This window comes from Eschrichtius robustus, chromosome X, assembly GCF_028021215.1.
Source record: "Eschrichtius robustus isolate mEscRob2 chromosome X, mEscRob2.pri, whole genome shotgun sequence".
Taxonomy (NCBI): Eukaryota; Metazoa; Chordata; class Mammalia; order Artiodactyla; family Eschrichtiidae; genus Eschrichtius; species Eschrichtius robustus.
The window spans coordinates 78891034-78963122 of NC_090845.1; positions in this window are offsets into that span (position 1 = coordinate 78891034).

Here is a 72089-nt window from a genome sequence, read left to right on the forward strand (position 1 = left end):
TGTGCTTAAAGCTGGTGAAAAAATAAACAAGCTGTCCCAACTGTGAAATTCTACAAGGGATGAAGAAAGTGTTGCTGAAGCATTTTATAATTGTAAGGCTCTTGTTTATGACTTCCTTTGTACTTTGTGTACACTTCACAATGTAGAGCTTGGTTATATTTTACCCAACCTAGTTTACACTTTTATAAATTATCCTGATGTTTTATTTAATGGAATATTACCTTTGCTGGCATATTCATTTCCAACACTCAGCACTATTAAAACCATTTGGAATTTAGGGTCAGCATGCTGGAATTTTTACTCTAAAGTTAAGTAATTAATTAACTTAATTAATATTAAATAATACATTTTCCAATGTAAATTAATCATCTGAATATGGAAGTTGAAATGTTTATATCTGAAAAACTTTCACATCATTTATGTTTTAATGGAATAAATCATTCTCTTGGATTCTCTTTGACATAACTATAATTGTTGGTGCAAAATTTAATCCTTCTGCAAAAGCCCACACAATTCTTTTATTTTTTGATTTTAAAAAGTTTGACTTTATCTATTTTTAAATTGATTACCAAAAAGTAATAAATTCACATTAAAATGAAGCATGGCAGTTTAAAAAACAAATCAACACTCAGTTAACAATAATTTCCAAGTGGTTAGGAAAGCTAAACAAATAATCTGTTTATATCTGTAGTGTATCAAAGAAGATATTCAATTCAGTTGGTGTGGGGGAAGGTCAAACTCATTGCTTAGCATTATGCATGGATTATCAAATGCCTACCATAGAGATGAGATATAAATCACTCTCAAAACAGCACTGTCTATGTAGTAGCTTTCATATAAAAAGCCCACACAATTTTTTTGTCTTTATGCTTGGATCCTGTGTTATCATAAAATTTGATATTCACATCATATGACTTTATGCAAAGTGAATAGACATACTTTAGTTCCTGTTATCCCTTATTATTTGCTTTCACTTCTGCATCTGCAATAGTTGTAAGTTATCCCCCTTAGTTTCCTAAGGCTTTCTTCTCCTCTGGAGGAATCATTTTGTTCTTCACTGAGATTTTTTTTTTTACCTCAAACAGTCCTTTGGACATTGTCTTGCATCTTTGCTTATGACCACCTCTGGATAATTTTTCATTTTTCTAATGAAAGTAGGCTACAATACAGTTATATTTATAATATATTATAATATATTTATCAGCTATGTATAATACATGACTTGTCCTGTCAGTCAATAAATACTTGGTTGCTTGATAACTATGACCTCTATAGTACCACCCTAAGGACAATACCTCCCTCATGGGAAGTTTAGTAAAACTCTGACTTCGAGCTTCTACTAAAGGAAGAATGTGGAATTTAGAAACATGCTGAAGTGTGTGTGCATACACACACACACATCACTTCACTTACCACATTTCTAATAATAGAGTAAATTTTAGTACTATAATCAGATAGATTTCCTGCTTGGACAGTAAAAGTTAGGAAAAACTAAAACATCAAATTACTTTAATGAAATAGAGTTATTGTACATTGAAAAACTATTTACTTTAAAATACATATGATAATTAGGCCAATAAATGAAGAAAGTATATGTGATTTAAAACTGTATGATTATTACTATTAGTATTATTATTATTAACCTATGATATATCCTTTCTTTTCTTCTTTGGCATATATGTTTAGGGATTTTATTAATGTAAAATAAGGAGAGAAAATTATAATATCAATTAGTGTGCTAATTAAATGTCACTTAGTGATTTTAGCAATTATTTGATATTTAATTAACCAGTTGAGTACATTGGGACTTACTTATTATTAAATGGCATTGCTCTGAACTTGTAGCATATGTTGCCTATTAAGATAATCAGTTTATAATGACAAACATGTATTTTTGCAGCATATTGTGTATAAAGAGCAATGTACTCAAGAGATTTGTTTACTCATACTAGCAGAGTAAATGCTTGTTTCAAAGAGTGTTTGTCAAGTACATAGCAACTAATTTTAGAACTTATCCAATGAAATTAGTGGCAGTATATCTACATCTTACGCAGAAGACATTTTTAGGAAATACGCATTTGAAAAACAGTTCATAAGGTGGAAATGTTATATTTTGACTTAGTTGTAAAATCAATCTCTAAGCATTTATATACTGTGGAGTAGGTTCTCACACATTTCTTGTTTGTTTGCCTGAGACCAGAGTGTAAGAATATGTCTATGGTGGTATATTTAAGTGTTACTAAATAAAATGTCAAAATGCCATGTCACTTAATTTTCTGATGATACATTTAGGACACTCTGATGAGATTTCCTCAATTTAAAACTACTACCTTTTCTTTAGAAAGCTGACTTACACTTCTACACAAAAGCAATTCCGTGGTACAGGGAAAAATATCTCCTCAACTTGGCTTGGACTCACAATTTCTTTGTAGGATATCTTGCTATAAAATTATTGAAGGTATTGAGGCAGAGAACATATTAATATGCAGTTAAAATTTAGTCTTGACACTGATTCCTTAAGTAGTCAGTGTTATCACATATCTTTCATATAATGTCAGTCAGGCATGTGCTCGTGCTTTGCCCTAAAGGGTATTAAACAATCTAGTTTAAAAGGAGTAACACTTACAAATCAATTTGTATTTCAATGAACTAATATAAAAATAAAGCACTAATAAAAACATGTTTTCAAAGCATATGGATTTCATTTTACTGCTCATCTCTCTCATTTGAGTGAAGGTATATAGCTATATAATATTTCATATTGCTATTTTTTGTTTTATTGAGATGATATGGGTATAAGGTATGCAATTAAAAGTGAAAAAATAAATGTTGTGAACCTGTCTGGTTTGGGCAATTGGTGGTAACACCATAAATTTTTTAATCTCTTCAATAACCCTCACATACAAACTAAGCAACCAGGATAAAATTCAAAACCAAACCAAAACAAAAATCAAAGAAATAATAACTTTGCACATGATCTTTCAAAATACTAATAAAATACCAGAGATTCTGGAAACACCCCCCCCCATTCCCCTTCCCACAGAGATGAGCAGGGGGGCTGAAGACAATGGAGAGAAGAGAATAGATAATTCTGGAGATATTAAGAACTTTGAAATACCAGTATTTACTACAAGTTCTCAGCTCCAGATAAAGGAACTATAGCTATGGTGTAATACTCAGTGAGTGGATCTGAGAACAAATGTTGAAACGTCTTACAGGGTTTAAAATAGTATATATTTAAATACTTGACCACAGTGTCAGAAAAGAAAAATGGTGATTAAATATATTTGAAAAACTCTAAAGACCTTTAACTGTTTGGAAATTGATAAGCACATGAATATATCATTGGGTTTTAATAATTCAAGAATAATTACTGTAATCACTAAGATAACCACTTAAAGAATAGCATAAGACTAAATAATTGGAAAGCTGATACAAAGGAAAAGTGGAAAATAAAACAAATAAAAAGAATGAGACAAAGGGGGGGGGGGGAAAGGAATATAATACATGTGAAACCAATAGAAAATGAATAGTAAGATGGTAGGTGTAACTCTAAATATATCAGTAATTAAGATACATGTAAATGATCTAAAAACTCCAATTAAAAGACAAAGGAGGGCACACCACACACACACACACACACACACACACACACAAACTATATGCTGCATACAAAAAACTCACTTTAAATATGAGAGCACAGAAATGTTGACAGTAAAATAATAAAATATCATATACCATGCAACCATTAAGGAAAATAAATATGGTATTGCTATACTAATTTCAGTACAAGTACATGTTATAGCAAACAACCTTACCAGAAAAAGAGGAAAGATGAAGAGAAGGTCAGGACATAAGAATCTGTTTGTATACACAGAGTAATATAGCTTCAAACTGTATAAAGCAGTATTGGGTAAATGTAAAATCACTGTGGGAGGTTTCACTCTATTTCAACAGCTTTATTGAGGTATAGTTTACATATCATAAAATTAATTTCAAATATGCATTTGAATATTTTAATAACTTTATTGAGTTATAAAATCATCACCATAAACCTGTTTTAGATTGGTTTCACCCATCCAGTTAAGATTTTGCATAACCACTTACAATTAAATTAATCCCTATTTCTGCTCCAAATATTGGCAACTACTATTCTCTGTTTCTGTAAATTTGTCTTTTCTTAACATTTCATATAAATGGAATCCTACAATAAATGATCTCTTGAATTTGGCTTCTTTCACTTAGCATAATGTTTTTGAAGTTCTTCCATGATGTAGCATGTGTCAGTATTTTGTTCCTTTTTATTGCTGAACAGTATTTAATTGTATGAATATACCACATTTGGCTATCTACTCAGGGGAAATCATGAGTCATGCTGCTTTCAATATTCAAGTACATGTCTTTGTGTGGACATGTGTTTTATTTCTCTTAAGTAGATACCTAGGAAATAATTAATGAGTAGTATGGTAGTTTTATGCTTAACTTGTTAAAAATAAGTATTTTAAACAAATATTTTCCAAACTGACTGCCATTTACAGTCCTGCCAGCAATATATGAGGGTTCTCTTTCTCCAACATGTATTATTGTCAGTCTTATTTATTATAGCAATGCTAATGGGTATGAAGTGCCATCTCATTTTGGTTTTAGTTTCATTTCCCCCATGACTAGTGATATAGACACATTTTAATGTTTTTATTAAGCATTTGTACATCTACTTTGGCGACGTGTCTGTTCAAATATTTTGCCCATTTTTGATTAGGCCTTTTTCCCCAATGAATTATCTTGGAGACTTAGTAAAAAATCAATTGAATTTATTTCTGGATTCTCATTTCTTTTGCATTATGCCAGTACCACAGTATTATGGCTGCTGTAGTTTTGTAGGAAGTTTGATATCAGAAAGTGTAACTCCTCCCAATCAGTTTTCTTTTTCAAGATTGTTTTGGCTATTCTGGGTCCATTGCATTTCCATGTAAATTTTAGTATTACCATGCCAGTTAAAAAAACAACTGAGATTTTGATAGGAATTGTATTGATTCTTTAGATCTATTCAGGTATTATTGCCACCTTAACAATATCATGTCTTCCAATTCATAAACAAAGAAGGTCTGTCTACTTATTTAGTTCTTCTTTAGTTAAGTTTAACAATGTTTTTTTTACTTTTAAATGTACAAGTCTTGCATTTTCAATTCATTTTTAAGTATTTTTTTGATGTTGCATTGGTTTCTGGTGTACAGCAAAATGATTCAGTTATACATATATATATATATATATATATATATATATTCATATTATTTTCCATTATGTTTTATTACAAGATCTTGAATATAGTGCTATACAGTAGGACCTTGTTGTTTATTTATTTTGTATATAGTAGTTTGTATCTGCTAATACCAAACTCCTAATTCATCCGCCCTCCCATCTTGTATTCATATTTTGGGATTATCACAGGTATATTATCGAATAAAATTAAATAAGCTTATGTTAACAACAGGTGTCAATATTTTTAGCACAAGAAAATGGAGATTAAGAATAAAATCAAAGTTTAGAAAAGCCATTGTACTGTTAAATTTAAAATGGAAATATTAGAATAAATACTTGATTTATTTTTTATGTTGTAAAAATATGCATTTTTAGCAGGTATTCCTTGGGAAAAGCCTAGGAATAAAGGCCAAACTATTAGCAACAAGCCCTTCTCATGTCCACGTCATAATTTCAGAGTATCATTTACTATTAAAAGAATCCAGAACCCTTAAAAATGGCAAAACTTGAAATAAGCAAGCAAATGTATAATACTGGAATACTTTGATATATCATAAAGCAAGGAAACTGAAAAACAACTGAAATTGTTTTTCAACTATAAAAACAAAAAAAAAGCTCAGAAGATATTTTGAATGAGCTCTTTTTGACAAAGATGGAAGAATTTCATCATAAAAATTACTACAATTGATTGAAGCATATCAAATATAACCAAATTCATGAATTCATTAATGATATGAAAAATCGTATATGTTAATTACATTTGGAAGTTTTTTTTCATTATCCTTAAAAATCCTACAGAAAGGGAAATGATCCCACATTTATTCAACATTTTCTGTATAAAGTGCAACTCAGAAGATAACCCAAGCATTGTTGAGAAAAAAAATTTTTTTCTTCTTTATAGAGGAATTTTAAGTAATAAAGCAGATTGAATTCTAGTATTAGAAACATCACAAGTTTGCAACCAATAGAAAATAATGGATCTAAGCAACAGTAATCAATGGATGCTAAAATCATTAATTGAAATATTGATAGGTAACTTTATGTAATTAAGGAAATTAGCTGACAATTCCTGAAGCTATTTATCAATCTTAATATCATAAATGGATCAACCAAATATTATGTGCTCTCTGATGTGATATACTCAGTACTTTCTATGAATAAAACTGAAGTTATTCAAGCCTCTAAATCTAACTACTAATTTAGAATAAACATGAGGGATAGATGATCAAGTTAAACTACACAATAAGGAAGCAAGAAGCCACATCCAGAATGCGAGTGATTCTACAGCACACATAAAAATAAATTCACAGAGTGATGTCAGCAAGATGGTAGAGTAGGAGATACCAGCCTTTCTTATCCCTGCCCCCCGCCAAAAAAAAAAACAAACAATTAGACAGTTATCCATCATTGAAAGCAACCCTGGGAGGGCTCAAGAATCCAATTAAGAAACTGCAACATAGTGGGGCAAAAAAAGAGAATAACGACACACAATGAATCACTGGGAAGATCAGCATAGCAAAGCCATCTGGAGTCCACTAGAAACAAAGAAGAAGAGTGGGGCTATCAGTATCAGCCACAGCCGTGCAACGGGTACCACTGTGGTCCCCAGTTGCCAGCTCTTTAGAGGACACCAGAAGATTTTGCCACTGAGGTAACTAACAGCCATTGCTATCATGGAATCTCAGAGTGGGAGACATTGCTGCAGCCCCCTTCCCTTTCCCCTGCAAGAAGTCACTGTTGTCCTGGGACTGGGGCTGTCAACTGCCAACCCCCCACACATCCCAAACACTGGAGTGTGGCAGCTAAACACATGCCCACACTTTCATGACCTGCTTCCCTTGCTACTACATGAGCACCCTTGCTTAGAACACTGAAGCCTCACTGCTTCAGTTGGCACATGTGCACCCCATTCCAGAGTCATGGTCACTTATGCCTACTCTTTGGACCTGGGCTATGTGGCAGTTCCATGAGTGACCACAACTAGGACACAGAGCAACTGCCACAGCGAGAGTGCTGGGACCCTGGACCACAGAGGCACTTGAGCTCTACCCACAACTGTGCTCCAAAACCTGGCTCCACAGTGGCACATCAGACACCAGTGCCACCACCACCATGAGTGCATCCATGAGCCAGACTTGGTGCCAAGAGAGCCCTTCCACCACAAATTCTCCAGTGGGAAAAAGATTGATCAGGAGGGCCCAGGAGCCTTTGCCACCAAAGACCCACAAGCACTCATCAGTGTTGCAAACACCTGCAGCCATTGCCTGCTGAGGATTCATGTAGTCTTCATCAATGTCGAGCTCACCTGAAGAGCTGAATGAAGACTATGCTGCCGCACCACCCCTGGAGCCAGAAGTGCCAAACCCCACTCAAACAGCCTGGCACACACCCATAAGTGAAGGTCCTTCCCTACCAAAATCAGTATGTAATGTCTGAAAGAGGTGACTGCTCCATAAAATACACAGGCATCAATGCAAAACTACAAGAAACACGAAAAAAATCAAGGAAACACCAACACCAAAGGAGCATACATTTCTATTAAGCAACCACAAACAAATGGAGATCTACAAATTGCTGAACAAATAATTCAAAATAATTATCTTAAGAAAGTTCAGTGAGATACAAGAGAACACAGCAATAAAATCAGGAAAACAGTACAGGAACAAAATGAGATATTCAACAAAAGAGATGTAAATTATGAAAAATAACCAAACAGAAATTCTGGAGCTGAAGAATACAGTGAATCAAATAAAAAATATAATAGAAAGTACCAACAGCAGACTTGATCAAGTTTGGGAGAAATGGGCAGATATTGGTCTTTTAGTTATAAAATGAATAAGTTCTGAAGATCAAATGTACAACATGAGTAGAATTAATAATATTGTAATGTATACTTGAATTTTGCTAAGATAATAGATCTCAAGTTTCCTCAACACAGAAAAAAAAAGAGTAGTTATGTGAGGTGAAGGATGTTTTAATTAGCTTGATTGTGGTAACCATTTCATAATATATCATATATCAAAACATCATGATTTACAACCTAAATATATGCAATTTTTATTTGTCTATCATACTTCAATAAGACTGGAGAAAAAATGAAGTAACTTTTCATGTTGCCCTTTAATTCTATGCCAAAAAAAATGAATAGCATAAATTATTCAACAAATAAATTACATAAAAAGATGGATACACAATAAAAAGAAGTAAACTGTGGCATCAAAATATAAATGTACAATCATTATATTATGTTTACTGACATAAAAATAAATAAAATGACATAAAAGGGAAATGACCAAAGGAGAACGCTTATACATTCAAAAAACTTAAAAGAACAATGAAATGCAATATGTGTACCTTGTTTGGATCCCAACTTGAACAAATGAATTGTAAAAATACATATTTGAAGCAATCAGAGAAATGTTGTTATGCAGTGATCACCAAGTAATATTGAAAATTATGTTATTTATTTTGTTGGATTAATAATGGTATGTAGGGCTTCCCTGGTGGCGCAATGGTTAAGAATCTGCCTGCCAATGCAGGGGACACGGGTTCGAGCCCTGGTCTGGGAAGATCCCACATAACGCGGAGCGACTAAGCCCGTGAGCCACAACTACTGAGCCTGCGCGTCTGGAGCCTGTGCTCCGCAACGGGAGAGGCCGCGACGGTGAGAGGCCCGCGCACCGCGATGAAGAGTGGCCCCCGCTCGCCGCAACTAGAGAAAGCCCTCGCACAGAAACGAAGACCCAACACAGCCAAAAATAAATATAAATAAATAAATTTTAAAAAAATAAAAAATAAATTAAAAAAAGAATAATTAAAAAAAAAAAATAATGGTATGTTGGCTATGTATCTAAAAGTCCTAATCTGTGAGAAATATATACTAATATATTTACTGGTGAATGACATGTCTAGGGTTTGTTTTTAAAAATATCCCAGATAAAAAGGGGACAGATAAAACAGGATTAGAAAATGTTGATAATATTTGAAACTATGCACTGGGTACACAGAGATTCTTTATACTATTCTATCTCTTTTAGTGTATATTTATATTTTTTCATATGTGCATGCAAGGCACACTTCTGAATCATAAGTGAGCTCAAAAGAAGGTAAAGAAAATACACAATGGTTAAAGAAGACAACACTGAAAACCAGATATATAGGCTCTGTCTTTTTAAATTTAATTAATTAATTTATTTTTGGCTGCATTGGGTCTTTGTTGCTGTTCATGGGCTTTCTCTAGTTGCAGAGAGCGGGGACTACTCTTCATTGTGGTGTGTAGTCTTCTCATTGTGGTGGCTTCTCTTGTTGCAGAGCATGGGCTTCAGTAGTTGGGCTTGCGGGCTCTAGAGTGCAGTCTCAGTAGTTGTGATGCACGGGCTTAGTTTCTCCACGGCATGTGGGATCTTCCCGGACAAGGGCTCGAACCCGTGTCCCCTGCATTGCCAGGCAGATTTTTAACCACTGTGCCACCAGGGAAGCCCAGATATATAGGCTTATGTGCTGGTATTTTGGCTAGCCCAGTTGGGCAGAAGTTGGGATACCAGGATGATGCAACACAATTCTTAATTATATGGGAAATGGATATCAATGTCCATAATCATAAGAGAAGATGAGGCCTTGCACTTATGGGAAACTTGAAAAGTTTTTTCTAGAGTTTATTTGGAAGATAAAGATGCCAAGAGTAGCTAAGACTATTTTGAGTAAGAAAAATGTGGGAGAGTTAATAAGTCATTCTGTCTTATATAACAACTTATTTAAAACTGTAGTAATGTTAACAGTGTGTTATCAGTACAGAGATATACAATCAATGGAAACAAAGAGAAGATCCATATAGATTCACATATATAGTAAAGTATGATAAAGGACAAATGGAGAATTACAAAACTTTGAGTAAATACTGGATTGTTAAATGAAGGTCATGAGAGGTTCCTTGGAGAAGTGGCTGATTCTTTGCTTGGGGCAGGAAATACACAAGATAAGCCTGGAGAATATTGTAATGCCACAATGTAAGTTCTCATAAGCAAAACAAAACAAAACACACACAATGATGTGAGTATATCAAAGGGCCACAGGAACCAACTGAAAGAATTTCCAATGGCCAAACCTGGAAACAATTTGAACAACAAAATAAGTAAAGTGGTATAGTATTGTAACACAAAGCATAAAATAAACGTGTCCATGCTGTTATAAATAAATGACTAAATAAATGCATAATATTGGAAAAGAGAAGTCTTCCATGCTGAAGAATTCTAAATAATTTATGTAGACGTTCTACACTACAGGAGATGGAGCATAACTACCAACTCTTATATTGTGGGCTGCACATAGTGACTTCTTTTAAAGAGTACAAAATGGAAAAGAGATAATAAGTAACTTTACAGTGAAAAAAACCTGGCAGACCTTACTTCAGCCAGGCCACCAAGGTCAACAACAGTGATAAGTCATGTTAGTAGTATGAACCCTTGATATAGTGTGATGAAAATGACATTTCACCTCTGTGGTCTTTCTCCCAAGAACAGATAACTCCACTCTAATAATGAGAAAAAAAACGTCAGACAAATCCCAAATGAGGGACATTCTACAAAACACCTGCTCAGGAAGCTTCAACCCTGTCGAAATTATTAAAACAAGGAAAGTCTGATGGGGACACCAAGATGGCAGAGTATGAAGACCCTGAGCTCACCTTCTTTCATGGGCACATCAATATTAAAACTATGAACAGAGCAAATATTAATGAGAAAGACCAGAATCTAGAAGAAAAGATCTTCTACAACTAAAGATATAAAGAAGGAACCACAATGAGATGGGTAGGAGGGGCAGAGTCATGGTACAGTCAAGACTCATACCTCCTTGTGGGTGACCCACAAGTGGGAGAATAATTACAATTGCAGAGGTTCTTGCCAAGGAGAAGTTGTCTGAGCCCCACAGTGGGCTCCCCAGCCTAGGGTCTTGTACTGGAAAAAGAAGCCCCTAGAATATTTGGTTGTGAAGGCCAGTGGGGCTTAATTTTGGGAGACCCAGAAGGCTGTGGGAATTATAGATTTTACTCTTAAAAGGTAAACAAAATCTCATACACTCTGGGACCCAGGACAGAATCACTAATTTGAAAGGAGCCTGGATCAGACCCACCTGCTGATCTTGGAGAATTTCCTGGAGAGGAAGGAGGCAACTGGAGCTCACTCTGGGGGCACAGACACTAGTGACAGCAATTTTGGGGAGATAATTCTACCACGTGGACAATGATACTGGCAAGCACCATTTTGGAATCCTCCCTTTAGCTTTTTAGCACCAGGACCTGGTCCTGCCCACCACCCTCTTGAAACCAGTACTGGGACACCTCAGGCCAAGCAAGTAGCTGGGTAGAGACACAGCCCCACCCACCAGCAGGCATGCTGTCTTAAGACCCCCTGAGGCCACAGCTGCCCCAAGAGACAGACAGCCCTGTTCTCCAGAGAGCCCAGGATCCAGTCCCACACACCAGTGCACAGGCACTAGCCCCAGGACCCACAGGGCACTGTAGTCAGAGACCCTAGAACTAGGATCTACCCATCAGTGAAATGGCACTAGCCCTGGGATCTCCTGGGCATTGGCCCCAACCACCAGCAGGCCAACACCTGCTCCAGGACTCCTAGGCCCTGCAGCCAGAGACCCTGGGACCTGGGTCCACCCACCAAAGGGTTGGCATTATCCCCACAATCAGCTCACATACCAGTGGGCATGCGCCAGCTCCAGGACACGCTGAGCATTGGCCACACCCACAAGTGGTTGGATACCATCCCCAAGACAACCGCAGCTCCAGAGCCTTCTGTGGCAGGACCTAGACCACCCACCAGCAGGCTGGCACCACCCAGGACTCCCTGAGCCCCAGCCCCACCTACCAGCAGGCCAACACCTTGGACCTCTCAGCCAGCAGTCCTGGGATCCAGTCCTACCCACCAGTAGACTGATACAAGTTTTGGGACACATTGGAACCCACAGCCAGCTATGGCAGTAGCTGGCTTCACTCACTAGTGGATCAACACCAGCTCCAGGATGCCAGGGGCTCTGCAGCCAGAAATCTAAGGACCCAGCTTTACCCACTAGTGAGCCAGGAGTAGCCCTAAGACTCCCTGAACTCTGACCACCCCCATCCACCAGTGGATGGACACCAGCACCAGGACCAGTGGAGCCCCACAGCCTGTCTTGTCAGGACCCTGCCAACACACCAGAAGGCCAACACCAACCCTGGGACCTCCAGATCCCTGGTCATGTCCATTAACAGGCCAAGACCAGCTCTGGAACACATTGGGCCCCTCAGCCAGTGACCCAAGGATCTAGCTTTACCCACCAGTGGGCTGGAACCAGCTTTGGGACCACTAGGGTCCTGCAGCCCAAAACCCAGGGACCTGGCTCCACCCTCCAGCAAACCGACACCAGCCCAAGGATGACTCAGGTCCCAGCCCCACCCACAAGCAGGACAACACTAGCTCCAAGATACCTTGGATTCTTCAGCCAGTTGCCCCAGAACCCAGCCACACTCACCAGAGGACCAGCACCAGCTTTGGGACACCCTGGAACACGCAGCCAGCTGTGTCAGGAACTGGCCCCACTCACTACCTGACCAACAATAGATCCAGGAACACTGACCCTGAAACTACACATCCCAGCCCCCAGCTCTGATCATCAGTGAGCCAGCCCTAGCCCTGGGACCACCTGGGATTCCACAGCCAGCTATCTCATGACCCAGCCCCACCAACCAGTGGCTAGCAGCCTCTGCACAAAGCAGACCCTGGCAACCAGCCAGAACAGGGGCCAGCACTGACTTCCAGAACATGCCCAGTATTCAACCCACCACAACATAAAGACCTATGTTGCCCACATGGGGGGCACCCCTAGAACATATAGCTCTGGTGACCAGAAAGAAGTGTGCTACTGGGATACATAGGACATCTACTAATGCTACTACTCCTAGGTTGGGAAATGTAATCAACCTACCAGATACATAGAAATAAAAACCACAACTTAGGCAAAATTAGGTAACAAAGAAACACATTCCAAACAAAGGAATAAGACAAAGAACATCAGAAGAAGACCTAAGTGAAGTAGAGATAAGCAACCTACTCAATAAAGAGACTCAAGGTAATGACAGTAAAATGATCAAAGAACTCAGGAGAAAAATAGATGAACAGAGGGATAAGTTAGAAGTTTTAAACAAAGATTTAGAATATAAAGAAAAACTGAACAGAGATGAAAATGCAATATCTGAAGTGAAAAATACACTAGAAGGAATCAATAGTGGATCAAATGATACAGAGGAACAGATCAGTGAGCTAAAAGACAGTAGTGGAAATTATTGAAGCTGTATACATAAAAAGAAAAAAAAAAAGAATTGAAAAAATGAGGACAGTTCAAGAGAGCTCTGTAATGACATCAAGCATACTAATATTCACATTATAAGGGTCCCAGAAGGAGAAGAGAGACAGAAAGGTGCAGAGAACATATTTGAACACATAATAGATAAAATCTTCCCTAATCTGGGAAAGGAAACAGACATCCAGGTCTAGGAAGCACAGAGAGCCCCAAATGGGATCAACCCAAGGAGGACCACACTAAGACACAGTGTAATTAAAATAACAAAAATTAAAAATAAAGACAGACTATTAAAAGCACCAAGGGAAAAGCAACAAATTATGTACAAAGGAACTTGCATAATGCTATAAGCTACCTTTTCAGCAGAAACTCTGCAGGCCAGGAGGGACTGACAAGAAATATTAATAGTTATGAAAGGGAAAATATCTACAACCAAGAATATTATACCCAGCAAGACTTTCATTCATATTTGATGGATTAATCAAAAGTTTGGCAGACAAGCAAAAACTAAAAGAGTTTAGGACTTCCATATTAGCTTTACAGGAAATGTTAGAGAGACTCCCCTAGATGAAACCCCAAAGGCCACAACAAGAAACATGAAAATTATGTGAGGAAAAATCTCATTGGCAAAGGCAAATATACAGTAAATGTAGTATATCAACCATGTTTGAAGCTAATAGAAAGGTTAAAAGACAAAAGTAGGAAAATCATCTGTATCTGCAATAAGTAGGTAAGAGATACACACACACACACACACACAAAGATGTAAAATATGATGTCAAAAACAGTAATCTTGGGGGGAGGGGAGTCAAAATGGAGGGTTGTTACAATACATTTGAAATTAAGAGATCAAAAACTTAAAATAACCATATCTATCTATCATTATCTATCTATCTATCTATCTATCTATCTATCTATCTATCTATCTATCTATCTATAGATATAGATGCATTGCTGTATATAAACCTCATGGTAAACACAAACCAAAAATTTATAATAGATACACACACACACAAAAGAAAGTAACACAAACATAACACTACAGATAGTCAGCAAATCTCAAGAGAAAAGAAGAAAATAAGAAAGAGACCAAAAAAACCTACAAAACAACCCCAAAAGAATTAACAAAATGTCAATAAGCATATAGCTATCAATAATTAATTTAAATGTAAATGGACTAAATACTTCAATCAAAAGACTTAGAGTGGCTGAATGGATACAAAAACAAGATAGATATAGATATAGATATAGATGGTATAGAGATAGATAGATAGAGAGATAGAGAGATAGATAACCTACAAGAGACTCACTTAAGATCTAAAGACACACACAGCATGAAAGTGAGGAGATGGAAAATGGTATTCCATGCAGGTGGAACAAAAGGAAAGCTGGCATAGAAATACTTATATCAGACAAAATAAATGTTAAAACAGAGACTACCAAGAGACAAACGAGGACATTACATAATGATCAAGGGATAAATCTAAGAAAAAAATATATCAATTGTAGATATATATGCACCCAACATAGAAGCACCTAAACACATAAAGCAAATATTAACAGACATAAATGGAAAATTGACAGTAAACACAATAAGAATAGGGGACTTTAACACCCCACTTACGTCAATGGACAGATTATCCAAACAGAAAATCAGTAAGGAAACATTGGCCTTATATGACACATTAGACCAAATGGACAGAATATATATATATGTGTGTGTGTATATATATATATATATATATATATATATATATATAACATACCGTATGAATGCAGCAGAATACAAGTTATTTTCAAGTGTACATGGTACATGGAATATTCTCCAGGAGAAATCAGATGATGTTAGGCCACAAAACAAGTATCATTAAATTTAAGAAAATTGAAATCATATCAAGCAGCTTATCTGATCATAACACTATGAGACTAGAAATCAAATACTAAAACAAAACAAAACAAACAAACAAAAAAAACACAAACTCATGGAGGCTAAACATTAAGCTACTAAACAACCAATGAATCAAGTCAAAAATACCTGGAGACAAATGAAAACAAAAATTCAGTGACCCCATGTCTATGAGACACAGCAAAAGTAGTTCTAAGAAAGAGGTTTATAGCAATACAAGCCTACTCAGGAAACAAGAAACAAGAAAAATCTCAACTAAACAACCTAATTTTAAACCTTGAAAAAAAGAACAAACAAAACTCAAAATTAATAGAAGGAAATAAATTATAAATATTAGGGCAGAAACAAATAAAATGGAGACAAAAAATAGAAAATCAATAAAACAAAGAGCTGGTTCTTTGACAAGGTAAACACAATCGATAAAGTTTTAGCCAGGCTCATCAAGAAAAAAAGAGGGCCCAAATTAATGAAATCAGAAAAATAAGTTACAATTGACACCACAGAAATACAAAGGATCATAAGAGGTTACTACAAATACCAAAAAAACATTATATGCACAACCTAAAAAAATGCACAAATTCCTAGAAATGTACAATATCCCGAGACTGAACCAGGAAGAAATAGAAAATTAGAACAGACCAATTACCAGTAATGATATTGAATGAGTAATAAAAATACTCCCAATCGAAAAAGTCCAGGACCAGATGGCTTCACAGGTGAATTCTACCAAGCATTTGGAGAAATGCTAACACTTATCCTTTTCAAAGTATTCCAAAAAGTTGCAGAGGAAGGAACTCTTCTGAACTAATTGCACAAGGCCCACATCAGCCTGATACTAAAACCAGACAAAGATATTATAAAAGGAAAATTACAGGCTAATATCACTGATGAGCATAGATGCAAAAATCCTCAACAAAACATTAGCAAATTGAATTTAACAGTACATTAAAAGGATCATACATCATGATCAACTTGGGATTTGTCACAAGGACCCAAGGATGGCTCAATACATGCAAATCAATCAATGTGATACACCATACTAACAAATTAAGAATAAAAGTCATATGATCATCTCAATAAATGCAAAAAAGTCTTTTTACAAAATTCAACACCCATTCATGATAAAATCTCTACACAAAGTGAGTATAGAGGGAACATACCTCAACATAGTAAAGGCCATATATGATAAGCCCTCAGCTAACATCATAGTCAAGAGTGAAAAGCTGAAAGTATTTTCTCTAGTATTAGGAACAAGACAAGGATGCCCACTCTCACCACTTTTTATTCAACATAGTATTGGAAGTCCTTGCCACAGCAATCAGACAAGAAAAAGTAAGAAAAAAGGATCTCAATTGGAAAGAAAGAAGTAAAACCATCACTTCTTGCAAATAACATGATATAATTATGTAGATAACCTTAAAGATGTCACCAAAAGACTAGTAGAGGTGATCAGTGAATTCAGTAAAGGTGCAAGATACAAAATTATATACAAAACTCTGTTGCATTTCTATGTACTAACAAGGAGCTTTCAGAAAGAGAAATTTTTTAAAAATCTTATTTACAATAAATCAATCCATCAATCAATCAATAAAATACCTAGGAATATATCTAAAAGATCCACAGTTTGGTGTGCTCATGAGAGGAGTTGAGCTTAAGGTCCTTCTACTCTGCCATCTTGGTGGCTCTCTCACCACTGGATCCTTAATGCCCAGCAAGGTATCTTTGAAGATCTGGAGCTGGAACTTCATCTCTGCTGTTGGAGGTTCCTTGGGCAGTCTTCTATTTTGCTTGGAGCACAAATACCTGCTGGATAGCTGGACCAGGCCCTAGATACACAGCAGAGTGGAGGAAACTGTGGAGGCTCTGCTCCCCAGTCCAGCAGAAGGAGTAATACTGGTTACTCAGGTTCTTTCTGGATTAGATCCGGCATAGAAGGAGCTCACATGTGTGGAGACCATCTAGCCCCTCAGCAGGCTCTGGCACTCTACAGGCCACAATGCTGCCCCACCCCAACCCCTACTCCAAGATGTTTGCACAGCTCCCGCTGGAACGCTGGGGAGCAGGCCAGCAACTCAAGTGTGCCCCATACACTGTAGTTCCTCCTCTCCCTTGCAGACAGTGGACAATGACTCTCATTCTCATTTTGACTCCATTTCTGATATAATATTATATTTTATATGTAATTTTTTCTTTAAGTCTAGTACCTCATTTCTTAGTTTTTCTAATTTGTATAAAGGTTTTTTGTATCTTGTATCATCTGAATGTATTTTTTAAAACTTATTTTTTAAGTTGGTTATAGAAGTCATTTTTTAAAAATGTATATAGAATTCTGGCATGTGTTCATTTGTCTGTCATACTTCCTCTTTCTTTGCAACCCCCTCCCCAACCCTTAAATCTTTGCATGGGTGTATTAATTTTCTATTTGCTGCTGTAAAAAATTACTATAATTTAATGACTTAAAATAAAACAAATCAATGTTCTTATAGTTCTGTAGGTATAGGGTATTTGAGGGATTTCTGATTTCACTAAGGAATAAAATTTAACCATAAGGTGGCAGAAGCATAAAATTTACTTGGGTAACACTTTAACAGGTCTGCATGCTAGAGAAAATGCTTCCCAAACTTGAGACTTTAAAGAGATTACAATGTGGAAACTGAAATTCAGAAGGGAAGAAAACAAGGGAACTCTCAGGGGAGAGTGGGATCAGAGAGAGGACTTATATGTTTAGGTGATATTGCTCAGCAGCATGGCAGGGAGTCTCTGGGTCTGAGACCTCTGAAGGGCAGCAGTGTCTTAGGGTCTTTATAGCTCCAGGGTTTATTTTGTCAATGGTAAGCAGAAGTTGGGTACAGCTTTGGGAGTATGCAAAGCTGACTAAAAATCTATTTACTTGGTCTATGTTTAAAACAATTTGATGTAAAAATTTGAGTTTGCCCCTGGGAGATTTTGAGTTAATAGATCCCAGTCTGCTGTGAAGAAATAAACCAAACTGTATTAGTCAGCTTGAGCTGCCATAACAAAACATCAGAGCCTGGGTAGCTTAAAACAATAAAAATTCATTTCTTTATAGTTCTAGAGCCTAGAAGTCTGAGATTAAGGTGCCAGCATGGTCAGTTTCTTGTGAGTGCTCTCTTCCTGGTTTGCAGATGGCTGCTTTCTCACTGTGCCCTCACATGTCCTTTCCTCTATGGAGAAAGAAAGAGATTGAGAGAGAGAGAGAGAGCAGTATAGTGTCTACCCCTCTTTCTTAAGGACACCGATCCCATTGGCCAATGCCCCACCCTCTTGACCTCATCTCATTGTAGTTCCCTCCCGAAGGTTCCATCTCCAAATATCATCACATTGGAGGTTAGGACTTGTTAAAAAGCAAGACAAAAGGCACAAAATGAAGTTGCTTATTCTACACCCCATGACACCAAACCAAGACTTAAGTTAATTACAGTTTCGGCTCTCCCAGAAGTAGAATCTTAAACTAGACGATACAGGAATTACCAGATCAGCGCTAGTTAAGTCACTTGCCTGACAGATCCCTGCCATTCTCTAAAGGAAAGTAATCTTACAATAACCAACCTGTTTTTTGCCTAATATAACTAGTATAGTTTCCTTATTTCTTCTCCCTTCTGCCTATGTCTTTCATTTTGTACAGCTCCTCAGAGCTTCTTTCTATCCACTAGATTGGATGCTGACCAATTTGAATTGATTTTTGCTCCAACAGGCTCTTACATTTTTTAAATATGCTTTAGTTTATCTTTTAACAGGCTTCAACATGAATTTTGAGGGAACAGAAACATTCAGTCCTTAACATCATCGTTGGTTCACTTATATAAGGGTAAATTAGGAATCTGATACTAATCTCATTGGGCTAAGATTCAAGAATTGGCAGGGCTGTGTTTCTTTCTGAAGGTTCTAGGAGAGATTCCACTTCCTTCATTTTTCCAGCTTCTAGAGGCTTACCTGTATTCCTTCGCTTTTGAGTCTCTTCTTCCATTATCAAAGGCAGCAATGGCAGCCTGAATCTTCTTCATATTGCATCACTCCAACATCCTCTTCTGCATATCTCTTCCACTTAAGGAAGATAATTTGAGCCTAGCCAGACAGTACAAGATAATCCCTTATTTTAAGGTCAGTTTATTAGCAATCTTAATTCCGTCTGCAACCTTAATTCCCCTTTGCCATATAACCTAACATAGTCACTATTTCCAGGGACTTCGACATGACTATTTTTGAGGGGTCATTATCCTGCCTACCACAATATAATTTGAATTTAATGATTTTCACTTGCTCTTATTTAATGTAAAATTATATTTCCTGAACTTTTTGAAACATTTAGTTCAAAACAGTCCTTTGAAATTTATGGTTGTAAATAGTTCAAAGATATTTAGCTTGTTTTCTGAGATTCCTCTGCCTCTTTTCTTTCTTTCCATTGTATCATGACTTTCTTCTCTCTTTTATCTCTTTCCTGAGGCATCTCAGTTTGCAATCTATTCCCAGGAGTTTCTTCTTAGTGTAGGACTTTCTTCTACAAGGGTGTTTTGGTGAGTTAAATGTGAGAGTTCATGGAGATGAGAATGCTTCAATCATTTTAGATCTTTCCATTGATCCCCATGTACTCATTAGCTACTAGAGTAGTCTAGGCCACTCCAAGTTTCTGCTGCTGTTTTCCAATTCAGCTTCTGACATATCCAATTAGTACCTGTTGTTTCACTTTGGTACCTCAGTTCTGTCAGAAACTCCATTATTTTCTTCTGCCTTCAACTGAACAGATCTAAGTACCATGCAGCACTTGCAGTTATCAGTTATTTGTACCCACACAATTTTATTTGAGATTTAATGGGAATAATTTGCCATTTATTTTTGTTATAGAAGATGTCTGTGGGTCTTTTTGTTTATTTGCATTCCTAGCTTCTCTTTTATTATCTGAAGATTAAAAATTATGTTAGCCCTGTCGCCATTTCATCATCCCAAAATCTGCTACATTTCCACGTTTATAAAATATGTTCTAACAAGATATAAAGCCTTTCAGGAAAGACTTTATATTCCAGCCAAGAAGGAATATCTCAATTCCTCCAAGGCCCTTCTTCTTACCATGAGAAAGCATGGGTACAACACAACCAACAAACATAGGAAGACTCTGAACATTGTAAAAAAAGATGGACTGCCGAGGACCTTGGAATTTGAAGAAACACATAGCAGTTAATTCCCTGACTTTCCTATTGCCATCAACGTATCCTGGATGGGGCACTGAAAAAACCTCCAACTCAGAACAGCCAATAGGCACAGTCAGGAAATCCCTGGACAAAGGACCAGGAAAAGGGTGGCCTAATAAGAAAATATCTTTTTATCAATATCTACCCTGCTTCAGGCTAATACCAACTGAAAAAAAAAAACTGTGATTTTAGAAGAGCCAAACAGGGGCTAATATTTCAATCTACTCCTACACTGTTCAAGGAAGCTTCCAGCAGTTCCAACAGTGTTTTCTGGGCAGGGTAGGGTGCTAATCTGCCTGGTTGAAGCAGGTGGTGGTGCTCTGATTGACCTGCCCATTGGTATTAGTGGGCTGAGCTGGGAGCTGATACTGTATTCCCTGTCCAGTGAAAAAAGACAGCAGTGCTCCTATTACCCTGGTGAAGTAGTATCACTGAGACCAACTGAGAAGCTGATCTTCCATTACTTGCTTGGTAGACGCAGACAATGCTCCAGTTTCCCCATCTGGGGAGTACCAGCTGTGCCCTGCAGCAATCTGAGCATCCACATTTACTTAGCATAAATGTGACTCAAGACAATGCAATGTGAGGATAATCAAATGCATTATGTATAATCAAGATAAAATCTTGTTAAAAATGTTCAAGTACAGTAAGTCCCCTAAATACAAACTTTCAAGCTGTGAACTTTCAAAGATGCAAACGTGTGTTCTCATGTCCAATCATGTAAGTTAGTTCACGTGTCTGGCAAACATTGTCACGTGCATGCATCCTCTACAAGTAGTTGTGATTTTGTGTACTTTACTGTACAGTACTGTATAGCATACAGTAGTACAGTATCTTTATTTCAGGCTAGATCTGCAAGTGGATAACTTCATTGAACTCCCTGCTGTGCAACACAAGGAGGTTACTAATGAAGATCTGATAGAATTGGAGGCCTGGAGAAAGGATGAAGAGAGACAAGGGGAAGAAGTAACTGAAGAACCAGAGATTCACGACGCAGGAAATGGCAAGGGATTCTCTTTATTGAAGAGGCACTGTTAGTTTTTGAGGTACAGGACCCGAACATAGAACGGTACACGAAGGTTGCAGCAGCAGTTCAGAATGCAATCCGGTGCTACCGTGTCATCTATGATGAGAAAAAAAGAGCTACTACCCAGATATTACTGGATCTTTTTTTCAAGAGGGTAGAGAGAATTGAATCCAGCAAGGAACCAGAACCTGTGCCATCAACATCAGGCGTGAGTGAAATTACAGCTTGCCCTCCGTCTCCTATTCCTGATGATCCTTCAGCTCTACCATCTCTCACCTCCTCTCCCTCCTCCAGTCAGTAACACCTCTTGCTTGTTCACTCGATGCCAGCCCCTGTATGCCAGCTCTTGTACTGTACTACGGTACTTTTCAAGGTACTGTACTGTAAGATTTAAAATGTTTTCTTTATTTTTTGTGTTTGTTTGCTTTTTATGTATTATTTGTGTGAAAAGTATTATAAACCTATTACAGTACAGTACCATATAGCCAACTGTGTTAGTTGGGTACCTAGGCTAACTTTGTTGGACTTACAAATGAATTGGACTTATGAATGCACTCTCAGAACAGAACTCGTTCGTATGTAGGGGACTTACTGTAAAAAATAATTTTGGAAAATGACAAATGAAATGTTACCATAGCAGTAAAAAGCCAAGTTCTAAAGAAATTATATGAGATAGATAAGTTTTAATAATAAGGATTAGAAAAGTTTCCTTGTCATGTCATGTAATACTAGGTTGATAGAATTAACCTAGCTATAAGATTACTATAGAAGATATGTAGAAAACCAGGAGTAATTGTGAGAGTCATCATTATTTTGGCAATATGGTGTGTGACAGAGGGAAGGCAAAAATGTAGAGAAGGAGATGAAGCTGTTTTTTTAGGTATTATAACACCCTATTTCTGGAAACGTCTCAGAACTGCTTGGGAACATGATGTTATTTTTCAATTCTCACTCTGAGATGCCCTTGTTACTGCTGAGGTTAAAACTTTGTTATTGTAGCTATTATTTCATCAACAGGTTGATCAAGGGACAAAGGTTCACAGTAGAATTAGTTCGTCAAATATATGATAAACCTGTTTCCAGTTAGTTCATGACTGGAAAAGATAAATAGTAAGTTTGCTCTGAAACCATTTTATCTACAGGATATGATATGCCTAAAGTTTATTTACTTAATCTAAATGGCATTCTTCAACTACATCCTTACTCCTGAGCTAACAGGCTAGATTTACTTTCCCCAATTGAAGGGCATTCTGTAACTTGAGAAATGACTCCTGTATAGTTCAGCATGACAAGCAAGTGTAAATTGCTGGCTTTTTCCCTTTACATTGCTTGATTTTTAAGAAGTCTCCATTTGCCAGTTTTACATGGCCTAAACATATTAAAGACATTCTCTTTAATTCTGAATTTCTATTCTAGAAACAATATGTTGAATACAATAATGTCTCTATCCCCTCCCTCAAAAAAGAGTAGGGGCAATTTAGTTGAGTAATGGACTAAATCAGCCACCACTAGTAGATCACAATGGTAAAAGGGCAAAGCAGAAATGTGTTTAACCCATTCAGAAAGAGAGAGAGAGTGAAGAGAAAACAATGAGACATTTAGCTGTATAATTTTTTTCTTATTTTATCTGTAAGTATATAAAGAGAACTATTTAGTAGATACATTTTCTTTAAATGGGATTTACTGCATTGAAAACTAACATCAAACAATGTCTGACTACTAGAATTATCAGCTTTAACTTTCTCAAAAATAATTTTTAGTCCTATCATTGAGTAAACTTCACTCTCGGATATAAAAATATTTCCATATAAGCATAAAATTATGTATATGCAGTCAATTGATATAGAATGAGTTTTCTACAAATCAGTTAGCAAACCAAAGCTGTAAGCTTTGATCATTTGCCATTTCACTATGCATGCACTGCCAAATCCTGTTGCAAACCCTATCTTGTGATTGGTGGGTGGAATGATCTGCGAACGGGGATACAGGTGGTGGAGTGGGGACTATATGCAAGTAGTGTTCTACCCCTGTAGTGTTTGGTGTGGAATTTATAGTTTTTGCAATTATATCCTGTTGGACAATAGATAACCTTTAATCCTCTGTATATTGAATTCTCTAATCTTCCTGATTGTAATTGGAAGATGAAAATTCAAGGCTTCAGGAAAGAAAAGCAGATCACACAAAAATAATGATGTTGGGTGTGTTAACCATGATTTTTCAATTACTCCTCTCAGCTGGGACAAAAAGCCATTAAATTGACTGTGTTATGATCCAAGAATTAATCCTTTTGCAAATGTTGCTTATTTTCATTAGAGCTTTAAATTGTTGGCTGTGCCACTAAGTAAAAACAAGTTATCATAGTTCATAGATCCTATTTTGTTGCTGTCACAGTAAAGGCAGTCTAAATCATACCAAAAAATACATCATTTTAAATCTTTTCATATTTTATTTAAAGTATCATCCCCCAAATAATACATTTTAATAGAAACATCATCTCAGCACTAGATAGAATCTTAGAGCACATCTGTTTGAGCTTCTCAACTCTCACAAGAATGTATCATAATATACCCTAAAATTTCTAGTGATACATATATGACTATCTCAGAAGGCAGCCTGTGAAATTTAACAGCTCTAATTTTTAGATTTAGATCTTCCTCATTAAAAGCCAAATGTCTCTTCCCTGCAATGTCCAATTACTAGTTCCTCTCTTGGATTATGGAATATCAAAGCAAGTAAATTTCCTCTTTTTATTTAAGAACCCTTTCAAACTATGAAGACCACATTCTATTCTCAAGTCTTCTTTCTCACATAAACATCCTCAGCATCTTCAACCATGTTATTGGAGTCTTTCTTCAAGTATGGCTGCCAGAATTAAATAGTCAAAAGACTATCGTATGCTTTAAGAGTCAGTTCTTTACATTTTTAAGGTAACATCAAGGGAAAATAACTTGACTGTTTTTATTCCAATCTTGATTGAAATAAATAATGAAATAAAGAAATGGTGGTCAGAGTGACCACATCAACTCTGGAAATTAGGGAAGTGCGTACAAAGAAAAGATATTTCAGGGATGTTTTGGTAGAAACAGCACATTTAAGACCAGATTTTAAAAAGTTACTAAGGATTCACTTAATACCTCCCATACCAAAATAACAGCATGGGTTTGCAGGAAGCAAAATTGTATTCCATGCTCCTTTGTAAGTTTCTTCATTGATCATGCATGTGAAATCCCTTTTTTATTAAAAAGGTTTTATTTTGTTTAATGCTTCCTTTTGAAAAGTCTCTTTAGTATTTTGTGTCATTTAAAACACTGGCATTGGGGACTTTTCTGGTGGTGCAGTGGTTAAGAATCTGCCTGCCAGTGCAGGGGACATGGGTTCAAGCCCTGGTCCGGGAAGATCTCACATGCCACGGAGCAACTAAGCCTGTGCACCACAACTACTGAGCCTGTGCTCTAGAGCCCGTGAGCCACAACTACTGAAGCCCACACACCTGGAGCCCGTGCTCCACAACAAGAGAAGACACCACAGTGAGAAGCCCGTTCACCACAACAAAGTAGGCCCTGCTCACCACAACTAGAGAAAGTCTGTGTGCAGCAACTAAGACCCAATGCAGCCAAAAATAAATAAATAAATAAATAAATTTATGAAATAAAATTAAAAATACTGGCATTGACTTTTGATCTGGAAAAGATGGCATAGACTCCTTTCTCCTTGTTCCTTTCCATTTGGTAGAACTCTTAACCCTGAAATTAATGTGAGATAACCAAAGAAAAACTTTTAAAAGTGATGTTATGGACTGAACTGCATCCTTTAAAAATTTGTATGTTGAAGCTCTAAACCCCAGTGGAAATATGGCCTTTAAGGAGGTAAATTTAAATGAGACCATAAGGTGGGGTACAAATCTGATAGACCTGGTGTCCTTACATGAAGAGGAAGAGACACAAGATATCTCTCTCTCTCTCTCAAATGACAGAGGAGAAAGGCCATATGAGGACACAGAAAGAAGGCAGTCATTTGCAAGGCAGGAAGAGAGATTTCACTGGAAGCCAACCCTGTTGGCACCTTGATCATAGACTGCCAGCCTTTGGAACTGTGAGCAAATACATTTCTGTTTAAGTCACCCAGTGTTTGGTATTTTTTTAAGGCAGTTCAAGCAGACAAATGGAGGTGATAAGAGAAAGGTGAACTGGTTATGGACATCAGGGCTGGAGAAACAACACAGTGATAGGGTGTCTTATAACCCCCACCCATCAGAAGGCAACCTATGTCTAGTATTTCTTTGTTGTCAATCAAGTAACAGAAGGCAGAGTAGGTAGGTTAATTCCTTCTGTGGATAGAATGAAGAAAATCACCAATACCATCAGATGAGACTGACAATACCAGGTAAAAGAAACCCAAAAAAAAAAAACACTACCACTACCACAGGTGAAGTAGATCAATCCATCAAAAGCTCCTCTGACAGTAGGACAGGGGAAGCATTCTCCTCCTGAAACTTTCCCTCCCCCACCAAGGGACACCAGCACTTCCAGGCAGCACCAGCAAAAAGGATTGCACCACAGGTGGCCTGGCCTAGTATGTCTCTTAGTTCTCACGGGCTAGAAAATTCCCTCTCATCCAGAAACAGGAGAAGGATAAGAGGGATCCCAGAACAAAGAGACTGCCTGGCTGGTAAGTACTCTCCTTCCTTTGACCTGAGAATCCTCTCCCACTGTTAGAGACATTAGGTGACCAAGAGGAACCAGCAAGAGGAATCACACCACAAGAAGGGTCCATGTCAGGAAATGTTCATGATGAAATATGATTTCTTCATGTGTATGCTTTCCAATGTGTATTCTTTTTAAAATGTCCTTCTCTTGCCTTTTGCATTTGTTAGAAATTCTGAAACTATGTTGAATAAAAGTGGTGAGAGCTTACATCCCTTACCTTTTTCCCTATCTTAGAAGAAAACATTTAGTCTTTCACTGTGAAGTATGATGTTAGCTTCAGATTCTTTTTGTATATGATCTTCATCAAATTGAGGAAGTTTTTCTTCATTCCTAGTTTGCTGAATTTTTAATTATTTATTTATTTTTCCATGAATGGGTGCTGGATTTTGTCCAGTGCTTTTCCTGCATCAGTTGATAATATTACAAGATTATTCTTCTTGACCTGTTAGTATAATGTATTACATCTACTGACTTTCAAATGTTGAATCAGTTTTACCTACCTGGAATAAATCCCACTTGGCCATGACATATGATATCAATTTTCTTATAAATTCCTCAGTTTAATTTGTTAAAATTTTGTTTAGGATCTTTGCATCTCAATTTATGAGAGATATTTGTCTTAAGTTTTCTTTTTTATTCTACTTCCTATATCTGGTTTGGTATCTGGGTAAGAATGGTCTCATAAAATAAATTAGGAAGTGTTATCTTCCATTTTCCAGAATAGATTGAGTAAAATTGGTATTGATTCTTTAAATAGTTCGTAAAGTTCTCTAGCGAAAACATCTAGGTCTGGAATTTTGTATTTCAAATATTATAACTACACATTCAATTTCTTTAATGGTTATATAACAATTGAGATTGTCTATTTCATCTTATTTGACTTGTGTGGAGGTTTTTTTGCACAAAACAAAGTATTATTTACTGAAAAGAGAAACTATTTGACATTTACTGATATGTTCTTTGCTTTTTATGCCTAAAATAATTGTGAATAAAACCAAGAATTTTTTTCTAGCAGGTAGAGTAGGAAGTTAAATGATGTGGTGCAATTTAAAGACATGTGAAATTCTCATCTTTTGGGTTATGTTCTTTTCAGATTTTATGAGTCCATAGTGTTTAGTTTGCTTGAGACTTGGTCTCTCAGCAGAATGTCATGGCACTTAAGGAGTTGAGTGTGGAAAGAGCATGGTGCTGGAGCTGACATTGGTGTTTGGAGTCAGACTCCAACTTCAAACTTATCTCTATCACCCACTAGTTGTGTGACCTTGAAAGTGATAAGTAACCCCTTTGAGTTTTATTTACTTTCAGTACAATTCCCATTGGGTAGGTGCTAAATTCATAGAAGGTACTCAGTAAGTACTATTTGCCTCCACTCAGCCTTCTCCTTATAATGTGTCCTCAAGGTACAGAGGGATTATATTGATGTTGATTCAAGGATTCTGAAGGTTGGCAGAAATAGGAGCTAAAGAATGACACCTGTCTGTTTTCCTCTACAAAAATCTTTGGCTTTAAAGTAGACTATGGAAAGACACCAAGAACAAATTTCATGGACATCACTTATTGCTTTGGCAAGGTTTGTCTTGGCGAGTTTGTCTTTAGTGAACATGAAAAATCTCAGCATGGCTATTCACATTTCTATAAGATAACTAAAGTAAATAAAATTATGGTAAGATGTTTCTCTGACTAGTAAGCAATCACAAAGCCATGGCCTCTCATATTCCCCTTTCTTCATGACTCCCTTAACTTTCCTTTTGTTATTTTAAAAGATATATTATGTTTCATAGAAAAATTAGATTAAATAACTCTGCGAAATACTTGCATATACAGAAAATACAAAACATTATTTTGTGGAGTTAAACAGAAGTTATAACTACGTTTTTACCCTTTCAACATAATGTTTAATTAAGATTTTTATTATTATTATTTTTAATTGTGGTAAAATACACACAGCATAAAATTTACCATCTTAACCGTTTTTAAGTGGATAGTTCAACAGCATTAAGTACATTCACATTGTGTGCAATCATCGCCATTAACCATCTCCAGAACTCTTTATTTTGCAAAAATAAAACTCTGCATGGTTAAACAATAACTCTACATTCCCCTTTTTTCCCCAGCCTTAGGCAACCACCATTTTACTTTCTATCTCTATGAATCTGAGTATTCTAGTTACTTCTTATAAGTGGAACCATTCAGTATTTTCTCTTTTGTGACTGGTTTATTTCACTTAGTATAATGTCCTCAAGATTCATCTATGTTATATCATGTCAGAATTTCCTTTGTTTATGGGCTGATTGGTATTCCAATGTATGCAGATACCACATCTTGTTTATCCATTTATTTAACTATGGGCACTTGGGTCGCTTCCACCTTTTAGCTGTTATGAATAATGCTTCTATGAACATAAGTATACAAATATCACTTTGAATCCCTGATTTCAATTATTTTGGTTATATACCCAAAAGTGGAATTGCTAGATCATATAATTCTATTTTTAATTTTTTTATATTGTTTTCCATAGGGGCTACAACATTTTACATGTTGACCAACAGTGAAAAAGGAGTCTAATTTCTCCATGTCCTCCCCAAAATTTCTTATATTCTCTTTTGTTTTGTTTTTGGTATAGTCATTCTAATGCATATAAAGTGATATCATATTGTGATTTTAGTTTGCATTTCCCTAATTACTAATGATGTTGAACATCTTTTCATGGGTTTGTGGCTCTTTGTATACCTTCTTGGTAAAATGCTATTCAAGATCTTTGTCTATTTTTTTAAATTGTGTTTTTATTGCTTTTTCTCCATTTTGTTTCCTTTTTAAAGTCTCATTGGTTCTTATTGTTCTTATTTTCTTTTTTCTGCTTACCTTTTTCTCCTCTTTTTTCTAGTTTCTTGAGGTAGAACTTAGATTATTGACTCAAGGCCTTTCCTCATTCTTAATGTAATATTTAGTGCTATCAATTTCTTTCTCAGAACTGCTTTAGCTTGATACTCATTTTTATACTTTATATTTTTATTTTTATTGACTTTTCTACTTGTTCATTTTACTTCTTTTGAGACTTCCTCTTTGATCCATGGGTTATTTAGAAGTGTATGTGTTTTTTCACCAAAATCTTTATATATTTTGATATATTCTTTTGGTTATTCATTTCTAATATAATTCAATTTCGGTCCATGAACATAACTGTATGAATTTAATTATTTAAAAATTTTGAAGTTTGTTTGATAACTCAGAGTATGTTCTCTCTTGGTAAATGTGATTTGGGCACTTAAAAATATGTATTCAGCTGTTATTTATGTTGTGTTCAACATATGTCAATTATATCCTATTGGTTGATAGAGATCTTTAGTTCTTCTATATCCTTGCTGATTTTCTGTTTAGTAGTTCTGTCATTTACTAAGAAAGCGTTGCTGACATCATCAATGTTAATTGCAGATTTATTTATTTTCCATCTCATCTCTATCACTTTTTGCTTTATATATTTTGAGGCTCAGATTTTTGGTGATAAACATTTAGGATCATTATGTCTTCCAGATGAATTTAACATTTTATCATTATATATTGTCCCTCTTTATCCCCAGTAACTGTCTTTGTTCTGAAATTTACTTTATCTGATATTGGTAGAGTTACTGTGTTTCTTTAACTGATGTTTTTTGTTATATTTTTACTTTCTTTTTACTTTCAACTAACCTATGTCATTGTACTTAAAGTGAGGTTCTACTATAAAGCATATATATGAGCCATATTTTATTTTTCACTCTGCTAATCTATTCCTTTAAATAGAATATTAAACAATTTACACTTAAAGGTATTACTGATGTGTTAAGGGCTAAATCTGCCATTTTATTATTGGTTTTCTGTTTGATTTCTTTATTTTCTTTGTTCCTCTGTTCTCTTTTGTTGTTTCACAATGATTTACAGTAAGTCTCCTACATACGAGTGAGTTCTGTTCTGAGAGCACATTCATAAGTCCAATTCGTTTGTAAGTCCAACAAAGTTAGCCTAGGTACCCAACTAACACAATCAGTATATAGTACTGTACTGTAATGGGTTTATAATACTTTTCACACAAATAATACATAAAAACAAACAAACACGAAAACTAAACATTTTAAATCTTACAGTACAATACCTTGAAAGTACCATAGTACAGTACAACAGCTGGCATACAGGGGCTGGAATCGAGTGAACAAGCAAGAAGCGTTACTGACTGGAGGAGGAAAAGGAGGTAGGAGATGGTAGAGCTGAAGGATCATCAGGAATAGGAGACGGAGGGCAAGCTGCAATTTCACTCACGCCTGATGTTGATGGCACAGGTTCTGGTTCCTTGATGGATTCAATTCTATCTACTCTCTTGAAAAAACGATGCAGTAATATCTGGGTAGTAGCTCCTTTTTTCTCATTATAGATGACACAGTAGCACTGGATTGCATTCTGATGGCTGGCCTGCTGCAACCTTCTTGTACCATTCTACATTTGGGTCCTGTGCCTCAAAAACTAACTGTGCCTCCTCAATAAAGAAATCCCCCTTGCTATTTCCTGCATTTTGAATCTCTTTGGTTCTTCAGTTACTTCTTTCTCTTGTCTCTCTTCATCCTTTCTCTGGGCCTCCAATTTCATCAGGTCTTCATTAGTAACCTCCTTGTGTTGCACAGCAAGGAGTTCAATGAAGTCATCCTCTTGCAGATCTAGCTTGAAATAAAGATACTGTACTACTGTACTCTATACAGTACTGTACAGTAAAGTACACAAAAGTACAACCCCTTGTAGAGGATGCATGTATGTAACAATGTATGCCAGACACGTGAACTAACTTATGTGATTGCCCATGAGAATGCACATTCGCATCTTTGAAAGTTCACAACTAGAAATTTCGTATGTAGGGACTTATTGTATTTAGCAAACAGTTATGTAGCCCTGATGACATAGGCTATATCAATTACCTACCTTTATTATTTATCAATTCTGTTGCTATAGCTAATAATTGCAAACACAGTTAATATAGTACCACCAACTATACACAAGACACTTTTTTAAGTGCTTTATACATGTAAAAAGTTTTTCTTCAAAACAACTTCATGAAGTATGTTAATATTATTATCCCCATTCTACACAAGGGAAAACTGAGGAGCTGAGAGGTTAAGTAACTTGCCCTTGATCTCAAAGTTAGGAAGTAGAAGATCCAGGAGTCAATTCAAGGCAGGCTGACCCAGAGTTTGTGTCTTAGTAAGCTAAATAAATTTCTCACAGCCTATTGCTCATTAATGTCAGAATTAATACAGTATAGGTAATTCCCAGATAGTCCAGTGGTTAAGACTCTGTGTTTTCACTGCTAAGGGCTTAGGTTCGATCCGTGGTCAGGGAACTAAGATCCCAAAAGCCACATGGTGTGGCCAAAAAGTTAAAAAAAAAAATAGAATTAATACGGTATGTATCATTGTTTGTGTATTAATACTATGATATTTCTATGAGTAAGTGTGGTTTCTAACAAAAATGTAGATTTATATTACACTGAAAATATAATATACTTTAAGTATAACCACAATAATAGGTTAGTTATGCTAAAAAATGTCCCATAAACATGTCAGATTTGGCTTGATGTATAGCTCACAAAGCATTTACCAATTTTACTATTTCTCACACATGGAGATATACAGGAGGACTTCTCTTCTAGAAGCCTGTTTGAAAATCTTCAGGTAGAAGTTTTCTGTTATTTCCAAATGTCTATATGTCAGTCATTAATAATAAATTCTGCATGTAGTAATTCCAACACAACTTCTCTAATCTGTGGAGCTGACCTCTGAAAAGATACAGACCATTGCCAAAGTAAAGTCTCATTCAAACGGGCAGGTACCTTCTTTGTGAACTTTTTAGACAAAAAGTAGCAGTCAAATAAAATGTCCTATTCTTCTGAAATGCCCCATCAAGTTAGAATAAGAGAAACCTTTGGATGCTGAATTACTGGGATTATTTCACAAAGACAAATTTGGGGAAATATAAATTCCATATTTTATGAAGTTTGCCAACCAAATAATTACAGAAATGAATTAGTGCTGTAATTTGTTTTGGGATCAGTATTGTTTTGTAGTGTACTGAAAAATCACATATATTCAAGAGGTTTAGAATCAAAAATTAGTTTTGCTTCAGAACAGCTCTACTGGGCAAACAGATGATAAGTAGCATTATTGCTACACAATTAAATACTTTTTCTAGTTGCTGTATGAATAAGCACTGGCTGGCATTTTGTCTTCTTTAGGATGCATGCAGCTTTGAAACAGATGAGTAAAAAGAGAAATAGCTCAATAAAATAGATTTAATGGTAGGTATAGATAAAATAAATAAAATATAACAAAAAGCCCTATTAAATCAGCTCTCCTATGCTTAGGGATATATGGAAAAAATGTCTTTAATAACATTTTCTTAAGAATAAACTGATTTTATATAGGTTCATAGTCCTTTAAAAAGCTACTGTCCTTAACTCAAGGTATATATTTTCAACCACATTTATTCATGAATAAGCCTGTTCATTGTCTTGGCGTAAGAAATATTTCATTCCTCATATAGCATATAAAGTATATAGTATATAGTAAGCAGCATCATTATTTGATCTTAAGGGTAATTATATATATACCAATAACTTTTTTTTCAACATCTTTCACAGATGACCCAGTGTTTATATATATAAGGAAATTGTTGCATTTAAAACTGAAGATATAACAAAATGTAGAACAATTCATAAACTTGTATAATAGGAATATAGTCGGCCCTTGAAGATTTATACCAATAACTTTTGATAGAATACTAATGATATATTTATACTAATATAATTAAGGGCTGTTCTGAAGCAAAACTAAATACCCCTGATGTATACCTATTTCTGAACATGGCATTTGATTATAAATATAATGCTATCATGAAATAACCAAAATCTCAAAAGCTAAAAAAATTATTGATAGGATGTAAAGACAAAAGAAGGAGAGAAAAGAAGAAACAAAGATGCATAGAGGAAGGCAATGGTAGAAAAATAGTCAGATAGAAAAGAACAGGGGAAAATTTTAACAGAACTTTTTCTTCAGAAACACTATTTTTGGCAGAAATTTCAATTACCATTTTTCAGAAAAAAAAAGTATAAAACTTAGCTTCACTTTCAAAATCAAATACCAATAATAAGGAAAATCCTAACTAAAAGTTAAAAAAATCTAGTAATTCATTATGAGTCTGCTTGTTCCTTTTATCAGATTAAGGCAGCATTTTAAAATAAATGCTGATTAGCATTTTAATTGATCCCCAAAGAAAGTTGTACAACACATTAAAATTCCTAAATTTAAGATTTATATTAATAAAAGATATACAATATGAAAATTTTTTTTGCAATTATGTGTCTGGTACTGAAGTAGGGTGTACTATAAAATCAACCTACACTTAGGAATGTCTTTCTAAAGTTTATGTGGGAATTTGAGCACTATAATATGATTGTTGAAAACCTGGTCTTTGTAATCAGGAAGATTTACCATCGGTTCTTAGTTCTCCCATATATCAGCTGTGTTAGATTTGGCTTTATACCAAATTTTGGGAAAATTATTTAATCTCTTTGAATCTCAGTTTAGTTATCTAAAGAAATCATAATACCTTGAAGAGTTGTTGAAAATATTAAATGAGATGCTCTAATCAAAATATTTAACACTACAACTCACATAAGTAGCACTCAATAGGGGTTATCATTTATTAATATGAACTGAGTCAAATTGATCAAACAAGTATAAATAGCATTAAGTTTTGCCTTTTTCATTAGAAAGTAACCCAGTAGCTCTCTGAGTGAGATTGTATGATTTAACTTGATCAATTCATTTTTTCTTAAAGTTTATTACCAGATTTAATGATTGAGTAAAATACCCTCTTGATAGTATTTGATTATATAATTTTAATAAAATATCAAAATCACATTTTTTGTAAAATAATATAATTTAAGGCAACTCTGGAAAATAAATGAAAGTCAGGCATGGAAAGAGAGAAAAATATGTGTGTGTGTGTGTGTGTGTGTGTGTATGTATGTATATTTTTTTTTTACAAGACCTGATCTCATTACTGTACTAAATTAGACAAATCAGTGCAGCTGGCTCCACGTTAAAGATATAATTAAGTAGACTCATCAAATTCTAGGGAATTCCCTGGCAGTCCAGTGGTTAGTACTTCATGCTTTCACTGCTGAAGCTCTGCAGCATGGCCAAAAAAAAAAAAAAAAAAAAGATCTAATTGATTTTTCAATTCTTACTTTCTAATTTATTTCTTTAATTCTATAAATTTCCTCCTAAGCACAGATGTTATGACATTCTACAAATTTTGATTTTATATTTTAATATTCATTTATTTCAAAATATTTGTAATATATATACTTCTTTCTTGAACCATGGATTATTTAGAAGTGAATAGTTTAAATTTAAAATACTTTTGGATGTTCAGCGTTTTTGTTGCTGTTTCTATAGTAATAACTTTGTTGCCTAAGAGCACATTTTGTATGATTTATAATTTTTAAAATGTTAAATTTTAACTTATGACACTATGTGGCCTATCTGTATGAATATTTCACGTGATCTTGAGAAGAGAATTCTGCTACTCTTGGATGGAGCATTCTATAGATGTCAATTAGATCAAGTTGACTGATGGTACTTTTCAAGTCATCTATATCTTTACTGATTTTCTGCCTAATTAATTTATCAGAAATTTCCAATGATAAAAATGAATTGGTCTATTTCTCCTTGCAGTTCTATAAGTTTTTGTTTCATGCATTTTTGTGATCTCTTTTTAAATGCATTAGATAATTGGATAATTGATCTCTTTATCCTTGTGAAATACCTGTCTTTCCCTGATAATTTTCCTTGTTCTTCCGTTGCCCTCTTCTGAAATTAATATTGCTAATTAAACTTTCTTTTGATTAGTGTTAGCAAGATAAAACTTTCTCCATTTTATAATTTGTCATAGCTAAAACTTTACATTAAAAGTGAATTTACTGTGTACATGATAAATTATTTTTAAAAATACACTCCAACAATCTTTGTCTTTTAATTAGTGTATTTATGCCATTCACATTTAAAGTAATTATTGATATAGGATATAGTTGGATTAATATCTACCATTAATATCTATATATTTGTAACTGTGTCCTATTCAGTCCATTTGATTGTTTTTTAATATTTATCCTCACTCTGCCATCTGATTTTAATTGGTATATTACATGATTCTATTTTACCTCTTCTCCTATCATATCAATTATATATATTTTTAAAAATCAGTGGTTTTCTTAGAGTTTACAATATATATGTTGAACTAATCTATATCCACTTTCAATTAACACTATAGTGTTTCACTTGCAGTACAGTTAACAGAGTATCCACAGTTCCTCCTTCCCTTTGCTTGTGACATAACTGTCATTAGTTTTTTATGCATATGCTATAGTACATAAGCACATTACATTGATACTATTATTACCTTAAATAAACTCCTTTTATTTCAATTAAGAGTAGGAAAAATAAAATATTTTATTTTACTTTTATTTATACTTTCTCTGACACATTACTTTTCTTTATTTATATTGAAGTTTCTGATTTATATCATTGTTTTCTGCCTAAAGGACTTCTTTAAACCTTTCTTGTATGGAAGGTCTGCTGAAAATGAATTCGCTCAGTATTTGTTTTTCTGAGAAAGTATTTCTCTTTCACTTTTGAGGAATAACTTAACTGGATATGGAATTATTGGTTGGTGTTTTTTGTTTTTATTTTTTTTAATTTCAACATATAAAAATTGTCTTTGACTCTCAAAAAATAATTTTTGAATAATTTATGCTGAGTAACCCCCTGCATTTCCTATTTTTTATTCTCTATAAGTACACTTTTAAATTTTTTTCTAGCTTTTTTTAAGGTTTATTCTTTGTCATTGGCTTTCTGTAGTGATATATGATGTGCCAAGTCGGAGGTTTTTAAAATTTTAGTTTAACTTCCTTATTTGGGTGTTTTCATGCTCAGTGTTCTCTGAGTTTCCTATTTCTATGGTTTGGTGTCTTTCAATAATTTTAAAATATTTTCAATCATTATTTCTTCAAATATTTATTCTGCATCTCTCTTTCTTGTCCTTTTAGTACTCCAATTTCTTGTATGCTGTACCCTTCAACATTGTCCCACAGTTCCTGGATATTCTGGTTTTATTTGTATTTATTATTTTTTCTCTTTGAATTTTAGCTTGGTAAAGTTATTATTATTGACCTATCTTCAAGCTCACTTATTCTTTTTTCAACTACATTTAATCTATTGATGGGACCATCAAAGACATTCTTAAATTTTTCTTACACTGCTTTTGATGACAATGTTTTTGCTTTCTTCTTAGAGTATCTATCACTCTGCTTAATTGCAAATTTGTTCTTCTATGTTTTCTACTTTTTCCATTAGAACCCTTAATATACTTATCATGGTTATTTTAAATTCTCTGTCTGCCAAAACCAACATCTGTATTATATATAAGTGTGGTTCTCCCGCTCATTTTGTCTCTTGAGATTGTGAATTTTTTCTTGTGTTTAGCAAGTCTTGTAAAATTTTGTTGAACGCTAAACATAATGTGCCAGGTAACAGAAACTGAGGTAAATATATCTTTATCATGAAGATCTATGTTAATCTGACCATAAATTGCACTGTGTTTAATATTTATTGTAGCTATAGGTGTCAGTGGCTTCACATTGCTTCAGTGGTCTTTTTCTGTCTCCACTGTTGTCATATGTCTCCCTACTTTTCCTCAAAGTCTGTTTCGTGCAACTCTTTTAGTTGTGACACATTGTTATTACACTGAAGCCATGTTGACGTGATGGTAAAGTGTAAGGGGTAAGGATTATTCTATAATCTCAATGTTTCTCAAATTTTTAGTGGACCTATGTCTCAGAACTGTGAGCTTCACAGTGTTTCTCCTGTGGTCTAGTTTTTTTTTTTTTTTTCCTTCTGCTTACTCCCTTTCCTGTCTTCAGCACTCCAAATTAATTTTATTGAATCCTTGGCCTCTGTTGACTTTGTTTTTCCCCCTTACTTGAAACAGTAGCGCCAAAGGAACTGGAGTGGGAAGAAATATATTCTTCCAGCAGGGATAACCCTCAGCTGTATCTCTTCCCCAAGAGAGTAAGCCTATGTTATGGAGAAGGCTCTGAATTCTTCCTCTCCCAATTCTGGAGACATGAGGTCATCTTTCTCAGTTTTGCACTTGAGAATCTATTGGAGATCATGTTGTTATAGCCCACAAAAAATGTGGGAGCCCCACAAAATTGCATCCCCTAGGAGTTTTTATTCTTATGTTAGTCCACAATCAGCCTCCAGCAATTTACCAAAGTTACCATATAAGTATTTCTACTAATTTTTGGCACTAACAGCTTTTGCTCTAAGTACACAGACTAACTGTGGTTGTGTCTTTCTGGATAAGTCTGTCTCTCCAGATTTGGGAGTGATGGTTTGCCATTGCTGGAGAAATTTTTTTTTTTTTAATTCTATTGCCAACCCATAATTCCTCTCCATAAATATAGAAAAGAATAAAATGATTTTATTATTGAATAAGCATTAAGTCAGACCAAGATTCACATCAAAGAGAATTTACCAAAGAGACTGCAAAGACAGAAAGAAATGTCACTATTTTATATAGCCAGGCAGATATAATTTATTACATATTATTTATTGTTTTTAGCTAAAGGAAAAATAAAACTTCTTTTAAGTTACATATTTGAGTAGGCCCCTAGGCCCAACTTCCACAGAGACAGAAAGACAGGGCCCATATCCTTACGTTCACATTTTAAAGAGATGGCTTCAATACCACCAAGAAATACATTTCTGTAATGCAAAACTCTTGATAATTATTTAGCTTTTATAGTTTTACATCTCAAAAATAAAAACAGATAAATGATTTAAAATTATAAGTCCTTTGTAAAAAAATGCTAAAAATTAAGTTTTTTAAATAAATGGTTTAAAATTCTGTTTTTTAAGAAAATAAGGAGAATGAGTTCTTTAATTTTTTTGCAACAGAGAAAATTTAAACTTTTTAGATTAACATTTATTCATATACTCTTCAACCCTGAAACCTCAGTTCTCGGTGATTCCAAGGGAAGTTATCTATTTTCAATTTTTCCAGTTTTTTCTTGTTGTAAGAATGGGAGTAATGACTTCCAGGCCCTTCACTCATCTGGGCTGAAACCACAAGTCCTCAATATGCATTTTCAAACAATCCTAGTCCATCTTCAAATATTATTTACCAACATGTGTAGTGTGAGTAACTTAAAACACTGTATGTCCAATTCTTTCCTTCCATCCTTTGTGCTATATTTGTCATATATTTTATTTTTATATGTTAGTAGCACAAAAATATTTTTCTATTTTTGTGTTAGTTATATTTTAGCACAATTAAAATAAGAAAAATCTTTAATTTCACTTTTATTTAATCCATTTATAATGATCTTCATTATAATTTGTGTCTATCCAAATCTCTGCCTTTATTATATTTGTTCTTCCTAAATATGTCTTCCTTAACGTTTGTAGTAGATGAAACTGTGATTAGTGATTTTCCTCAATTATTGTTTTTCTAAGAATGTCTTTACTTCTCCTTTATAGTTGAGAGATATTTTCACAAAGTTTAAAATTTTGTACTGAAAATATATACATATATACACATTTCAAAGGTATAATCCATATTTTTCTTATTTGTGTGTTTCTGACGACAACTGTGCTGTAATTCTTATCTGTGTTGCTTTATAGGTAATTTGCTTTTTTTCTTCTGGCCACCTGCAATATATTATTTTTTCTTAATCTTGAAAATTTTGAAAATAAATTTGTGTGTTCATTTGTTTATAAACTCATCTTGTTTAACATTCTCTGAGCTTCTTGTATTTTAAGTTTTGAGCTCTGTCATTAATTTGGGAAAATCCTGGTCATTATTTCTTCAAATATCTCTTCTCTGTTTTCTCTTTTCCCCATCTGGGTTCTCAATTGTACATATTTTAGAATGTTTGATATTTTTTCTGTATCTCTCTAATGCACTAGCGTATTTTCCCACTTCCTCTTTGTGTTTCAATTTGGGTAATTTTAATTAATCTACATTCGTGTTTACTGATTCTTTCCTTTGTTATGTTTAGGTTATCAATGAGCTTGTTGAGAGCATTCTGATCTTTCATGTTATCTACTTTTATCATCAGAGACAAGCATATTCATCACGGTTATTTTAAATCTTTTGTGTGAGACAATGTCAACATCTTTGGCATATCTGAGTCTTGTTTTAATAATTGTGTCACTTGAGAATATATTTTTCTCCCTTCTTAATATCCCTTATAATTTTTGTGAAGGCTAGACATGTCAGGAAAAGCAGTAAATATTGAGCTTTTTAAAAAAATACTTAATGATAAGCATAACTTTTCTTTTACTAGGCCTTTTTTATTAAGATTTGCGTTATTTTAGTCAGGAGTGAGCTGGTGGTGTTACTATCGTTATCTTCCATTCAGAGCTGGCTTTAACTTCCTCTAGTGATAGGTTGTGTTAAGGGAATGGGGTTATTGAAGTTATTTTCTCAATATCTGCTATAAGTTTTGAGTCCTTGTATTCTGCTGGTTCCTAGAGAGAGTCTGTCTCTTGTAGCTCTCCAAGATCTACTCTTATTTATTTATTTATTTATTTATTCTCAATACTTAGTTTGATAGCATGGAGAGTAAGAGGAGGGCATAATCTGATGTTCTGATTAAGTCTTACTCTTAGGCATGTACTCTTGTCACTAATCTTGGGGAGACTATAATCTTCACAAGTGCTTCTTTCCATCCTCAATCTGTAGTGTGGGGCCAATTATGTAGTATTGCCCCTCCACCAGGTGTAAGGCTATTTTTTTCTCTTCCCTTTATCACCATTGAATTAAGGTGACATTTTTGTTGATTCTCCACTATAAAGATATGTATTTCATAGGGAAGATAGGGGTGTGAGATGTGCAGAACTTTGTCAGTGGCTATTCTTTCCCTCCCACAACCCATGGTCAGGAGGGAACATTTCTCAGTATTGTCCACAATATTTTCTATGAGCACTTGGTGGGCTTCATGGAAGAAAAGCTGGAAACAGGGTTAACACTCCCTATATTCACAGACTTCAGGGGCTTCACACTCTCAGCTAGTTCACATTCAGTCTTTAGTAGTTTATTACAAAAATTTGAGCTTAATATTATTATTAGTTTATATGGTATTCAGTAGGATCAGTTCCAGTAAACAAATTCTCAGATCCTGTTTTCCCTGAAAGTTCCTGTCTCTTTCAAAATATATCCTGTCTGTTTGTTGCCCTGTCACCTAATCTCTCTGATGGGTTCAATAAGTCATTAACTTGTAGTTTATCCAGGTTTTTCTTGCTATAACATTTTTTCCATCTCTCTCTATCTCTGAGCTTAAATCAGAGGTCCCAATCATGTACTTTTGATGATAACATTACATTTTCATTATTTTCAAACAATCTAGAAAGTTGAAATTCAGTATAAAAAACTTTTTTCATGGAAATATTTGAGGGTAATTTGCCAATATAATTCCCCAATATCCTCAGACACTAATGTTTGTTTCTTACCAAAAAAAAGGAGTTTTCTGATATTACAACAATATAACCATCAAGTTAGAAAATTAACATTAATAATTTCTTATTCTCTCATTCCATTGAAATTTCTGAAATTATCCAAATAGTGTTTTTTATATCAAAAGGATTCAATTCATAATCACACATTGCCCTTAGTTTTCATGTCTTTTGGTCTCCTTTAGTCCAGAACTGTTATCCATTCCTTCCTTGAATTTCATGATTTTAACTTGTGAACATTAAAGACTAGTTATTAAGTAGAATTCTTTCCAGTTTGAAATTATTTTATCTCTCTCATGACTAGACAGTTTCAAGTTGTGAACTCTTGATAGGATATCACAGAGTGATGTTATAGTCTTAGTGCATTCTATCAGGTGTTTTTTGATTTTGATTTTTTCCCTTTACAGATTATATTTTATCACTTGAGTAGGGGGCTGTTTGCCAGTCTTCTCCACTATAAAATTAATTTTTTCAGCTTTGTAATTAATAAGTGTTTTATGGACAAAATTTTTACAACTATGTAAATATTCTATTCCTCATTAAAATTCCAATTTATTCATTTACCTAATTATCTTTAAGGATTCATTGTTGTCTATTTTACTCAGTGGGTTATAATTATTATCATTACTTTACTTGTGCCAGATTTGGAGAGTGACGGTCTATTCAAACTTACATTTTTGCCCTTTTGATGTGCCCCAGTTGTTCTCTGAGCCCTCCCTTGCTTCCTGGCACAAGATATTTCAGGTGCATCTTATATTTTCTTTCCCCAGCCATGGAATGAGCCATTTCCCCTAAAATCCTAGTTCCTTCAGGTGAGAATAGTATTTAGAAGCATAGATTTGGATGTTCAATATACTCACTATCATGGGAGCATTATTCATTCATACACATGCACAATAAATATCTCTATTTAGTTTTTTTAAGTCAACTTTTACCTATGGAAAATGAATTTGCACTAATATATCCAATTCCAATCCAATGATACTGGGTGTATTGTACATATTTCTCCTTTTCAAATTTTGCAGTTTTCTTCTCTGACAATGAAATATGTCTCCCATTTACTTAATTTATTTACTTATTAAATGCCCTTATGTACAATCTGCTATGCCTTATACATAGCAGTATGAGGCACAATCTTTTTACTTAAGGAACTACAAACGGCTGTAACCATAAGATACACAAAAGCCTCCCATTTTCTATCTACCCTCATCCTCTGCAACCCACATGGATGCACTCCGCACAATACTTGGGCTCTGACTTACCATGTCAGCCCACCTCTCTGTGTAGAACCCCTCCTCAAATTTTTCAGGATACTTCCTATACCAGACTGTTCCCTTCTGACCATGATAACCCTCCTCACTACTGTCAGCCTCTGACACTCAGTGCAAGGCTACCTCTCTGCAGGAATACCCTGCTTACGTTGCTGGGTCTTTGAAATCCCACCTCTGACCCTGAAGCATCTTGTTTCTGGAGCATACCTCTATGTTTCTCTGCTATACCTAATGACTGTAGAACTAAAATGTTCAGGAAAAGAAGTGAAAAGGAAAGGACTGAATTACACTTATAAATGTACTTTTAACTCTTGTGTTGTTCAATTTTCCAGATGTCTAATTGTCATAGCTACGTTGAAGTTCTATATAGGTGCTCAGATAATATGTACTGATTTTGTTTTATTTCTCTATGTTTCTCTTACTCATTTATTATTTTCCACCTTTATTACATATATTATATGCTAGAGGTCTGTTTATGTACCTTAGTGTTTGTAAGTGTGTAAAGTAATGAAATCAAGGAGAAGGGAAAAGGCTGTTATTACAAGGGGCGATAGCACTTTATTAGGCACTTACCCACAGATTTGATTAGGACCATTCTTGTAATTCTATAGAAATGAATTTACTTATAGCATTTCATTTGCACAGTGAATAATAAAATATGTTTGCAAAGAATAAAAGTTGCTATTTTCAGTTGTATGTGATAAGTAATAACATCTTCAGCATGTTGTTTCCCTATTACTGTGAACAATTCATTAATCACCTTTTACAAAAGAGAAGAAATTAGGATTAAACATAGTTAGGCTGATTATGTTCCCATAGTTTTCAAAACTTCTTTTGAGATCCTTATCTTTGTATTGTATATATTACAGAAGGTTAAAGTGCCATTTATATTTTCTTAGAAAAATATTAAAAAAATTAATCTCAGAACAAAAGAAGATTAATTTTATTTTATTTTTTTAAATAAAAGGATTTGTTAATATATACACATTTAAAATATACAGAGAATAGCTGGTAAATTAATAATTAAATTATTTCTAAATAATTTTCCATGTATTCACCCTAATAATGTTTTAACCCTGTAATAATGTTTGCACCTTTCAAAAGTTACATTTGGTAACTTAAATATCCTAGAATAAAATTTAATGTATCACAGTGTGTTATTTTTAAGTTATATTTGAAAAATTAGGTAGTAAAACAACCTCAATCATGAAAATATTTTTTAAATGGTCTGAGTTAAAATCCTTTAGGCTTCCAAGTCACAACTTCCCAATCAGTGACAATTTCCTAAAATTATCAAAGATACTGAAGCTAAATTTTACCTTCTTCCTTGATTCAGTATGTATGTATGTATGTGTATATGTATGTATGTATATTTGTATGGATTCTGTTGCTTCTCTTTGTTTGCCTAAATACAATTGGCAACACTAAAAAATATTATTTTCTATCCAATTCTATTGGATTTAAGTACTTTTCCAAATTGGCTCTCTCTAGCATCTCAGTAAGGTAGAGAAAATGTTAGCATAAGACATGGTCATTTGATGTCTAATCAGAAGGCTAAGCATACATTAGAACATCTGTTTACATTTATTTATCTCTCTATCATCTGTCTATCTAGCTATCTACCTATTTATTTATTCTTAGAGAAGGACTTGGAAAATATAGGTACAGGAATTTACAAGTGACCATATACAAGGGATTGTACATACTTTACTAATACAAGACACCAATAGTTCTATGAACAGTTAAAATCTTACATTTGTTTTTGACTGGCAATGGAAATGGTTTCTAGGGTGTACCAGATTAATTCACAGGAGACAGGCTTTGATTCTTTCTCTATTACTAATTTGTCCTGCAGTCTTGGATAAGTCACTTACCTTTTGGTGCTTATTTTCTTTATCTGAAGAATGGAGGTAATATACAGCCCAAGAACAATAAGAAATTCTTGTTAAGATTGAATATAAATACTGTATAATTTCTTTTCTTCTTTCTTTTCTTTTTTTTTCTTACATTTTGGATAAGGCAAAACTATAGAGACAATAAAAAGATGTGTGGTTGCCTGAATTTGGGGGAGGAGGAAGATGGATGAATAGGTGGAGCACAAGGGATTTGGAAAGAAGTGGAATTATTCTCTGTGATAGTGTAATGGTGGGTACATATTGCTATTTATTTGTCAAAACTCATAGAAGGTACAATGCCAAAGTAAACCCTAATGAAAACCACGGACTTTAATTAATTGTAATGTGTTAGTATTGATTTATCAATTCTAATAAATGTACCACACAAATGCAAGATGTTAATAATAGGGCAAACTGGGGGAAGGGAGGAAAGGGGAATATGGAAACTCTGTATTTTCTAGTCAATATTGTTATAAACCTAAATCTGTTAAAAAAATGGTCTATTAATTTAAAAAAAAGAAATGAGGTATCAAGCCACATAAAACATGCATAAATCAAATGCATATTTTTATGTGTAAGAAGCCAGTCACAAAAAGGCTACGTATCATATGATTCTAAAAATATAATGTTCTAGCTAAACGCAAATCTATAGCCATGGTAAAAAGATCGATGTTTGACAAGGGTTTAGGGACAGAGATGGAGTTTAATAGTGTTTAATAATGTATCCATATCTTGTTTATCTATTGTCTTATCAATGGATATCTGTATCATTTCCAGTTTTTGTCCACTAAAAATAAGTACTGTTTAGTTTTTTAAGAATCTGCCAAACTTATCCAAACTTATTGTGGCATTTTACACTACCACCAACAATTAGAGTCAATTTCACACCGAAACAGAATTTCATTGTTGTTAGTTTTTATAATTTTAACCATTTTTGTGGATGTATAATAGAACCATACTGTGTATTTGATTTGAAAAGATATCTGTGATGAATTTTTCATGTGTTTAATGATTAAGTATCTGTTCAATTTTTTAAATAAAATTTTAAATTGGCTTATTTTTCTTTTTTAAAAAAAATTTGTAATAATTAGATATATTATTGATACCAGTACTTTGTCAGATATATCTTTTTTGAACAATTTGAAAAATCTGCAAGTTATCTAGGTGTAGTGGGTGCTCACATACATTTGACAGATCTCTCTACAGGACCCAGACATTCATACGCATCCCCGCCAGGAGTACTAGCTTTTGATGGCTCACAGCTGAAACCCTATCAAAAAATCACTCCCTAGAAAAGGACGTTCTCCCAAGCTTATACCTCTATTCTAGAAGTAGCTCACTCCTAATGATTTGTCACTTCATGGGTACAATTCTGCTCCCCCCCCCCGTCCCTTGTCCCAATTGGGACAACTCTGAAAGACCATTTCAGCTCCAGAACTTCCTGTTAGAACAGCAGAGGCTTCTGTTGCCATTGTATTGTTGTTTGACTTCTGCCACTGCCAATTCTTGCTTCCTTCACCATTACAGTTGTTAATAACAAGGATGCATTTCAATAAACATCCTGCATGCAAATCTTAGCATCTCCAAGTCTAATTTCCAGGTCATCTGACTTACTATACCAGATGATTCTAATGTACAAGCAAGAATGAAATTACTGTACTATAGTGTATGCTCTTTATGGGAAGAAACTAGGTACCCTCTGCCATATCTAGTAAAGTGTTTCTAAGCACACAGGAAAAATACATATTTTAAAAATGGGTGTAAGGTTGCAGTTCTGAGACAAAATGATCTAGACCCACTTTTTCCTGTTCCTTCCCTCTTAACAAAACCAAATACCCTTGAAATAATTCAATAATCAAAGGATTCTGAAATATGGAAAGACAAAGGTAGAATGGCTAGGTACATCAGGATTTGAAAAACGTAATCATGGTGAGTTCTCTGTTTTTGTTTTTGATCTCCCATATATCTTGGACTGAGCACCTGAGATATCTGAAACCCAGAACTGCAAACAGGTTACCCTCGGGGGGAAAAAAAGAAAGAAAGATGAAGATCCCAGTAGGGTAAGAAAACCCATAGCTGCTGGAAGCAGTGGCCCAAACTGTCTGTGGCTTAGTGTCCCCCAGACCTCCAAGGCCCAACCCATCCCCCACATCACACCTGTGTGCATAAGTGGGATGATATAATGGCTACAGTGGCCTCTGCAGAACTTCAGAGCAATGAAAATTACTAGCAATAGAGAGAGACATTGCATAATGTTAAATGGATCTATCCACCAGGAAGACATCATGATCCTGAATGTACATGCACAAAACAGCAGAGCCTCAGAATATATAAAAACAAAAACTGATGGAGCTCAATGAAGAAACAGACAAATCTACACATATAGTATGAGGTTTCTTTTGGGGATGATGAAAAGGTCTTAAAATTGACTGTGGTGATAGTTGCACATATCTGTGACTGTAGTAAAACATCATTAAATTTTAAACTTCAAATGGGTGAATTGTATAGTTTGTGAATTATGTCTCAACAAAGTTGTTAAAAAATACTACAAGAACCAGAAGGAAGGAGATACTGATTTGGCACATTAGAGATTAACACACTGAATCTGCTCACTAGAAAGTAACCTCCATGGGAGCTGTTCTTCCTTTTCTATTTTATTAACTTCTATATCCCAAGATCCTGGTCATAATTGGCACTCAAAAAATAACTGTTGTTGCTGTTTTTTAGCTGTTGGTACAAATATGCTTATATTCATGATTTAAAACAAAGTACCCTAGAATCTGAGACTTTCTTTCTCTACAGCCACCCTTTCCCCATTCTTCTAGAAGGGAAACTAAATTTGAGATGCAAATTTTACAGGAAAGGAGAGGAGATTAGAAAGTAAGAAGAAAGTCTAGCCATTTGTGTTTCCTTATTGAAGAAAAAATGTACTTTATTTATACAAACTTGTGCTCAGTAAAAGTAGTCAACTTTATAAAGTTGCAAACATCCAAAATGTAATTATAACAGACACTATTTGTTGCTACCCAGTATAAACTTCATCACATTTATTATTATTATTATTCTTTTTGCTAGCAAATACTCAATTTTGCTCCAGTATTACAAGACCATGTGTTATAGAAACGTTGGGCTTTTTTCCATCCCAGCAATGAATTGTGATTAATCTAGGCTGATCATGGTATTTGATCCCTATAGTATTAACGGTTCTCCAGAGAAACAGAATGAAGTGAATTGTGTGTGTGTGTGCGTGTGTGCACGTGAGCATGTGTGTATGGAGAGATAAATTTGTTTTAAGGAATTTAATCATGCAATTTTGGAGGCTGACAATTCCAAAATCTGCAGGGTAGTCTGGCATGCTGAAGACCCAGGGAAAAGTTGATACTGCAACTCAAGCCCTAAGGCAATGTGAAAGTGTGCTGGTAGAATTCCCTCTTCCTCACGGGAGGTCAATCTTTTTCTTAAGGCCTTCAACAGATTTGATAAGCTCTTCCTTCCACACATATTATGGAGGATAATCTGTATTCAAAGTCTACTAAATGAAATGTTAATCTTATAGAAAAAATATTTTCAGGAACATCCAGGTATGTTACATTAAATAATCACGTACATAGCCTAGCCAAGTTGACATATAAAATTAACCACCACAAGTCCACCCCTTGTCAACTTGGCACCCATATGCATCTCCTTAAACCATACTTCATATCCAAATAAAGACAGTAATAAGATTCAGATTCTGCCTACCATGACACAACTATCCTATGTACAACAAAAACATACCACCCTTTCCCCAGAAGAGGATGCAAAGTCCTTGTGTGATGCTCATTCTTTTCCTGATATCCTGCAATTTAATTACTATATTGTAAAGTTAATAATATTTAATTATTATATAAAGTCAACACATTTATGTTATATAATATATATATTACATACATTATGTTGTATAGTAATTATATATATTACACACATAAATATATTATTAAAAAAAAGAAAAAAATACTCATGACAAAAACAAGTCTCATTTGCATAGCCAGTCATGTAGTCATGGCAGTTATGTAAAACTGCCTTTGTCCACTACCTACTCTATATTCCTTTACCTTCAGTAAGCACCTCAGCTGTGCATGGCTCTTTACCTAATGGGGTAACTCAAATCTTCATTCCTGAAAGTCCTGGGTCATTAGTAACTTTGCCTTAAATGGGTTATAATTTTCCAATGATAATCACAGCTTATGGTAATAATAGAAGATGCATTAAGGGATCTCCTGTATTCCAGACACTCTTCCTTACTTCCATGGCAGAGTAGCAGTACATTTCCCATTGGAAATCAAGATCAATTACTCTATCCAGCACAAAAAATTCCCTTTTTACCTTTTGATTCAGAGGTATGAGGAGCCCAATGTGGCCAGGTGACAGTCTTAACTTTCAATTCAATGGAATCATTATTGTGTCCCCTGCTAGGACCATTTCTCCCTTTGAAAATAAGACCTTTAGACTAGCTGAGCATAAGGCTGGGGAATAATGAACTCTCATTTTCATTTCTGGAATCCTGGACTCATTAATCCTGGCTATGAGAGAAACAGCACCATATACTGTACGCTGATTCAGAGCATAAACAACCTCCTGAAGAAGCTCTGCAAGGTATTGCCACCTAGATAGCATTGTAACTGAATTTTCAAAAGGCCATTCCACTGTCCAGTCAAGCCACTGCTTCAGGATGATGGGGAACATGGTAAGACCAGTGAAATCTATAACCATGGGTCCACTGCACACTTTATTTTCTGTGATATGCATTCTTTTACCAGAAACAATGATTGTGGAATAACATGGTGGTGGATAGGGTGATATACAAGTGCATGGATGATGGTTTTGGCAGAAACATTACACAGAGGGAAGGCAAAACTGTATCCAGAGTAAATATCTATTACAGTAAGAACAAAATGCTACCCCTTTTATTATGGAAGAGGTTTGATTTAATCAACTGGTAACCAGATAGATAGCATATTAACCTAGGAATGACTCTATAATTAAGGGCTCAGTATTGGTCTCTGTTGCTAGCAGATTAGCATTCAAGAGTGGCCATAATTAGATCAGCTCTGATGAGTGGAAATCCATGTTGCTTAGATGAGGCATAACTTTTATCCCGGCCACCATGGGCACTTTCTTCATGATACCATTGGATGATGATAGGGGTGGTTGGGGAGAGAGGCTGGCTGCTATTAGAGAACCAATCATGCTATCCACTTGATTATCAAAATCTTCGTCTTATGAAGTCACCCTTTGTTGAACATTAAACCGGAATATAAATATCTTCACACTTTTGTCCATTCAGAGAAGTCTATCCATATACCTTTTTCCCAGACATTCTTCTTACCAATATTCCAATCATGTTCATTGCATAATCAATGACCATCGACAGAAACCTCTGGCCGCAGACCTTGAATCAATATGTAATTGTATATCTGATAATTTGTCCTTTCAAGAAAAATAAACAACCAGGTACATTGCTTAAAGTTCTGCTCACTGGGAGGATTTCCTTTCACCACTGTCTTTCAGGGATGCCCAGAAAGACACTGTAGTATTGTATAGCTGTGCAGTTTCTGGTTGTACCTGCCTATAATGCAGAATCATCTATAAACTAGGCCTGAGTTTTCTGTTACTCTGTCAGTTAATTGTAGTAAACTGTCTATGAGGCCACAGGCACAGTCTGGGAGAGAGAATATAGTGTATCAGGACAGGGAAACATGGGCATTTGGGCCACTAGTTGATGTAACTTTCTTGTGTGTTCAAAGCCCACTTGAGTTCAGTCTCATATATACCAGTTCCTTTTGATGATGTAGTGCTGCTATGCATATCCAATGTTATATGTGGGTCAGATAACATCTACTTCATGGTGGGCAGCTCAGGCAGGTAACATGGTAACTTGGTGGCTCATAGTTCCATGTTTACTAAAGCCCCATGACAAGCTAAAAGTTGTTTCTCAAAAGGAAAGTGGTTATCCTTAGAAGACGGCACAATTTTGATCTAAAATCTTAAGGTATTGTGCTTAGTACCTTAAGGTATTTACCTATAGAGGCCTTCCAAAGGCTCCAAAAACCATCCATATATGCAACTGATACTTAAATCACCATTGGATCTTCTGGAGGATATGGCCCAAGTGGCAGAGAAGATTGCACAGCACCCGGTTTTGTTGCAGGTTCTTCTCTTGTTCTGGGCTCCACTCAACACTACCAGCTTTGGGTCACTCAGTAAATGGGCCAGACCAGCACACACAAATAAGGACTATGTTGCCTCGAAAATCCAAATAGGCCCACAAGTCACTGTGTCACTGTTTTGATTGTAGGAGTTGTCACATGTAACAATTTGTCCTCCACCTTATAAAGGATAGATTGACATGCCACATACCAGTGGACCCTCAGAAATTTCAATGAGGTAGAAGGCCCTTGATTTTTCTTGTCAGATTTATTTCCCACCCTCTATATGCAAGTGTCTAACAAATAAGTCTAGGTTAGTTGCTACTTCTTGATTTAGGTCCAATCAGCATAATGTCATCAGTGTTATGGGCCAGTGTGACATCTTGTGGAAGGTAAAGTTAAGATCTCTGAAAACTAAATTAAGCCATGGACTGGATAGTTAATACACCTCTGAGGAAAGATAGTAAAGTTATGTAACTGGCATTTCTGGCTGAAAGCAAACTGCTTCTGATAGTCCCTACTAGCAAGTATGGATAAGAAGGCATTTGCCAGATCAATAGCTGCATATCAGGTAACAGAAGATGTGGGAATTAAGCAACGGAACCATATCTGTCACATCACTGCAATAGGAATCATCACTGAGTTTGGCTTATAAAACTTCAATGAAATTTCCCAGGTAGAGGCAATTCTAAGGCCTTTCCCACATAGCATAGGCTAGGAAAGCCATATGGGAATCCTGCCAATAGCTGAGTATGCCTATACCAATTATGCATTTCTGAACTGGGAACTTAATGAGAGGATGGTTTGGGAGACCCCCTGGACCCTGTGACATGAACTGTAGCTAACACTAAATTGATCACTTGATCTCCATGAACCCTTACTCTAGTGTACCAGAGTGATGTTATCAGTCTCAGTTCAGAACCAGTGTCCAATAATCTCCAAAAAGTCTTATTATTTCATTTTCTCCCAATGCCCAGTCATTCTGGTAAAAGGCTCTAGGTATCTTTGGAGAAAGTTGGGGAAAAGATTACCAGTGTGAATGTGTAGCAATGTGGCAGAGTCCTTCGTCAAGTGGACTTGGACTTCCTTTATTCAAGGAGTTCTGGGTCTGAAACTAGCAAAATCTTAGGAATTCACTGAGATGCATGATGATATGTTTTTATGATTTAAGTTAGACTTTTGTTCAATTTACCTGGAACATTTCTCCTTATACAGTTCAAGGAAGAATTTAGTACATTTCCTATCTATTTCATGTCTAGGAACACCATTATCAATTAGTCAATGCCGTAGGTCTACAAGATTCAGACTATTATGATTGTTGCTTTTAATATACATTATGATAATCATATCCACCTTTCCTTTGACAATTAAGTACCACAAATTGACCCTTACCACCCTAGGATGAAATTATTCCCATTTCATTTATGTTTCCATTCCGAGACCACAGTTACCATTCTAATATCTGGCCTAAAGAAAAGAGTAATCATGGGGTTTTCAAGGATGTTGGTGCACCTCTCACAAATTTATTTCTCGTAATCATGGTAAAAGGTGCGTCCTCTGGACACTCCCAGGAAAGTTGAGTAGATCTTAAATGAAAAATTTACTCTAACATTCCAATTTCCATAAGCCTTTGAATCCCTTTCTCTGTAATATATAAAGGCATGTATGACATTTCATTTCCAATTGCTGTGGGCTACCTTTTGGTCCATGTTTCAGCCAACCAACCAAAAAACTATTGAGCCCTTTCTAATCCTCCTCCAAATCTATAATATTTAATCCAGATTCTCTATTAATGGCCTCATATCAATAAGTTCAGCTTAATCCAACTCTATGTTCCTTCAACCATTATCTCACATTTGAATAAATAGGAAAATTTATGTAGCTTTTCTGGAATGTAGTGTACCTTCTCATGAGTCAACATTGTACTTCACCTTTGAGGGTCTGCTGAGACTTAACTTTAGTTATAAATCAAGAAACAGGGGATTGTGTGAATGGATCCTGAGGAAAATCAGCAGTATTTTGTAGTATAGTGCAATGACATTAGAAGAGACCATTTCAATTTTTTTTTCAGTCAAAGCAAAGTTAATCTCCTTAGATAAGGATGCATAAGTTACTTACACAGGGGAAAAATACTCACCATAATTTAGGGACTCGATGTCCCCAGCTTAATCAGGGTCTTCACAGATGTCCTGATTCCAACTTTCAGGATTCTATTTCTTCCCAATCAATGCCTTCAATTTAATAGCAGAAAGCTTCTTCAGTCAGACATTCAATTTATGCTGTAACTTAGCCACTTGCAGAATAACACTCTGAGTTTGGTTTTCAGCAATCTTAGTTCTGAAGCCAGAGACTATAATGGTTTCTTTCAGAGTGAATATGGACATTTTCAGGTCATTTATGCAGTATTTAACCTGGGAATTTGAATCACTGGGCTCATCCTTTTCTTTCCCTATTTTGTCCAGAAATATACCAGCCAATCTCATTATGCTCATTAGACTGAAAACGATGTTCTAAAAATATTATATATATGGTAAACCAAAACCTTATATTTTATCAATATTAGATTAAAAATATCCAATAATGATATTTTGCATCTCTCTTGTCACAACATGCCACAACTCTCTTTATATCTCGAAATAGAATCATTAGTGCCTATAAATCTAATCAGATTAGAGAACATTTCCACAAACCCTGGAATTAATTTAGAAACTTAATCTGAATTTGGACACATTGGAAGGGGCAAGAGGAAAGTTTCACTTTACCCTCATCAGCCCTTCTCCAAAGCAGCACAGCTCAGTATCAACAGACCTTCTTGTCCAATTTCTCCCAGGGAGAAAGTAAAAATGTGTGCAAGAACGCCCAGATTCCCTAGTTGAACAGAATGCTGAAAAAGAGTACCATTTCTCTATTGCCCCAAACAGAGTACTGATCTGTGAGCTGAATTACTGGGAGAGCAGCAGACAGGACTCTTGTAGGGCAATAAAGCAAAGCAGACTCTAATACTAACTGCATCTTGCACTCCATCAAAACTCCCGCCCATACACTGCTGGGATGCCTTGCCCACAGATCCCCCTAACTGGCCAATGGGCAATCCCAGTACTTTGTGTGACTCATCCACACACCCCTCAACTTGTAGCTGGTTCTTCCTATGTAAGCCTAACAGCACTGGAGAGAGTAAGCTTTGGAAAACACTGAGTGAGCATGAACAGAAAGCCAGCACAAATCTGCAGGACAGGGAAAGACCACAAATTGAACTTTACTCCACCCTTGGAAAAGCAAAGGTTGTCTGTAAGCATCTAGACTGGTGCTTAACAGGATTTAGGGAAGGCATATAGGCTTAATAATTCTGCCATAAGAGGGAGCAAAACGCATAGAGAAGCTGTACCCATAGAAGATCTGAGAAAGCCTCAGAATCCCTAACAGGATTGAAAAAAAAAAATCTCTCTCCTGAAGTCAGTTTGTAAAGACTGTGGGAGATGACTGATATTTCATATGAGATGACAGCAATGCAAGATATCAAGGAACATAAGTAATAAAAGAAATATAATACTACCAAAGGATCAAAATAATATTCCAGTAACTGAAACCAAAGACATGGAGATTTGCAATTTACACAAGAAATAATTAAAAATAACTGTTTTAAGGAAGCTCAATGAGCTATAAGAAAACAGAAAGACAATCAACAAAATCCAGGAAACAATACACAAACTAAATGAGACATTTAACAAAGAAATATAAATCAGATATAAATCAGCAAACAGAAGTTCTGGGGTTGAAGAATACAATGAATTAAAATAAAAATACAATAGAGGAGAGTCCAATCAAGATGGCAGAGGAGTAGGAAGCAGAGTTCACCTCTTTCCACAGAAACTTTGAAAATACAACTACTAGTGGAACGATTCACACAAAACAGCTACTGAGTGCTGACAGAAGACCTTGAACGTCTGAAAAGACAAGAAAACATCCACATAACTGGGTAGGGCAAAAGGAAAAAGAAAAAGAAGGAATCAGGATGGAGCCTGCACCAGGGGGAGGGAGCAGTGAAGGAGGAAAGGTTCCAGCACCTTGGAAAGTCTCCTCACCAGTGGGGGGTTCAGCCTGCATAGAGGGGGAGTTTTAGAGCCTAAGAGGAGAATGCAGTAACCGATTTGTGGAAGGCAAAATGGAGAGTAAGCTGCACAGAGGGTCGCACTGCCACCCTGTGCTACCCAACTGACACTCCTCTGTTGGTGGGGGTGGGTGTTGGGTGCTGAAACTCAGACTCCAGAACTCATTCCCAGGGAGAGGACCAGGATTAGGTACAGAAACAGCCTGAAGAGGTAGGTCTGTAGCAACTGAGGGTGTACTAGGAAGAATCCTGGGCCTGCCAGAGAGGTAAGTCACCATTACTGGGAGGTGCATGAGGAGAGTGGCGAGACCGCCATAAGAGCTTCTTTTTCTGTGAATGCTCCCAGGCAACAAGACACCATCTACAGGAGCTCTGGCAGTGGTTGTGAGTCCCTGTTGCCATCTTGGGCTCCAGAGGCAGGCACTGATCACCTCATCTGTGTGCAGATGTCAGGTCCCACCCCTGCTAATGCAAAAGGCATGGGCAGCCCTCGCCACTAGGAATTCTGCCAGTGGGCCACAGGACCTGTCCCCACTAACCCAGAAGGGTGCAGACAACCCCCATCTCTAGGAATTTTGCTAGCAGGCCCCAGGACCTGCTCCTACTGAAATGGAAGGGTGTAGACAGCTCCATCCACTAGAAATTCCACCAGTAGGCCTCAGGACCTGTCCCTGTTGACCCAGAAGGGCGTGAACAGCTCCCGCCATGAGAAATTCCCACCCGCAGGCCCCAGGACCCACCCCCACTGACCCAGAAGGGCATGGACAGCTACAGACAGCCACTAGGAATTCCACCAGTGAGTCACAAGACCTGCTCCTTCTGACCCAGAAGTGTGTGGAAAGCTCTTGCCACTAGGAATTCCACCAGCAGGCCACAGGACTTGCCCATGCTCTCCTGGGAGGAGGCAGAGAGCTTCTGTGACTAGGAAATCTGACAGTGGGTGTCAGAATGCACCCTGTGCTCCCAAGAGTGCACAGATAGCTCCCCCAACTAGGAAATCAACCCATAATAAGGGCTGAAATCAAAGCTGAGCCCCAGGGGCTGTGTGGCTAAGGAAGAAGAGCTGAAATCTCTCCTCTTGGATGCATGAACTGTGAAGTCACCCCTCTATTGATGGCTTCCTAAATTCAACACCTGTAAAACATCTGAAAAGGCAACAAGTGCTCCTGCAGCTAAGATGGCTCTGGCTCTACTAGCTATGGTCTTTTTGGGCACGTACACTTAAGGGTTGGGCCAGGCAGAGTATGAGCTGCTTCCATAGCTCCCACAGCAGGTCCGGGTACATGACTACTGCAGTCCTGGGATCTGACCCCAGAGGACCTTCACTGGTGGCCTGGTGAAAACAACACCTGAGAGTCACCAGGACCAATTCCTGACATAACCACTGTAAAGGCAGGACCGAGAGAAGTGGAAACAACAGTGTACTTCGTGAGCCCACACAACAGGTGAAAGGGAATACAACAGAGCATTCACAGGTGAAAAGCTCCAGAGGAGGAATACTCAGTGTCTTCTCTCCCAGTGGGAGTGCTCCAATCCTGCCTACCTTGCACTGCAGATCAGAATCACAGTTAAGAAACAGATCTGGAGGCCTCTACTCCAACAGCTAAGGAGCACACCCCAGCCCTGACAGGGCAATGACAACCACAGAGCAAAGGGGAGGCCCTGCTCAACATCTAGGGCAGGCTCTGGCCATCATAACACCAATCAAGCCTTCTATCAAGGGGAAAATGGCACAAGTCTCTGGACCAAACTCACCCACCAGGGAACAGATGACAGAAAAGAAAAAAATATTAAAAGCAGCAAGGGAAAAGCAAGAAATAACATACAAGGAAATCCCAAGAAGGTTATCAGCTGATTTTTCAGCAGAAACTCTGCAGGCCACAAGGGAGTGGCAGGATATATTTAAAGTGATGAAAGGTAAAAACCTACAACCAAGATTACTCTACCCAGCAAGGATCTCATTCAGATTCAACAGAGAAATTAAAACCTTTACAGACAAGCAAAAGCTAAGAGAATTCAGCACCACCAAACCAGATTTACAACAATCGCTGAAGGAATTTCTCCAGGCAGGAAACACAAGAGAAGAGAACAAAAGAGGAACGGAAGAAAAAATAACTACAAAAACAAATCCAAAACAATTAAGAAAATGGCAAAAGGAACATACATATCGATAATTATCTTCAATGTAAATGGATTAAATGCTCCAGTGAAAAGACATAGATTGGCTGAACGGATACACAAAAAAGACCCGTATATATGCTATCTACAAGAGATCCATTTCAGACCTCGGGACACACAAACTGAAAGTGAGGGGATGGAAAAAGATATTCTGTGCAAATGGAAGTCAAACAAAGTTGAGTAGCAATACTCATATCAGGCAAAATTCACTTCAAAATAAAGACTTTTACAAGAGACAAGGAAGGACACTACATAATTATCAAGGGATCAATCCAATAAAAAGATATAACAATTGTAAATATATATGCATCCAATATAGGAGCAACTCAATGTATAAGGCAAATGTTAACAGCCATTAAAGGAGAAATCAACAATAACACAATTATAGTGGGAGACTTTAACATCCCACTTATACCAATGGACAGATCATCCAGAGAGAAAATTAATAAGGAAACACAAGCCTTAAATGACACATAAGACCAGATAGACTTAACTGATACTTATAGGACATTTCATCTGAAAGCAACAGAATACACCTTCTTCTTAAGTTCACACGGAACATTCTCAAAGAGAGATTACATCTTGGGTCACAAATCAAGCATTGGTAAATTTAAGAAAATTGAAATGGTATCAAGCATCTTTTACAACCATAACTCTATGAGATTAGAAATCAATTACAAGAAAAAAAAAACTTTAAATGCACAAACACTTTGAGGCTAAACAATATGTTACTAAACAACCAATGGATCACTGAAGAAATCAACAAGGAAATCAAAAAATACCTAGAGACAAATGACAATGAAAGCATGATAATCCAAACCTATGGAACACAGCAAAAGCAGTTCTAAGAGGGAAGTTTATAGCAATACAATCTTACCTCAAGAAACAAGAAAAATCTCACATAAATAGCCTATCCTTACACCAAAAGCAACTAGAGAGAGATGAACAAACAAAACCCAAAGATAGTAGAAGGAAAGAAATCATAAGGAACAGAACAGAAATAAATAAAACAGAGACAAAGAAAACAATAATAAAGATCAATGAAACTAAGAGCTAGTTCTTTGAGAAGATAAACAAAATTGATGAACATTTAACCAGACTCATCAAGAAAAAAAGGGAAAGGTTTCAAATAAACTAAATTAGAAACGAAAAGGGAGATGTTCCAACAGACACCACAGAAATACAAAGGATTATAAGAGATTACAACAAGCAACTATACCCCAATAAAATGGAAAACCTGCAAGAAATGGACAAATTCTTGGAAAGAATGGACAAACTCTTGGAAAGAATTTGAAGAAAGATATCAGTACAACCGTCCAAGACTGAATCAGGAAGAAGTAGAAAATATGAACAGACCAATAACAAGTAATGTAATTCAAACTGTGACTAAAAATCTTCCAACAAACAAAAGTCCATGACCAGATGGCTTCACAGGGGAATTCTATCAAAAATTTAGAAAAGAGTTAACACCTATCCTTCTGAAACTCTCTCAAAAAATTGCAGAGGAAGGAATACTCCCAATATCTCCTTGATACTAAAAGCAGACAAAGATATCCCCAAAAAAGTAAATTACAAGCCAATATCCCTGATAAACATAGACACAACAATCCTCAACAAAAATAGCAAACCAAATCCAACAACACACTAAAAGAATCAAACACCCTGATCAATTGGGAGTTATCTCAGGAATGCAAGGATTCTTCAATATATGCAAATCAAAAAATGTGATACACCATATTAACTGAAGAATAAAAATCATATGATCATCTAAATAGATGCAGAAAAAGGTTTTGACAAACTTCAACACTGATTTATGATAAAACTCTCCAGAAAGTAGGCTTAGAGGGAACTTAACTCAACATAATAAAGGCCATATATGACAAACCTACAGCTGCATCATACTCCATGGTGAAAAGGTGAAAGCATTTTCTCTAAGATCAGGAACAAGACAAGGATATACACTCTTGCCACTTTTATTCACCATAATTTTGGAAGTCCTAGCCATGGCAATCAGAGAAAAAAAAAGAAATAAAATGAATCCAAATTGGAAAAGAAGTAGTAAACTGTTAACTGTTTGCAGATGACATGATACTAGACATAGAAAATCCTAAAGATGGTACCAGAGAAATACTAGAGCTCATCAATGAATTTGGTAATGTTGCAGGATACAAAATTAATACACAGAAATCGATTGCATTGCTATACACTAAGAACAAAAGATCAGAAAGAGAGATTAAGGAAACACTTCCATTTATCACTGTATCCAAAAGAATAAAATATCTAGCAATAAACCTTACTAAGTAGGCAAAAGACCTGTACTCAGAAAACTGTAAGATGCTGATGAAAGATATCAAAGATGACACAAACAGATGGAAAGATATACCATGTTCTTGGATTGGAAGAATCAATATTGGGAAAATGACTATACTACCTAAAGCAACCTACAGATTCAACGCAATTCCTATCAAATTACCAATGGTATTTTTCACAGAACTAGAACAAAAAATCTTAAAATTTGTATGGAGACACAAAAGACCCTGAAAGAGCCAAAGCAATATTGAGAAGGAAAAATGGAGCCAGAGGAATCAGGCTCCCTGACTTCAGACTATACTACAAAGCTACAGTAATCAAGACAGTATGGTACTGGCACAGATATATAGATCAATGGAACAGGATAGAAAGCCCAAAGATAAACCCACGCACCTATGGTCACCTAATCTATGACATAGGAGGCAAGAATATACAATGGAGAAAAGACAGTCTCTTCAATACGTGGTGCTGGGAAAACTGGACAGCTACATGTAAAAGAATGAAATTAGAACACTCCCTAACACCATACACAAAAATAAACTCAAAATAGATTAATGATCTAAATGTAAGTCTGGACACTATAAAACTTTTAGAGGAAAACATAGAGAAATACTCTCTGCCAAAAATCACAGAAAGACCTTATTTGATCCACCTCCTAGAGTAACGAAAATCAAAACAAAAATAAACAAATGGGATCTAGTTAAACTTAAAAGCTTTTGCACAACAAGGGAAACCATAAACAAAATGAAAAGAAAACCCTCAGAATGAGAGAAAATATTGTCAACTGCTTTTTTCTTTAACATTTATTGAGATGATCAAGTGATTTTTATATCTCAATTTAATTTAAACAAATAAGGACTGAAATTTCCCAAATCTGGGGAGATATGTGAGTATCCAATTTATGAAGCTTATAGGTCACCAAAAAACTACTCAAGTTAAAGAGAGCTTCTCCAAGACACATAAAACAAATCCGTCAAAAATCACAGCAACAATGAATAGTAACCTGTAACTTACAAAGAAACCCCCATAAGGCTGTCAGCAGATTTATGAGCAGAAACCTGCAGGAGGGGGGAGAATGGGGTGACATATTCAAAGTATTGAAAGAAAGAAACTGCCTACAAAAAAATACTCTCTCCAGCAAAGTTTTCCATCAAAAATGAAGGAGAGTTAAAGACTTTCCCATAAAAAAATAGGTAAGTGTGTTCATCACCACTAGACCTGCCTTACACAAAATGCTGGAAAGAGTTTTTTAAATTAAAGATATTAAAAGATAGTAATTTGTAATGTGAAAACATATTAAAAGAGACAACACACTGGTAAAATTAAGTACATAGTGAAATTCAGAATACTCTAATTCTTTAATATGTTGGGGTTTTAACCACTTAACACTAGTATAAAGGTTAAAGATCAAAAGTGTTAAAATAATTACAGGTACTATGTTCATAATACACACTATAATGAATATAAACTGTGACAACAAAAATATAAAAAGGAAGGTCAAAGGGTAAAATTTTTTATGTGATTAAAGTTAAGTTGTTATAAGTGTAAAATAGGCTATTATATCTCTAAGATATTTTGTGTAAGCCTCATGGTAACCACAAAGCATAATACCTACAATAAGTATGCAAAAGATAAAGGGAAGGGAATCAAAGCATACCACTATAGAAAAGTATCAATTCATATACACACACAAAAAAAGAGACAAGAAACGAAGAAAGGAATAAGTGAATTACAAATAGGCAAAAATCAGTAATAAGATGGCATTAGTTAGTTCTGATCTATCAATAATTACTCTAAATATAAATGGATTAAATTTCCCAGTCAACAGGCATAGAGTGGATAAATATATTAAAAAACAAACAAACAAACAAAACAAAACAGGACCCAACTATGTGCTGCCTGAAAGAGACTCACTTCAGCTTAAGGCTGAAAATAAAGGTATTAAAAAATACTTCAGGGACTTCCCTGGTTGCACAGTGGTTAAGAATCCACCTGACAACATGGGGACATGGGTTTGATCCCTGGTCCAGGAAGATCCCACATGCCACAGAGCAACTAAGCCCAAGTGCCACAACTACCGAGCCTGTGCTCTAGAGCCCATGAGCCACAACTACTGAGCCCTCACACCATAACTACTGAAATCTGCATGCCCAGAGCCTGTGCTCTGCAACAAGAGAAGCCACTGCAATGAGAAGCCCGCCCATGCACCACAACGAAGAGTAGCCCTCTCTCGTGGCAACTAGAGAAAGCCCACATGCAGCAACGAAGACCCAATGCAGCCAAAAATAAATAAATAAAAACTAAAAACAAAAACAAAATGTGGAAAAAATACTCCATGCAAGTGGAAACCAAAAAAAAAAAAACAAAAAACAAAACAGGGATGGCTACAACTACATCAAACAAAGACACTTTAAGACAAAAATAGTGACCAGAGACAGACATTATATAATGATCAAGTAGTCAATTAAGAGGCTATAACAATTATAAATATAAATATATATATATACCAACATCAGAGCATCTAAAAATATTAATCAAGTACTAACAGAATTGAAGAGATAAATAGGCAACAATGCAATAACAGTACGAACTTCAATATCCCATTTTCAACAATGGGTAGATCTTTTAGACAGAAAATCAATAAAAAACGTTGGATTTGAACTATACTTTAAACCAAATGGACCTAACAGACATATATAGAATACTCCTTCAAACAGCAGCAGAATACACATATTTCTCAACTGCACATGGAGCAGTCTCCAAGATAGATTATATAATATTTCAAAAAACAAGTCTTAGCAAATTTAAGAAGATTGAAATCATATAAGTATCTTCTTCAACCACAATGGTCTAAAACAAGACACAAATAACAGCATAAAAACTGGAAAATTTCCAAATATGTAAAAATTGAACAACACAGCTAAACAACCAACAGGTCAAAGAAGGACTCAAAAGAGAAATCAAAACATGTCTTGAAACAAACAAAAATAGAAATACAACATACCAAATCTTATGGGATGCAGGAAAAGTAGTTTTCAGAATTTTACAGGGATAAACACCTACATTCAGAAAAAAAGAAAAACTTCAAATAAACAACCTAAATACACACTTCAAAGAACTACAAAACAAACAAACAAGCAAAACCTAAAATTAGCAAGAGAATGTTATAACTATAAGAGCAAAAGTAAATGATATGTAGATGAGAAAAACAGTAGAAAAAACTGATGAAAATGGGTTAATTTTTGAAACAATAAAAAATTTGACAAACTTTAGCTAGACTAAGAAAAAATGAGCAAAGATTCAAATAAATGAAATCATAAATGAAGAGGAGACATTTTAAAGGTTACCATAGAAATACAAATGATCATAAGTGGCTACTATGAACAGTTATATGCCAACAAATTGAATAACCTAGAAAATATGTATACATTTTTACAAAATACTACCTAGCAGAACTGACTCATGAAGATATAGAAAAACTGAAGAAATTAATAATGAGTAAGGAGAATGGATGAGTAATAATAAACCTCCCAAAAGAGAAAGGCAAGGACTGAATGGTTCCCTTAGTGAATTCTACCAAATATTTAAAGAAGAACTAACATCAATTCTTCTCATACTCTTCCAAACAATCAAGAGGAGGGAACACTACCAAACTCATTTTAAGAGGCCAGTATTATCCTGATATCAAAGCCAGATAAGGACACTATAAGAGAAGAATAGTATACGTCAATATCTCTGATAAATATAGATGTGAAAAATTTAAACTAAATATTAGCAAGCTGAATTCAATAGCACATTAAAAGGAACATATATCATGGTCAAGTGTGATTTATTCCTGGGATGCAAGCAAGGCTAACATACACCAATCAAGAAATGTGATACACCACACTAATAGAATGAAATATAAAAATCACTTGATCTCAATAAATGTAAAAAAAAAAAGCTTTTGACAATATACAATATCCTTTCATGATAAAAACTCTCAATGAAATAGAAGAAAGTTACCTAAACATAGTTCAGGCCATACATGACAAGCCCACACTAACTAATTTAAACTGAAGGCTTTTCCTTTATGATAAAGAATAAGACAATGGTGCCCACCCCCATCACTTCAAATCAACATAGTACTGGAAGCCCTAGCCAGTGAAATTAGAAAAGATAAAGAAATAAAATGCACATAAGTTGAAAAGGAAGTAAGCTTGTATCTGTTTGCAGATGACATGATCTTAATATATAGAAAACCCTAGAGACCCTACTAAAGAAACTATTAGAAGTAATCAACAAATTCAGTAAAGTTGCAGGAGAGAAAATCAATATACAAATATTAGTTTCATTTCTATACACTAAGAATGAACTATCAGAAAGAGAAATTAAGAAACAATCCCATTCACAATAGAACCAAAATAATAAGATAATTAAGAATAACTTTAATAAAATTGTGAAAGATCTATACACTGAAAACTATAAGATTTTGATAAAAGAAACTGACACAAATAAATGAATCAATATACTGTGTGCATGAATCAGAAGAATTAATTTTGTTAAAATTTCCATACTACCCAAAGTCATCTATAGATTCAATGTGATCTCTATAAAATTTCAACAGGAATTTTGTAGTCAAAAGACCAACAAATAGCCAAAGCAATTTTGAGAAATAGAACATACCTGGAGGCATCACACATCCTCATTTCAAACTATATTACAAGACTATAGTAATTAAAATAGTATGACACTGGCATAAAAATAGACACATAGACCTATGTAACAGAATCAAGAGCCCAGAAACAAAACCTTGCATGACTGTCACCTGATTTTTGACAAGGGACTAAGAATATTCAATGGGGAAAAGACAGTCTCTTCAATAATGCTGCTGGGGAAACTGGTTAATCACAAGCACAAGAATGAAATGGAACCCCTATCTTACACCACTCACAAAAACTAACTTGAAAGGGATTAAAGACTTAAAACTAAGACCTGGAACTGTAAAACTCCTAGAAGAGAACATAGGAAAAAGCTCCTTGACAATGGTTTTGACAACAATTTTTGGATGACACTGAAGCACAAGCAACAAAGCAAAAATTAATAAGAGAGGGTATAACGATCTAAAAAGCTTCTGCACAATTAACAAAATAAAAATGCAACCCATAGAATGGGAGAAAATATTTGCAAACCATATATCTGATAAGAAGTTAATATCTAAAATAGAAAAGAAATTCATGCAACTCAATACCAAAAGAAATGTATCTGATTAAATATTAGGTAGAGGAACTGATTAGACATTTTTTTTTCTAAAAAAAGGCACCTAAATGTCCATCAGTTATATGAAAAGACACTCAGTGTCACTAATCATCAGGAAAATACAAATCAAATTCACAATGTGATATTTCCTCACCCATATTAGAATGTTTTTTATCAAGAAGAAGAGATACCAAGTGGTGATCAGGATGTTAAGAAATGGAAATCCTTGTTCACTGTTGTTAAGATTGCAAATAGGGAGCTCAATGATCAAGATGGCAGAGTAGGAAGACATGGAACTCATCTTCCCCCCACAAACACATTTAGAATTCACTGATATGTGAGGCAATTCTCCCTGAAAACTAACTGTTCAGAAAGACCCCTGAACAATCAAGACTGTAAGAAAAAGCCACACAGAATTGGGTAGGAAGGAAAGAATAGTGATTAGGTTGGGACCTGTGCCCCTGGGAAGGAACTAAGAGAAAAGGGGAGAATGAGATCCACTCTGAGGAGTGAGTGATTCCAGCTATGTATTGAGCACACAAGACCTGGGGTTTGACATGGAAGATGAGACCCCTTGGCTGGTTGGAGGGCCACTGGGACTAACAAGAGGGCTGTAGGAAGCCTGGACCCTGCTCAGAGATGTGTACAATTGCTGACTTGCTCCTGAGGCAAGGCAGAGAGGGCAGATTGAGGACTACTCCAGACACTGCCTGGTTTCCCACAACTGCCCTAGTGCATGGCCCAGCCAGAGCTGAATGAACACTCCAGCCCCAGATGCCTCACCTTGTAGGACTCCACTGGAGTGAAGCCTGCCATGAGCAGTGAAATAGCTCTTCCATGGGAGGGTGAGGTGACTTGAACCTGGGGTGGCATCTGAGTGCAGCAGGGGCAGCCATTGCTGACACTTACATGGGCAGTGCTTTGGGAGTGGTCCCAACTCCAATGATGGCTGGACTGCCACAGCCTGTTCCCCATACTGGCTTAGAGTCCACATGGACTCTGACTGCCCTGCAGAGTGGCTCTGTGGCTGGGTAGAGAATGCAGAGCCTGGGGGGAAGTGATCATCTGTTAGGGACAAAGGAGACTCAGAAGTAGCAGGGGCTGTCATTATTGGTGGTTGCAAAGGTAGTGCATCAAAAGAACGCCAGCCTCTGTCGATGACCAGCCTGCCACAACCCATACCCTGTCATGAACTGGGAGCCCACATGGGCCCCTCTTGCTCCTGCAGTGCTACCCTCTTGGGCAGGGGTGCTGCTTTTGGGAGAGGGGAGAGCATACACTGAAAAGGAACAGAGCCAGCTCAGACTCAACCATCAGGGCCTCTGCTCCATCACTTGGGATCCATACCCACCTGCAATAGGGCAGTGACAGCCACTGAGCAGAGGAGAAACCCCACCTCATATCTGGCTCCACCTCACACTGCTATCTCTAGCCCCACCTACCTAGGTGATTGCTGCCAGCACACCTTGAGGAAAGATGTAAGTTGCATTCATGTCAAATCCAGCTCTCGCACCAAAAGCACTGGACACACCCAGACTATACACAAACACTCCCACATAAGGACAGCCATTCAAGACCACTATAGATAGCTGTTTTATCTAAATTCAAAGAGACAGAGAGAGTCAAAAAAATGAAAAAAATAGAGGAACTGATCTCAATTGAAAGAACAAGAGAAAAAACCCTGAAAAAATAAATAATGAAACAGAAATAAACAATTTACCAAATAAAATATTTGAAGCATTAGTAGTAATAATGTTAACTGAAAATAATAGAAAATAATAGATGAACACAGTGAGAATTTTAACAAGGAACTAGAAAATATGGAAAAGAACCAGTCAGAACAGAAGAATACAATAACTGAGATGAAAAACACACACGGAATAAATAATAGATTAAATAATACAGAAGATCACATAAGTGATTTTGAAGATAGAATAATGGAAATCACCCAATTGGAAGAACAAAAGGAACAAATTTAAAAATATGACAAGTTTAAGAGAGTTTTGGCATAACAAGAAACACACGAACATTTGCATTATAAGGATCCCAGAAGGAAAACAGAGAGAAATGGGTCAAAAATGTATTTGATAAAATTATAACTGAAAAATTCCCAAACCTGATGAAGGAAACAGATATCCAGGTAAAGGAATCACAGAGAGTCCCAAACAAGATGAACAGAAAGAGATCCACGCCAAGACATGTCATAATTAAAATGGCAAATGTTAAAGATAAAGAGAGAATTCTAAAGGAGTCAAGAGAATAAAAAAAGAGTCACCCACAAGGGAATACCCATAAGACTATCAGCTGGTTTTTCTGCAGTAACATTTCAGGACAGAAGGAGTGGCATGATATATCCAAAGTGCTGAAAGGGAAAAACCTGCAACCTAGTTTACACTACCCAGCAAGATTATCATCTAGAATTGAAGGAAAGGAAAAGGACATCTCATAAAAGCAAAAACCAAAAGAGTTCATCATTATTAAGCCTACCAAGAAAGAAATATCAAAGGGTCTTCTTTAAGTGGAAAATAAAAGGCTGTAACAAGAAGTAATCATTCATAGAAAAGAAAAAAAAATCCCACTAGAAAAAGCAAATACATAGTAAGAGCTGAGGATCAACCACTTAAATAAGCTAGTAGGGAAATTTAAAGACAAAAATTGTAAAAGCAAGTATAACTAAAATACACAGGGAAGGGATGAACAAGAAGATATAAAATATATCATTAACAACAGAAATTGTCTGGGAGGGGAGTAAAAATGTAGATATTTTAGGATGTGTTTGAACTTAAATGACTAACCATTTAAAACAAGTAGATATAATTATAGGACAACATATATGAAGCCCATGGTAACCACAAATCAAAAACCTACAGTAGATACACAAAAACTAGAGAGAAAGGAAATACAAGTATAATGCTAAAGAAAATCATCAAACCAAAATAGAAGAACCAAAAAGAAGAAATGAGCAAAGAACTGCAAAAACAACCTAAAAGAAGTAATAAAATAGCAATAAGTACTTACCTATCAGTAATTACTTTAATATCAATGAACTAAATGATCCAATCAAAAGACATAGGGTGGCTGACTGGAACAAAAAGATAAGACCCATCTATATGCTGCTCACAGGAGACTCAGTTTAGACCTAAAGACACACAGACTGAAAGTGAAGGGATGGAAAAATATTTCATGCAAAAAAAATGACCAGAAGATGGGAATAGCAATACTAATATCAGATAAAATAGACTTTAAAACAAAGTTTATAACAAAGATCAATGAAGGGGATTGCATTATAAAGGGATCAGTACAAGAAAAGGATATAAAACTCTTTAACATATATGCACTCAATAAAAGAGGACCTAAATGTATAAAGCAAAAATTAACAGACATAAAGGGAGAAACTGACAATAATACAATAGTATGGGACTTTTACAACCCACTTACATCTATGGTCAGATCATCCAGACAGAAAATCATAAGGCTACAGTGGTCTTAAATTACACAGTAAATCAGTTGGACATAATAGATATCTATGGGACATTCCATCCAAAGAACAGCAGAATACATATTCTTTGCAAATGCAGATGAAATGTTCCTCAGAATAGATCACATGCTAGGCCACAAAACAAGTCTCAACATGTTTAAGAGTTATGACCAAAATGGTATGAAACCAAAAATGAGTTACAGGACGAAAGATGTGAAAATCATAAATACGTACAGAATATACAACATGCTACTTTAAAACAAATGGGTGAGTGAAGAAATCAAAGAGGAAATCAGAAAAAAAATGGTATCTTGAGACAAATTAAAATGGAAATACAACATTCCAGTCTACGGAACACAGCAAAAACAGTTCTAAGAGAAAAGTTCAGAGCATTCAAACCTTCTTCAACAAGCAAAATCCTCAAATAAACAATCTAACATACCATCTAGAGGAATTAGAAGAAGAAGAATAACAATGCCAGAAAAAAGGAAATAATAAAGATCAGAAAGGAAATAAACAAAATGGAGATCAAAAACAGCAACAACAACAAAACCAAAAGATCAATGAAACCGAGAGATGGTTTCTTGAAAAGATAAATAAAACTGATAAACCTTTAGCCAGGCTCAACCAAAATAAAAGAAATGACCCAAATAAACAAAATAAGAAATAAAGAAGAGAAATAACAACAAATACCAAAGAGATACAAAAAATCATAAGAGAATACTATCAATAATTATATGCCAAAATATTGAGGAAAAATTAACAAATTTCTAGAAACATACAACCTGCCAAAACTGAATCAGGAAGAAACTAATAATCTGGACAGACCAATCACTAATACTGAAATTGAATTTGTAATTAAAAAAACAAATCCCAGCAAATAAAAGTCTAGCACTGAATGGCTTCACAAGAAAACTCTATGAAACATATAAAGAAGAGCTAATATCCATACTTCTCAAACTATTCCAAAAAATTGAAGAGGACGGAACACTCCAAAATTCATTCTATGAGGCCACCATTACCCTGATACCAAAATTAGAAAAAGACACAGCAAAAAAGGAAACTTACAGTCCAATATCTTTAATGAATGTACAAGCAAAAATCCTCAACACAATATTAGCAAACCAAGTCTACCAATATATTAAAAAGATGAAACACCATGACCAAGTGGGTCTTAGAGCAAGGGATTCAAGAGTGGGTCAATATTCACAAATAAATCAATGTGATACACCACATTAACACAAAGAAGGGTAAACATCATGTGATCATGTCAATAGTCACAGAAAAAGCATTTGACAAAATTCAACATCCATTCATGATAAAAACTCTCATCAAAGTGGGTATAGAGGGAATATACCTCAACTTAATAAAAGCTATTTATGACAAACCCACAGGTAACATCAGACTTAACATTGAATAGCTGAAAGCCTTTCCTCTAAATTCGGGAACAAGACAAGGATGCCCCCTCTCACCAATTCAATTTAACATAGTATTAGAAGTCCTACCCACAGCAATCATACAGCAAAATGCATCCAAATTGGAAGGGAAGAAGTAAAACTGTCACTATTAGCAGATGACATGGTACTATACATAGAAAATCCAAAAGCCTCCATCAAAAAACTGTTAGACCTAATAAATGAATTCAGTAAAGTTGCAAGATAAAATATATAGAAATCTGTTGCTTTTGTATACACGAAAAATGAAATATCAGAAAGAGAAATTTTTAAAATCCCATTTCAAATGACATCAAAAAAAAAAATACCTAGGAATGAACTTAACTGAGGAAGTGAAAGAACTACACTCTGAAAACTATAAAACATTAATGAAAGAAATTGAATATGATACGAATTAATAGAAAGATATTCCATGTTCTTGAATTAGAAGAAATAATATTGTTAAAATGGCCATACTATACAGAGCAATCTATAGATTTAATACAACTCCTATCAAAAACCCAAGACTTTTTCCATAGAACTAGGACAAATAATCCTAAAATTTATATAGAACCATGAAAGACCCTGATTTGCCAAAGCAATGTTTAGAAAAAAGAACAAAGCTAGCAGTATCACATGCTGACTTCAGGCTATACTACAAAGCCACAGTAATCAAAACAGCAAGGTACTGGCACAAAAATAAATGAGTGGAACAGAATAGAGGGCCCAGAAATAAATCAGCATGCTTATGGTCAATTAATCTATGACAAAGGAGGCAAGAACAAACAATGGAGAAAAGACAGTCTCTTCAATAAGTGGTGCTGGGGAAAGTGGACATCTACATGTAAAACAATGAGATTAAAACATTTCTTCACACCAAACACAAAAATAAACTCAAAATGTACTAAAGATCTAAATGTAAGACGTGAGCCATTAAACTCCTAGACAAAAACATAGGCAGAATATATACTTTGACATAAATTTTAGCAAAACATTTTTTGGGATTTGTCTCCTTAGACAAAAATAAATAAATAAATAAAAGCAAAAATAAATAAATGGGACCTAATTAAACTTAAAAGATTTTGCGCAGCAAAGGAAATCATCAACAAAACAAAAGGACAACTTACTGAATGGGAGAATATACTTGCAAATGATAGGATGGTAAGGGGTTAGCATCCAAAATACATAAATAGCTCACCCAAATCAATGTCAAAAAAAAAAAAACCCAATCAAAACATGGACAGAAGTCCTGAATAGACGTTTTTCCAAAGAAGACATACAGATGGCTAACAGGCACATACAAAGATGCTCAACATTGCTAATTATTAGAAAATCAAAACAATGAGATATCGCCTTACACTTGTCAGAATGAACATCATCAAAAAGTCTACAAATAACAAATCTTGCAGAGGATGTGGAGAAAAGGCAACACTTGTACATGCTTGGTGGGAATGTAAATTGGTGAAGCCACTGTGGAAGACAGTATGGACGTTCCTTAAACGTCTGAAAATAGAAATACCATATGATCTAGCAATTCCCCTGCTGGGTATATATCTGAAGAAAAAGAAAACACGAATTCAAAAGATACCTGCACACCAATGTTCATAGTAGCATTATTTACAATAGCCTAGATATGGAAGCAACCCACGTGTCCATCAACAGATGAATGGATAAGGAAGATGTGTATATATATATATATATATATATATATATATATATATATATATATATATATATATATATATATACACAATGGAATACTACTCCACTATAAGAATAGAATGAAATTTTGCCATTTGCAACAACATGGAGGGACATGGAGATTATTATGCTTGGTGAAATAAGTCAGATAAAGACAAATTACTGTATGTCATCATTTATATCTGGAACTTAAAAATTAAAACAAACAAATGTGTATAATAAAACAGAAATGAACTCACAGATATAAAAAATTGACTAATGGATACCAGTGGGAAGAGGAAAGGGGAGAGGGGCAAGATAGGGTTACGGATTAAGAGATACAAAGTACTATGTATAAAATAGAATAGTGACAGGGATATATTGTATAGCACAGGGAAATATAGCCATTATTTGTCATAACTTTAAAGGGAGTTTACTCTATAAAAATATTGAATCACTCTACTGTACACCCGGTACTAAAATAATACTATAAATCAACTATATTTCAATGGAAAAATACACAAAACACAGTATCCAATAGCAGTGGTGTATTAAAGGTGGAGTTGTTGGGGTGCCTGCACATATGTAAAAATAAGGGGTGTGCACTTTTTGTGGGGCATTTATAGACAGGAATAAAGTAGTCTGGGAAGAAAAAGAATGTATATAACCACAGCTATTATGAACAACAGTATACGTTTTTCTCAAATAATTAACTGTAGAACTACCATATGATCCAGCAATCTCACTTCTGGTTATATATCCAAAGAAAATGAAATCCGGATTTTGAAGAGATATCTCACTCCAATGTTAAAAACAGCATTATTTACAATACTCAAGATATGGAAACAGCTTAGATGTACATTTGTGGACAAGAAGATGTGAGATGTACATATTTATATTCACACAATGAAATATTATTCAGTCATGAGAAAGAATGAAATCCTGCCATTTGGGGCAACATGGATAGACTCTGAAGGAATTATGCTAATTGAAATAAGTCAGAGAGAGAAAGACAAATACTGTATGATATTATTATATGTCAATTCTAAAAAGTCAAACTTATAGAAACTTAGAGTAAAATGGTGCTTTCCAGGGGCTGGGGAGTGAGGGAAATGCAATTTCCATCCAGTGTACAAACTTTCAGTTATAAATGAACAAGTTCTCGGGATCTAATAAACTGAGTGGTGACAGTAGTTAACCATACCATGTTTATATACTTAAAAGTTGCTAAGAATATATCTTAAGTGTTTTCAAAA